The following is a 67,168-nucleotide window of genomic DNA, read 5'->3' as shown; positions in this document are numbered from 1 at the left end:
CGGTTCAGGTGAATCAATACCCCGAAGGGGCAGCCCGTATGCTTGAACTGTAATAGCTCGCAGGCAAAATTGTGAATAAATTAAATGCGTTGAGCTTTCTTTTGTTCACCCTCGTTGTGATTGTTTCTTGTGATTGCAATTCTTCTCCCTCTATTCTCTCTTGCACTCTGATTACAAGCTTTCGCGACTGGCAAGCGAGTTGACAAGTAGGCTTGCGGCGGTAAGGAAGGACCGTCATGCCGCACTGGCCCATTGAAGGAAATAGGCATGTGACAAGTCATACCAGAGCCCGTTCTCGTGTTGGGGAAGAGACTCCAGAGTCGGTATCGACAGACACGCCGACAGACTGCTATTTGTGAGCAAGACATCGTGGCGCCTTATCAATTGTCAAAGCTGAGGAGATGGGTTCACCTCGGGGCCAAGAAGAGATGGCTGCAACTGTCAACAAGCTGGTAGAAGATGTGACTTCACATGAGGAAGCGATTTCACCCGCAGTTGAATCATTCGGTGGACTGAATGATATGGTGGCGAGCCTGCAAGAGCAAGTGAACTTACAAATGAGGCAAATCACTTCATTGACGACAACAGTGGCTGACTTGCAGACTGAAGTAGGGGAGCTTCAATTGAAAAACCGCACATTGCAGCGGTCAGTGACCCTAAATGGGAGAAATGGTGAGAGGCCATTAAGGATTGATGTGCCAAGACCAGCAAAGTTCAATGGTTCTCGAGACAGCAAGGTCATTGAGAACTTTTTGTTCCAAGTAGAAGACTACTTGAATATTTAAAATGTAACACTTGAAGATCATAGGATCAAAGTTGCATCAACGTTAGTGGATGGTGATGCTATTGCTTGGTGGAGGCAGAAGCGCAGTGACATGGAGAGGGGTCAATGCATGATAGACACCTTTGATGACTTCAAAATGGAGCTGTGCAACTACTCCATGCCAAGGAATGCACAGAAGTAGGCGTATCAGATGGTTTGTGAGCTTAAACATACTGGTTCGTTGCAAGACTATGTCAGAACGTTTCAGATGCTCATGATGGAGGTGCTTAACATGCCAAAAGACAACAAGCTCAACTGGTTCATTGTAAAACTTCAGTCATGGGCGCAATCTGAAGTGGAAAGGAGCAACCCCCATATTTTAGAAGATGCATATGTGGCAGTCGAGCGCTTAGTTGACACTCAGTGCAAGCCTTTCACACCATTAACTAAAGTCGAGAAGAAGCCTGACCACATAGGCAAGAAGGATGAGCATTGCGATGATAAATGTGAGGCATCGACACACTATCAATCTGACAAGAAACAAAACTACCCAAAGTATAACAACAACAACAAGGGTGCAGTTGTGACATGTTGGTTCTGTAGTGATAGGTATATTGATAGACAGTGCCCCAAGCACCTCGTGAAGGACGCCGGGCAAGCCAACACAACGTAGGAGGAATGCACTGATACTGAATGCGATGACACTGAGGCTATTCAACCATGGATGGGAGCCATGCGGTCGATCAACACAGCTAGAAGTTACGCAGTTAAGAACAAATAGGTTAACAAAGAACTGATGTATCTCGAAGTCATTACGAATGAGAAGTCTACTTCAACTATGGTAGACTCCGGGGCTACACACAACTTTGTCTTGCGGAAAGAGGCAGAGCGGTTGGGCTTGAAGCCCAGGCCAAAGCAGATGACTATCAGAACAGTAAACTCTGAGGCCAAGCCCATCCTTGGTGAAGCAAGAGATGTGGCTATCCAAGTGGGAAGTTGGGTCGGCAAAGTCAACTTCTCTGTGGTGCCCCTAGACGATTTCAAGATGATTCTAGGTATGGAGTTTCTGTGGAGCTAGAATATTATGATGCTGCCAAAGTTTAACACGTTAACGATTATGGAGACACAGTGTAATGCCTTAAGCAGAAAGGCAAGTCTTTAGTGTTATCGGTGATGCAACTGAAAAAAGGTTTCAAGAATGGAGAGCAGGCATTCTTAGTGGTTGTGTATGCAGAAGAAAAGAAGGTAGAAGCAGCAGTGCCGCCAACCCTAGCCCCACTATTAGAGGAGTTTTGGGGGGGGTGATGCCCCCAAAATTGCCAAGGCGTCTTCCACCAAGACGTGAGGTCGACCACAAGATTGAGTTGACCCTGGGAGCGAAGCCTCCAACAATGGTTTCATACCGCATGGGACCAACTAAGTTGAAGGAGCTGCGCAGGCAGCTAGACGAGATGTTGGACGCAGGCATCGTTCGTCCATCGAAAGCCCCATTTTGTGCCCCGGTCTTTTTTCAGATGAAACACGACAGCTTCAAATGGTTATGTGTGGATTACCGTGCTTTGAACAAAGTCACAGTGAAGAACAAGTACCCATTGCCATTGATAGCAGACTTGTTTGATCAGCTAGGTAGTACCCGTATCTTTTCCAAGTTAGATTTGCGATCAGGTTACTGGCAGATGATGATTGCTAAAGGTGATGAGCTGAAGACAACTTGCGTCACCCACTATGGTGCTTACAAATTCTTAGTAATGCCATTCGGGTTGACGAATACTCCAGCCACGTTCACGACTTTAATGAACTGAATCTTCTACTCTTACTTAGACGTTTACCTGGATGATATCGTGATCTACAATAGCAACATGAAGGAATAGGTCAGGCACTTGCGAATAGTTTTTCAGGTGCTGAAGGAGAATGACCTCTGTGTCAAATGAGAGAAGTGTCGCTTCGAGCAGGAGAAAATCAGCTTCTTTTGTCACATTGTGGGGTGTGGTGTGCTACGTATGGATGGGCAGAATATAAGGGCTATCTAGGAATGGGTTCCGCTAAGAAAAGTGATAGAATTGCGATCATTCTTTGGTTTGGCAAACTACTATTGATGTTTCATCGAAGGTTATTCCTTCATTGTTGCGCCCCTCATAGATTTGTTAAATAAGAATCAGGTATGGCTCTGGATAGGAGCGTGCCAAGATGCCTTCGATGGCTTGAAGAAAGCCTTAGTGAGGGAGTCAATGTTGTGACTGCCTGATCACTCAAAACCCTTTGAGGTCCACACAAACGCCTCAAACTTTGCCATTGACGGAGTTATTATACAGGAGGGTCATCTGATTGCATATAAGAGTCAAAAGCTGAAGGATGCAGAGAGGCGTTACATGGTGCACAGACGTGAGATGACCACCATCGTGTATTGCCTCAGGACCTGGCGACACTACCTTCTGGGTGTCAAGTTCATTGTCAAGATGGACAATGTGACCATGAGCTATTTTCAGACACAGAAGAAGCTGATGCCTAAACAAGCTCAGTGACAGACATTTTTGGCTGAGTTTGGCTTTGCCTTAGAGTACAGGGTTGGAAAGACCAATGTTGTTGTCGATGCCCTGAGCCGCAGGGCTGAACTGGAAGCTGCACGCGTGAAGCCTTCTGAAGTGCATTTGAAGAGCACATTGCTGAGCTGCATATGTGAAGAGATGCAACAGGATCCGACAACACACCACCTTGTTTCTCTAGCGTAGGCAGAGAAGACTCAATGATTTTGGCTACATGATGGCCTCCTTATGACAAAATGGGGACGCATCTTCATGTCATGGTGGAGAAGCCTCCGTCGAGAACTTCTTAAGGAGTGTCATGATACACTATGGGCTGGTCATCCTGGTCAGGAGCGGACCTTAGCACTCATTGAAGGCGGCTACTATTGGTTGCAGATGAGGGACAACGTTGATGGGTATGTGCAGACATGCCTCATCTGTCAACAAGATAAGGGGATAAACAATAAGATTGTTGGTCTCCTTGAGTCTCTATCAATTCCAGAACATCCATGGGATAGCATCTCCATGGACTTCATTGTTAGTTTGCCAAAGGTAGAGGGCCTCAGTTCTATTTGGTTATGGTGGATCGTTTCTCAAAGTATGTCACTTTCATCCCAACTTTTAAGGAGTGCCTTGCAAAGAAGACTGTAGAGTTGTTCGTAAAGCATGTGGTGAAACACTTGAGCATACTAAAGAGCATTGTGAGTGATCGCGATGCTCGCTTCATGAGCAAGTTCTGGCGTGAAGTATTTCTACTACTGGGCTCTAATTTGTTGTTTTCAACAAGCTTCCATCTGCAGACAAAGCACATTAATATGATACTTGAGCAGTACCTTAGACACTTTGTTAGTGCCAATCAGAAAAATTGGGTGAAGCTCCTTGATGTGGTACAATTTTTTTACAATCTGCAGAAGAGCGAGTTTTCAAGCCACAACCCATTTGAGATAGCCACGCGGCAACAACCACTGACCCACACACTCTTGCCACACAAGAAAAAGAAAGGCCATCCTTCGCCTATCAGTTTATTCATGGTTGGCACAAGAAGAATGAGTTGGCAAAGACATTCTTACACAAGGCGGCAAAGAGAATAAAGAAGTTGGCAGACAAGCATCGTCAGCTCGCTGGGTTCCAAGTTGGGGACCAAGTGTTGGTGAAGTTATATCCAGAGCGCACAGGCATCTTCCGCGAGCGGCACCGCGGACTGCTCAGAAAGTATAAAGGACCCTTCACCATCATAAAGAAGGTGGGCAAGTTGGCGTATAAGTTGGAGTTTCCCCCAGACTTTAAGGTATACCCGATGTTCCAAGTGTGCAACCTCAAGCAGTTCCATCCATGCGATGGAGATCCAAAATGTGGCATGCCACAATGCACTCTCATCATGCAAAGGGCCCCGACAACACAACGGGCCGAGAAGTGCCTCAGTAACATCCTTTGTCACAAGGTCAACTACTTGAGCGAAGAGAAGAAATATCTAGTGCAGTGAGAGGAACCAACAGAACCAATGTAGGAGCCTACATTCCGAATAAACAACCGCTACCTGGATGAAGTCAGTGCTTACCATAAAATAGATGGCGCCAAAGATGACACACGATTTGAAGGGGGGAGCATGTTCCCTTGTGACTTACATTATAAAGTTGCGCTTAGAGTCTGTTTTGCTTTTGTTGAGTCTGATGTAAGCTGCTTGGTTCAGGTGAATCAATACCTTGAAGGGGCAGCCCGTATGCTTGAACTCTAATAGCCCTTGGGCAAAATTGTGAATGAATTAAATACGTTGAGCTTTCTTTTGTTCACCCTCATTGTGATTGCAATTCTTCTCCCTCTATTCTCTCTTGCTCTCTTGCACTCTGATTACAAGCTTCCACGACTAGCAAGCGAGCTGACAAGTAGGCTTGTGGCGGTAAGAAAGGGCTGTCACGCCGCGCTGGCCCATTGAAGGAAATAGGCCCGTGACACATAGTCCCCTCTAAAAAAAATAAAAATATTCATGGTCTGATAGTTAATTAATCAAATTGCCATGTTATTTCCATATTTATTGTGTGTATAGAAATTTATGGTAAATGTGCTTAAGTCCATAACCTGCTTGATAACTTATGTATACATTTACCATGTCAGTTTTGAATTTGTTAAGGGCATAAATAAGTCACCAGCCTATAAATCTATAAATTATATATGAAATGCTTTGGCAGTTAACAACTTTTGTTTTGATGGTTGGATCTATCCAAAATTTAAGATAAGAGCATGATAAATTATTAGTAGATTGGTACCACAAATAGGCTTAAACTTCAATTGTTATTGCATATATTATATAAAGGCATATAGAACAATATTTTATGCAGTATTTGTATGTTATAGTTCATTTTTCCCTATCTGTCTGCACTTAAACGTGCGTTAGATACTTATATTATTTGTTGTAGACAAAACATGACACAAATGGTCATTGGAGCAATGGGCATGCAATGAAATGCATGCAGACATAGGCACATTTTCATAAAGCATCAAACTTACACCCTTCATTGTACTCATAGAAAATGCTCACCAGTGAAAGCATGTTGACAAATATCGGCGGTATTTTAAAAATATCATGAAAAAATGCAATATTCTTATTTTTGTATTAAATGATTTTTTGTTTTAATGATAATATCATGCTTTTAACAATCATTTATTAAGAAAAAGGGTTACTATATATTATTTGTTCACCCTTTACTCAAGCGATGCGTGGCGACTCCATGGGCGCATGGGGTAAGCCCATGAAGTTTTACGCTGCCAGAACAATGATCTTAAGTATGACAAGCAGAGCCAACGTGGCTAGGTATCTGTTCTTGAGGGCGGTTTCTCCATGTAAATATAAAAAAATATATTATTTTGTTATTTTTTTTGCTTAGCTAGGCTCACCAACAGGCCTCTTGTCGGGAAAACCCTTGAGCTCCCCCTTGTCCACTAAGAATTGGGTTGCAAAGTAGGTTATATGTTACCCCCTAGAACACACAAGTGCGTGTTCTCAAGTATGAATGATCACCACATATGTAAGCATGTAGGGCGCATTTCTTCGTGTGTGTTGGCATCACTTAGTATCAAAGTCTGGTTTGTTTGCAAAGACTTAATTACCCCTTTCCCGCCATTAGTGCCATGAAATGATGTTTCAAGTAAAGGACAAAAATGTCCTCACACCAGAAGAGAGAAAATGGTTAAAATCATCATCGTTTTTGCCCTAAAAAGTAAACAATTATGCTTTAACAAGATCTCTTCGCAATATGTCACCCTAAACATTCTGGCTCACCCTTTGATGATGCACCATATGCTGTAACAGAAGCTCCTTTTGACAACACAACCTTTGACGTCATCTGTTGCCGCCAGAGCACCCCTTTTCATCGTCTACTATCGTCGGAGTGTAGTTGGAGCACCGTTGCTACCATCGGCTGCATCTACCTTCTAGGTGTTTCTCCTCCACTATCGAATTAGCAAAACTTGTGTCCTTTGGGTGAGTTTTGTGTAAGGTTTCGTTATGTAAACAAATTGATTTTCATTATGTAAATTTGAATGCTAAATCTTACAACTGGTTATACTATTCATTCTAAATAACACCTATTTTCATACTGAAATAAATCGATTTGTACCTATCCACCTTCTGAGCATCAAAAAATAGTTAGCACGATTTGTTCTTATGAAGGCCAAACATTACAACGATATGTACTTATTAGGGCTATATTTCTACAATGATTTGTAAGTTTGAATTTAACAATGATTTATACATTTAATGTAGTAGCGATTTGTTCGATGCAACAATGATTTATATGTTTTAAGCAGTAGCAATTTAGCCAATTTATGATTCATGATTTATATATTTAAAGCAGCCACGATTTATACATTTAATGCAATAGTGATTTATGATTTACAACAATATGTACTTATGAAGGGTTCAATTTCTACAACGATTTGCAGTTAAATTTATGTATTGTGTAGGTTAGCAATGACTATAATTCGTAAGACAAGAAAGCCTTCGCTGTTGAAGGGGATGACTCTTGGAGAAATCATCTGCCAATCTGATATATATGAGGGTTATGTAAAGTACCAAAATATAATGAACATTGAGAATGAAAAAGACAAGAACAAATTGTTGGATATTTATTATGTAGAGCCTGATCTATCAAATATTAAAGATGAAGAAGAAGAAGGATGATGAAGAGAAGGAAAACAAAGGAAGAAGGAAAAGGATAATGAAAACTACGTACACTTATGAGGCAAAAGGATTTCTTCCTGCCGACCATGCAAAATTAAATCTACATGCACATCATTCTTCATGTTATCTGTCATGATCGTCAGTTGCATCACATTATACTATGCATTAAGTTGTTATTTACTTTGCTAATAAAAGAAATGACTTATCGTATATGTGTGTTAACGATAGCGATTCACGTGATAACGATTTGATGACAGCTACAATGTTGTGAAACGATTTCAATTTTAATTGCTAAATGAACAACGATTTGAATACACAAATCGCCACCGCAATCGCGCAACAATATAAATGCCACACACACACATTTTAATATCATAATACAAATATCTTACAAATCGACACCAGCAAACACATAATATGTTACAAATCGATATATATATATACAAATCAATACGAAAATTTAGCATAATAGCTTACAAATCAATATTAACAAACAAAACAATATCTTACAAATCAATAGTATGTTACTACAACCGTGATTTATGTTATACTATTCTAATATTTTTTATACAAAGATAAATTGTTATGGCCGACATATACGTCATTGCGTAAATCGCATAAATCGTCAACCGGAATCCAGGTCTCACAAGGCATATCGATTTTTGACAACGAGCAGGATGTGGAACGACATTTACTATTGAAGCCCAAATGTTACAACGATATGTACTTATGAAGGGTGTGATTTCTACATCGATTTGTATGTTCGAAGCAGCGATTTGTACGTTTAAAGCAGGAACAATTTATACGTTTGATGAAATAGCGATTTATACTTGTTGACGATAGCGATTCATGTAACAACTATTTAATTACAGATATGAATCTTTGAAGCGATTTCTATAGAAATCGCTAAATGAGCAACGATTGTAACACGCAAATGTCCACCTCATGTCGCTACAATGTTAATTCCTCACACATAGTTTTCAATTACATACTACAATATCTAACAAATAGACACTAGAAAACACTTGATATTTTACAAATTGGTACACATATCCCGTAATATATTACTATACCTAACCCTATACCTAAACCCTAAACCTTTAATATCTTACTAAACCCTAATCCTAAACCCATAATATATTACTAAACCCTAAACCCTAAACTCTAATGCCTAAACCCTAAACCCTTAATATATTACTAAACCCTAAACCCTAACCCTAAAACCTAAACCCTAAACCTAAACCCAAACCCTAAACCCTAAACCCTAAACCCTAAACCCTAAACCCTAAACCCTAAACCCTAAACCCTAAACCCTAAACCCTAAACCTAAATCCTAACCCTAAACCCTAAACCCTAAATCCTAAACCCTAAACCCTAACCCTAACCCTAAACCTAAACCTTAAACCTTAAACCTAAACTCTAAACCTTTAATATCTTACTAAATCGTAACGATAAACCTTAAACCCTTAATATATTACTAAACCCTAAACCCTAACCCTAAACCCTAAACCCTAAACCCTAAACCCTAAACCCTAAACCTAAACCCTCAATTTTTATGTTGATTCTGCATATCGACTTATAAGCTGTCAATAGGAATTTCCATATCGATTTGTATGATATTTGATCATCGATTTGTGTGAAACTATGACAATATTTTCGTAATAAAGGCAAATCGACTAAACATTACAATGATTTTTAAGATATTAATAGAAATTGTCATATCGATTTAAGATGTTGTTTTGATTCTTAATATCGATTTAAGATATTGTTTTGATTCTAAATATCGATTTTTAAGATATCAATACGAATTTCTAAATCAATTTAAGATATTGTTTTGGATCTTAATATCGATTTCTATGCTGATTCTTGATATCGATTTAAGATATTGTTTTGATTCTTAATATCGATTTCTATCATGATTCTGTATATCGATTTATAAGCTATCAACAGGAATTTTCATATCGATTTGTGGCCAACAAAGACGTTATTGCGTAAACTGCCTAAAATGTGAACTGCTTAAAGGTATATGTTATTTTATTATAAAATCTTTGGCGGGTCCCATAAACATTAAACTCCTCTGCTATAAAAGGAGATCCTCACAATATTACCCCATAAACATTCCACAAAAAAATCTAACGCTTTGTCTTCTTTCATCGAAGCACCTTTTGCCATCTCGATGAGTTTTTATGTTGTGCAGATTACCAATGAATTACATTTGTAAGAGAAGAAATACTTCATCGTTAGAGGAAAAATATTTTGACGAAATTGTCGAATAATATGCTTTGTATGAGCAATTAGAAGCGTACTACAAAATAATGACGATTGAGAATGATAAAGAAAGGGAGCAATTGCTGGTAAAGTATAGAGCAGAGCCTAATCTGTTAGATATTGAAGATGATAATCTAATGAAGAATGATGAGGAATAAGTACATATGAAAAAGAAGAATGATGATGAAGAGAAGCAAAAGAAAAGGAATGAGGAGGATAATGAAAAAAAACAAAGGAAATCGAGGCAAATAAAGGAGGAGGTGGACGATAGGGAAAAGCAAAGGAAGAATAAAGAGGAGGAAGAAAAACGAAGGCAAAAGGAGGAGGAGGAGGAGAGGGGAAGACAAAGGAAGAATAAAGAGAAGGAGGAAGAAAAGTGAAGGTAGAAGGAGGAGGAGAGGGAAAGCAAAGGAAGAATACGGAGGAGGAAGAAAAACGAAGGCAAAAGAAAGAGCAGAAGGAGAAGGAAAAAGCAAAGGAAGACTAAGGACAAGGAGGAAGAGAAGCGAAAGCAATTGAAGAAGAGGAAGGAGGAGGAAGAGAAACAAAGACAGTTGAAAAAGGAGGAGGAGGAAGAGAAGCAAAGACAATTGAAGAAGAAGGAAGAAGAAAGACAAAGGAAGCATATTCAGGATGAGGAAGAGAAGGAAAGACAAATGAAGGGGAAGGAGGACGAGGAAGAGAAGGAAAGAGAAAGAAAGAAGAAGGGCGACAAGGAAAAGAAGGAAAGACAAATGAAGGAGTAGGACAAGGAAGAGAAGGAAAGAGATAGGAAAAACAAAGGATGGATGCGAAAGAGCGAAGAAAGAAAGAAGTACAAAAGCAGAGGAAGGAAGGGGATGTAGAGGAGAAAGGTGTGACCAAGGTATGTTAATCGCTACTGGATGTTGCGATGTACTATTGTAGGTATTATTATGTATAAGGATTACTATGAATAGTGATTACTATTATAGTGATTACTATGTATAGCGATTACTATGTAGAGCGATTATTGAGATAACGATTATTATGTATAACAATTAATTATGATTTGATATTTTGTATTACAGGCAGGTCGAAAAAGAAGCAGAGCAGCAGGTGAAAAGCTGAAAGGGTGGTGTCAATGACCTGTAATTCTGTCGTGGTACAAAAAGCTGAGTGAATATCAAAAGAACCAATTACGAAAGATGCACTTCGGCAGCCTTCTAGACCAACATTATTTTGAAAATTGCTGGAACACCATGACACACCTGGTTAATAAGTGGAACCATAAGACAAACACATTCCAGTTTGGGTTTTTTGAGATGACCATGACCCTAGAAGATGTGACATGTATTACGGGTCTTAAGTGCCATGGAAGTGTTGTCCTAACACGAGATTCAAACTATAACCCAAGGGACAATTGCACAACCCTTCTAGGAATATCGACGGAGGAATGACATGAGTGTATTTCTAGTGGAAGCAATTCCTCATCGATAAAAATTTATTTTTTTCATAATAAATGGGAAGGCCGGTTCGTTGCATGTGCATCTCAAGCAGCTAATCAAGAGTTTCATGGATTCCTTCTTTATTTTTTTGGACTTACTTTATTTTTTTATTGTTCTGGTTCAAGAATAAGTTACTTGTGGCTGCAGTTCCTGAAAGATTTAGATAAAGTCGACAACTGAGCATGGGGTGCTGCTATGCTCGCACACTTGTATAGTCAACTTTACCGTGCGAGTAAGAGTACAAAACCATCGGGAGGTTTTGGCCATTTGTTCAGGTATTTGTTTATTACATATTTAGTACTTATAAACTAAGCTCATTGAAGGTTGTAGTCTTACTAATATATTGTTTTTGTAGGCCTAAATGTGGGAGCATATTGGTGCCTTGCGTCTTCAGTGTGGCCTTGTGGTTTGTTGTTTTCCCAAGATCTACCAGTGGGCTTCAATAAATGTCAAGGAGGAAAATGCTCAATTCATTTTAGATGGTCTGCAATTAAATGAGGTAAATAGTTTAAAATCGTTGTAATGTTTAGCATTCTTAAGTAATCATCGCTTTAGAATTTTATCTTCCTTAGTACAAATTGTTATCTCCTTAGTATCTAACTTTCATTAGTGTAAATCGTTGTAATGTTTAGCATTCTTAAGTAATCATTGCTTTAGGATTTTGTCTTCCTTAGTACAAATTGTGATCTCCTTAACATCTAACTTTCATTAGCGTAAATCGTTATAATGTTTATCATTCTTAAGTAATCACCGCTTTGGGATGTTATTTTCCTTAGTACAAATCGTTATCTCCTTAGCATCTAACTTTCATTAGCGTAAATCGTTATAATGTTTAGCATTCTTAAGTAATCATCGCTTTAGGATTTTGTCTTCCTTAGTACAAATCGTTATCTACTTAGCATTTAACTTTCATTAGCATGAATCGTTATAATGTTTAGCATTCTTAAGTAATCATCGTTTTAGGATTTTGTCTTCCTTAGTATAAATTGTTATCTCCTTAGCATCTAACTTTCATTAGCGTAAATCATTATAATGTTTAGCATTCTTAAGTAATCATCGCTTTAGGATTTTGTCTTTCTTAGTACAAAACGTTATCTCCTTAGCATCTAACTTTCATTAGCGTAAATTGTTATAATGTTTAGCATTCTTAAGTAATCATCGCTTTAGGATGTTGTCTTCCTTAGTACAAATCGTTATCACATTTAGCATTTTGCATGAATAATTATGTCTATATCTAAACTACAATCTCGATTGTACAGGTTGTCTGGAGATCGTATGGAGATAGGGAGGACGAGGATGAAGAAGTTGTTGTTGTGGCTGCGAGACTGACTGTCTGCGATATTTGACTCTTTAGCAAATGTGAAGCCGAGCTGCAACATGGTAGTCGAGTACTCCTATAAGCTGGCTTGGGACAGTCAGTACTAAAAATGCCTATGCTATTAAGAAGGAAGATAAATAGTGGTGGGTCCAGGAACGTGAATTGACAGGAACGCTTCAGGAAACAATTGGATAGCTGGAACAAAGGAGGTGTTCGTGTCATACCATATGATTATAAAGAACGACAATATGACCTCAACTATTTCAAACAATATTGGCAACCCATGCGTCTAAATCGACAGATTGAGGAGAAGAAACCTGAAAGTAAGGACACTCTTGTCTTCAATCATGTCGTCTTCTAGCATAAACGTAACGTCTATCATGTCTCTTTGGTACTTTCTGTGATTTCCTTTATTGAAGTACACGATAAGGAGCAAACACAACTCGTAAAGGAGAATATATCATCCGACAAAAGGTTAGAGATGCTAGAGAGGGAGAATAAGGAGTTACAAAAAGACGTGCAAAATTTAGAAAGACAAATTGGGTCACTGCTTGAGATGGTTACTAGTGGGTTTAATAAGATCAAGGGAACAAAGAGGCCACCGAATAAAGAGACTCCACCAAGGCAAAGAAAGAGACAATTTGTATGTTCATCTGAGTCATCAAGTGTCAGTGAATAAACATATGTGATTTGTGTATCTCGATAATTCTATGTTGTAATTCTATCATTCTTTGTTGTAATTATATAATTCTTTTCTTAATAAGTGTAACACAGAAGCGCCACTGAAAAATTGACAAGAATACATAAACTTATGTTTGTAATTATATAATTCTTTCATGATTTATACTTATGTTTGCTAAATCGTATAACAATCACTGGCTTAGGATTTATTATATATCACGATTCCTATGATAACGATTACTCTGTATAGTGATTACTATGTATAGCGATTATGAAGTTACCATGATTTATACTTACGTTTGCTAAATCGTATAGCGATTACTAGTTTTGAGTTTATTATTTATAGTGATTTTTGTAATAACGATTACTCAGTATAGCGATTATGAAGTTAGCATGATTTATACTTACGTTTGCTAAATCATATAGCGATTACTGGTTTAGGGTTTATTATTTATAGCATTTCCTATGATAGTGATTACTTAGTATAGCGATTATGAAGTTAGCATGATTTGTACTTACATTTGTTAAATCATATAGTGATTACCGGTTTAGGGTTTATTATTTATAACATTTTTTGTGATAGCGATTACTTAGTATAGTGATTACTCACTATAACGATTATGCAATTACCATGATTTGTACTTACGTTTGCTAAATCGTATAGCAATGACTGGTTTACAGTTTATTATTTATAGCATTTTCTATGATAGCGATTACTTAGTATAGTGATTAATAGGTATAGCGATTATGAAGTTACCACGAATTGTACTTACGTTTGCTAAATCGTATAGCAATTACTAGTTTTGAGTTTATTATGTATAGCGATTCCTGTAATAGCGATTACTAGGTATAACGATTATGAAGTTACCATGATTTATACGTAGATTTGCTCAACCGTTAAGCGATTACTGGTTTAGGGTTTATTATTTATAGAGTTTCCTTTAAGTGCAAGGAACGCCACATAAGATTAGTTTAGGGTTTAGGGTCTAGAGTTTAGGTAAATGTCATCTGATACACTACTGATGTTATGCGACATGTCATTCATTTACATGTACTAACGTTGTTTCGATGATACTAGCAAATGAAACAATGTCTTTTAATTAATAAAAATATAATTTATTTATTTATTATAATCTTTGGGCATGATTTTTGAAAATAGGCAGGACGTGAAATGAAACATCACTTAACTTCGGTAGTGTGTTCTGCAAGGAACACAAGATGTTTCCTTTAAGAGCAAGGAACATGCGACATTTTATTTTCCTGCTTCGTGAGCAACGAACAGAAAAACTGACATTTCAGTTCACCACCGTCATCGCAAAAACTGTATCAATGTCGAAGAAGGATGCTGCAATTCAGTCAACCGTTCACAAAAAAGGGTACCTTCGATTCCTTTAACCTACTTCATCTTCAGTTCACTTACTGAATATAATGCAACGATTCTTTTACTGAATATTCAGCTAATTTCAGTGCAACATCCACAAAACAAGGTGCCAAAAAACTTAGCAAAGTGCTCGAACAGAACATCGACTGAATGAGAGATGAATTTGCAGAAGGATACACTATCAATAATTTTGTACGTATGAAACCACTATCAGTTATACATTTACGTATGTCATGGTCATGTATATTAACAAGTACATATTTGTTGTAAACAAACTATACACGATTTTGTCATGTATATTCAAAGCAAGAAATTATCCATGCCGGTCCACATCGTCACCCCTTATTTTATCATATATCAGTTATCTTATATATATATATTTTATTTACTAATATACCTGCGTATTTTAAACTTACTATTATTATTGTTTTGTTCAATAGAGTATCGCCCGCCGAATGCCATACGCAGTTGGATTTCTAGATGGACTACAATACTGGGGTGACGATGACCAAATGGTAGACTTTTCGTCAAGTGAAAAGGTTTATGACCATATCGATTTGCAAGATATTAAATCTATTTAAGATAATGTTTTGATTCTCAATATTGATTTCTTTGCTGATTCTAAATATCGATTTAAGATATTTTGATTCTTAATATCGATTTAAGATATTGTTTTGATTCTAAATATCAATTTTTAAGATATTAATACGAATTTCCAAATCGATTTGAGATATTGTTCTGAATCTTAATATCAATTTCTATGCTGATTATTGATATCGATTTAAGATATTGTTTTGATTCTTAATATTGATTTTTATGTTGATTCTTAATATTCATTTTAAGCTATCAATAGGAATTTACATATCGATTTAAGATATTATTATAATTCTTAAAATCAATTTATATATTGATTCTTAATATCGATTTAAGATATTGTTTTGATTCTTAATATCGATTTCTATGTTGATTCTTAATATCTATTTTAAGATATCAATAAGAATTTATATATCAATTTAAGATATTATTTTGATTCTTAATATCGATTTATATGTTGATTCCTAATATCGATTTAAGATATTGTTTTGATTCTTAATATCGGTTTATATGCTGATTCTTAACATTGATTTTCAGATATTGATTCTTACATTATGACAATCGAAAAAGCATTGGGTCTTATACGTGTTGGATGTACGAAAACAAAAAATATGGTTATACAACTTCTTGGACTATAATATTGTTGTAGACTGTGACATTGTACATTTGGTAATTTTTTATCTATAAGATTATTGTATCTTCTACCGTGGCCTGAAATTTACATGCTTTTGCATAAACCACAGGTTGGATTTTTCAAAGACATGTTGGGTGTCAACATTGGCTCATGAAGGCTTCACGTTGCAGAGGATGCTCCTTTACAAAATAATGGCGTCGATTATGGTGTCTTTGTAATAAAGTATATTGAAGCAATATACTATGGATGCGTACCAAAATGGACGAGTCTCAAGGATAACGTGAAGAGGGTTACGTCCTACTGCTGAGAGAGAGAGAGATAGCAATTTTTTATTCAACATTCAATTTCCCGAACATGACAAATTTTTTTTGTACAGACATTTGTAACAAATTTTGTAGACTGTGTATACAAATTTTGTAAGACTGTATACAAAATTTACATTGATCCATAAACCAAAATTATGCATCTGGCATACGTGTGTTGAATACGCAAATCGCCACCTCAAGCGCACAAATCACAATAATGTCAATTCTGCATGCACACGTTTCAAAATCATAATACAAATATCTTGCAAATCGATACATCTTACAAATTGATATAATATTGCATAATATATTACAAATCAATTTTTAATATTGATTTATATTTTGATTCTAAATAACGATTTGTAAGCTATTAATTGGAATTTCCCTCTCGATTTTTATGATATTTTATCATTGATTTGTTGATATTGCTTTATAACACGATGTCTACTATAAATTTATAGGATATTATATCAGTTTTTGTGAGATATTGTTTTGTTTGTTAATATCGTTTTTTAATATATTTTGCTGAATTTGTATATCGATTTGTAAGATATTATGTATTTTTTAGTGTCGATTTGTGAGATATTATTCTGTTTGTTAATATTGATTTGTAATATATTATGCTGAATTGCTGTATATCGATTTGCAAGATGTTATGTGTTTTCTAGTGTCGATTTGTGAGATATTATTTTGTTTGTTAATATCGATTTATAATATATTGTGCTGAATTGCCGTATATCGATTTGAAGATATTATGTATTTTCTAGTGTAGATTTGTGAGATATTGTTTTGATTATTAATATTGATTTGTAATATATTATGCTGAATTGTCGTATATCGATTTGAAAAATATTATGCTGAATTGCCGTAAATCGATTTGTAAGTTATCAAGCCAAAGAGAAGTGAAAATTCTTACCAGCTTTCTTAGAAATGGGAACTTCATGGTCATTAATTAATGAAATAGGAAAAGGTTCATCAGCGGGTTCAATCTTTGACTTCTTAATGTCAGTCTAATTATTGTTTTTGTCAGCACACTTTCTCTTTTCTCGAGCAAATGAATGAGGCGAAACCGCCTATGCAACTCACCTTTTTGAGAATGAAGCTTCCGGATATGGCAAGCACAAAAGAGATGCTGATGATGAACGTGGAAGCTCTTGCAATCTCATAGACTGCCTTCTTGGAGACTCCTCAACAAGGGTCTCCTCAACAACGAGGCTTCATGGTACGACAATCTTGGAGAAGACTGAAGTGGGGAAGATGGAGGCTCTTTCAATTTCAATTGCAACCGCCTTCTTGGTGGGATTGGCTCCTCAAGCATCAGTTTCTTCGATGATGTTGGTGTGTCGCGATAAGACAACAACAGAACAAAGGGTGGAGAAGATGAGGGTTCATCGATTCTTACCCGTGACCGCGTCAATGGTACTTCGTATTTAAAATCACTACAAACTATAGAAACCCCACAGAAAAAGTTGACGATACACTACAAACTAAAAACCATGCAGATGAACAAATGCATTAAGCAAACCATGTTCTAATTCACTATACCTCACATGCATTGTCATTGTCGTCCTCCTTTTCACCTCCTTCCTGATCAATGGTTAGACACGATCAAAGCCCAAACAAAATCAAAACAATATCTTACAAACCGACACTAGAAAACACATAATATCTTATGTTGTTTTGTTTGTTAATATCGATTTGTAATATATTATGATGAATTGCTATATATCGATTTATAAGATATTATGCTGAATTGCCGTATATCGTTTTGTAAGATATTATGTGTTTTCTAGTGTCGATTTGTGAAGTATTGTAACTTCATAAATAATAAAAACACATGATTACACGAAACTCATCGAGACGAAAAATCATATATTATTATGTGTTTTCTCAGAATAAACAGGTATGTGAGATATTGTTTTGTTTATTAATATCAATTTGTAATATATTATGTTGAATTGCCGTATATCGATTTGTAACATATTATGTGTTTTCTAGTGATAATTTTTGAGATATTGTTTTGGTTGTTAATATCAATTTGTAATATATTATGTTGAATTGTCGTATATCGATTTATAAGATATTATGTGTTTTCTAGTGTCAATTTTTGAGATATTGTTTTGTTTGTTAATATCGATTTGCAATATATTATGCTGAATTGTTGTATATCGATTTGTAAGATATTATGTGTTTTCTAGTGTCAATTTGTGAGATATTTGTTTGTTTGTTAATATCGATTTGTAATATATTATGCTGAATTGTCGTATATCAATTTGTAAGATATTATGTATTTTCTAGTATCGATTTATGAGATATTGTAACTTCATAAATCATAAAAACACATGGTTACACGAAACTCACCGAGACGGCAAATCATATATTATGTATTTTCTCAGAACAAGCAGGTTTGTGAGATATTATTTTGTTCATTAATATCGATTTGTAATATATTATGTTGAATTGTTGTATATCGATATACAAAAATTCAACATAATATATTACGAATTAAGATTAACAACCAAAACAATATGTCATAAATCGATACTAGAAAACACATAATATCTTACAAATCGATATATGATAATTCAACATAATATATTACAAATCGATATTAACAAACAAAATAATATCTCATAAATCGATGCTAGAAAACACATAATATCTTCAAAATTGATATACAATAACTCAACATAATATATTACAAATCGATATTAACAAACAAAACAATATCACCAAATCGACACTATAAAACACATAATATCTTATAAATCGATATACGACAATTCAACATAATATATTACAAATCGATATTAACAAACAAAACAATATCTCACAAATCAACACTAAAAAATACAATATCTTAAAAATTGATATACAACAATTCAGCATAATATATTACAAATCGATATTAACAAACAAAACAATATCTCATAAATCGACACTAGAAAATACATAATATCTTACAAATCGATATACAACAATTCAACATAATATATTACAAATCGATATTAACAAACAAAACAATATCACAAAATCGACACTATAAAACACATAAGATCTTACAAATCGATATACGACAATTCAGCATAATATATTATAAATCGATATTAACAAACAAAACAATATCTCACAAATCGACACTAAAAAATACAATATCTTACAAATCGATATACAACAATTCAGCATAATATATTATAAATTGATATTAACAAACAAAACAATATCTCACAAATCGACACTAGAAAATACATAATATCTTACAAATCGATATACGATAATTCAACATAATATATTACAAATCGATATTAACAAACAAAATAATATCTCAAAAATTGATATACGTGAAACTACAACCGCGATTTGCGTTACATTGCATATACTGAGTGAATGGACGATACCAGATGGGGTAGAGGCCCTTGCTCGCATCTTTAACCAAGCATTCTTGTCAATAGGTCCCAGCATTTTATAAATATCTTTAAGTTTTCAATAGTCGAAACGATAAAATCTACTTGCAATAACAAAACAACGCCTTAATAACATTCATAACGACATACGTTCTTCAACAATAGCATGATGACATGGAAAGATACTCACCATGCTTTAATGGCACTTGTTGGAATGTTTGTGCATCATTGCTTTTTTCCATACTGCCTAACGAAAACGAAGAAGAGACAAATCCTTCTATGACGCCCACCAATGATCAAACCAGTCATCCGATTTATAGTTATCTCGACGAGGTAGGAATGAACCCGAGAATATTTTCTATCTAACACAAGGCAGTAATGAGAAGGCGGCCATGTATTGTAACACGAGCTAAAAACAAAGGAGGAACATGCAAATCTATTTACAGGAGCGGGAGGACATTTTCGTCTAACACATATCTATCTTGCGGGAGAACATTTTCGTCAAAAACATATCTACCTTTTTTATATGTTATTTTATTATAAAGTCATCATGGGCAACATTGGCATATTAATTATCGTGGGTCCCAAGATATTCTTCTGTACACACCGAAACACGCAAATTTGTGTTTTAGGGAGAACACACAACACCCTCTCGTTGGGCTGACCCATGTATATATAGTAAACTGTAAAAAATCAGCCACAAAGTTGGACAATTTTGTGCAAAAAGTATTTTTAGCACAGTCCAGAACTGCCGGTAAAGATGCGGGCCATGCAGCCGCACGTCCGAGCTCATCCGAGACGCCCAGGGCATCCGATAAGTCATCGGATGTATATATATATAATGAAGTTCTTCACCTAAGTGGCTAATCTGTGGATTGAGTTACCGACGCCCAAGTCACACATGGTGAGAATCGAACCTGGGATGAAAGCCTCGGCACCTTCTCCCGAGGCTCACTACCACTTGGGCAACCTGGGCGGGTGTAAAATATGATCCTTACCTGCATATTGATGTCAAAATTATAGTAAAAAAAATTTTACAATCACATTTCATATACAATTGGGTGCTAATCCGGAGGCTTATCACACCATATCCGGTGAGCAAAAGAATTAGCCGTACGAGCTAATTGACTAACATAATCATCATGAAATTTGTAAGCAAAATAAACTAGTCACCGATTAAAAGCAAAATCAAATAGACTGTTCTTCGTAATTAACAAAATGTGGGGTCGAACAATCTATAGATAAACCATGAGCAGCGACCTACCAGAGACATTCAAGGCCCCAAAAAATGCAAGTGTTCCGTAGGAGTAATTAAACGAGCCTTGCATTTTTCCTACCAATGCGGGCTCTGATTGTCAGCTAGTGCACGCCACCTTGTGTTGGGACGTTACAAGTACAAATGTCAATGGTATCGTTATATAACTGTTTGGGACAAGGTTGTTAAATGCGATGAGGCGAAGCCAGGCGTTGAGCCTGCGCTTCGCCTCTGAGGCGTACCCCTCAGGTACTGAGGCGTACCCCTCAGGTACTGAGGCGTACGCCTCTCACAACTGGACTGGAAGTGAAGCGGTGGGAGGGGAGGCAGTAGGAGAAGGACCACGCGCCCAGCTGGTACGAAAGCGAGGGGCCCCCGCGTCCGGTGGTCGGAGAAGACTGAGCATCCAACGGCGAAGTTCGCCACCGGGGAATTTGTAACCGAGGAACTGTGATGAGGGGCAATTTGCACATCACAACAACGCCTCAGTACCTTGAGCGTGCGCCTCGCCTCTGAGGCGTACGCTTCAGGTACTGAGGCGTAAGCCTCTCACAACACTGGTTTGGGGCTTGCCTAAACCCAGCTTGCCTTAAAAAAAAAAGGTTTTCATTTTCCCACCTGTATATATACACACACCGGTGGGGCCGGGCCATTGCCCACTTGTCATTTTCCTGATTTAAACTTTTATCACAAGTATATGGCGATATTTTTTAGAAATTACCAGTACATGCATGCTTTTCAAAATCTTGTGCTTTTTAATGCGATGTTTATGTTTTTATTAGTAATATCACAGGACAAAAACCAACATTTGTATTTTCACATATTTTTACTTTAAATTCTTTTTGCACATATTTTTTAATCTTTGCACATATATGTATATATCCCGTATTTTTCTGACAGAAATGAGAAAACATGAAAATTTTCATTTTCTCACAAGAATGAGTTTTCTCTCGAGCTGTTCACTGTACCTAAAGCCTACATTTACATGTCTTAGGAAATAGTCACCAGCCTAAACACCAACAAGTGGCCCAAGCATGCCTTATAACATGATGTAAACCACACAAACCCCTTGACTTACCTCGATTATCTGGATATGAAGTTAAAAAAAACAAATGATTTATCCCATTTTTTTCGGGATAAGTGGGTGCATACAAACACCCCTACTTATTTGACGTTCCTTTTGTCTTTTAGATTAGCAAACGGTCTTATCACTTCAAGTAGGGGACGTGCCAATGATTTTTGATCAGCAAAAAAAGGAAAGGTCTTATGAGACTTTCTTTCTGTCTTTTGGATTGGCAAAAGGTCTTATCACTTATAGGACTATCATATCAACAGTGACCTAATAATCACCAAAGAAAGAACTTAATAATGACAAATATGGCAAGATTTATGAAAATCTCGTGATAGTATCGCAAGAAATTAGCTGAAAGCTAAAGCGATAATTTCTCGTGACATTTTCAAAATATCACATTTTTAGTTAAAACATAAAGATCGCGATTTAAACATGATAATTACATTTGTGGTTTTTATTTTTAACTATTTTTATATATAATTTCTTATAATTTTTTTTTTATTACTGAGATTTTGCCGAAAAAATGCGATATTTAAAAAAAACAAATTCTCGCGAGTTTTTGACTGTCGATATTTTTCCGTTTTAAACTTTTGTCACTATTCACCTACCTAATTATAGTGTTCCAAGGGGGAGCAACGAAGCAGGAAGAAAGAAAGAGGGAGAGACGCTGAAAGGGAAGAGAAGGGAGAAAAGGCTCAGATCCTCATCGAACCATCCTCACCATCGTCATGGCTTCTGCCTCTCGTCTCCTCACTCACCGTTCCAGAAAGGTTCTTCTTTATCACCTCTTGCCTTTTTTCTTTTTTTGGCTTCTCTTTCTTTCTTTTGTTTCCTGTTTCTTTGTTGAGTTTCCTTTGTTCAATCTTTTCATATTGCATTTTCGTCATGGAATCGATCGATTGGGGTTGTTGGGTGTTTTCAGTTGTGTTGTTACGCTCAAACCCTTCCGATCCGTTCGTACGCCAAAGACGTTACCTTTAGGGAAGCCGGTGAGTCGATTGCTTCTCGTGTTCCCACTGGAATTTTAGGAAATGCTTTTTTTGAATGGAATTGGTTTCATGGTCAAGCTGATTCATTAGTGGACGAATTGGGTTTGGTTGGTTTTTCGCAGATCCTTTGATAAACCACCAACATGAGATCGCTTGCGAGAAGAGAGCGAACGAGTTCGGATCGATGGATGGTTCCGCTCCAATGCGTCGAAGCTTTAAGGTGATAGAGAAGAAGAAATTTAGTTCCCTCTCTCTCTCTCTCTGTTTATCTTTGTGAATATTCAGTGTCTAATTGAAGAATTTTTACGATCTCACGTGCTGGAACTCAGATTTCACGCATTGGGGATAAAAGAAGCAGTCCCACCTTCGAAAGTATGGGCAGTTTTTTCACACCACCGGTTGACATTCACCACAGCGGGGCCTCTCGAACTAGAAATGGGGTTTCGTGGTTAGTTTCTCTACTATGAAAAAGGTTTCTATGGGTGTTTGAGAGCAACCATTTATCCGGATAAGCGGGATACGTTTGGAAACTCTACTGTGGAGTAAAACTGCGTTTCCCAACTTATCCTGCTTTTCTGGATAAGCGGGGTGCCTCCAAAATATCACCTAAAGTTTTGTTTGGATGCACCGATTTGGGTGTTGGATTTTCTAGTCACTAATTTACGTACTTGAAGTATCCGTCACTGACGGTTTCTTTTCAATGCCTGGGGTTTTGAATTCTGACCTATTTGTATTGGGGTTTAAGATCCTGGAATTTGGGAACTCAGAAAATTTTGGAAATTTCTTGGAATTCTGCATATTGAATTTCGCATGAGATTCCTTTCAAAAACATATTTCCAGGCAATCCAAGCGCAATTCTATCTCTTTCTTCTGATAATTCTAATATTTTAGCAAAGCCATGCTGTTTCTGACACTTGTTCTTATTGTTTTATCAGTTTATCATCACTTGCAACCAGGGGATATTCATCTGCTTCTGGTAGGTTGAGCTTTACTCTGTCTTCTTGCTATATTGCATTTTTTATTCTATTTTATCGTCATAATAGACTGAAATTTCCTGATCTTCTTCATATATTCACTTTATTTGCTTGTTTACGTGGGGTGCCTTCTGCACAACCTGAAACTTTATGGTGAATTATATTTTTCATACTCGATGCAGGAGCATAGTGCTAAACCTGCTAATGGTGCTTATCACTTGGCTTACCCTGTTCGCACATACAAACATTTGCGTACTCAAATGCAAGTATTAAGGGATTGTTGATAATTTCAGACACACCAACTTACCCTCAAGTCTAGGATAACTTAGTTTTTTGTGCTATAGTCCATAGTGATGCAAACTTATCCCAGTTTTCTGAATAAGTTGTGGAGCATGATGCAGTTTCCAACTTATACCAGTTTCCTAGATAAGTGGGTGCGTCCAAACAATGCCTGGATGATTAACCTTTTGTGTCTAATTATCTTCACATTCTTTTTTGTTTCTATCCTCTTGAAAATTCTCTGCTGGCTGCTCCATATATTCTTTTGTCTTTTGTGCATGATATCATGGCTTTTCTCAAGTATCTTTGATTATCCTTGTTTGCAAAATTATTTCACAATCTTGTAACTGCATTTTATTTGAACATCATGTTGAAATATGGTGAATCATGTCTATACCTTGTTTTAGGATTGCCTCCACACCAACAGATTGGAATGCCATCTCTTTCTCCAACAATGACAGAGGTGAACGCTTTTGTTATCAAGGGATCCTCAAGACTCTGCTTTCTTGTTCCTTCAGTCAGCATTCTGATTTCCTGAGTTCAACTCGTTTGTACAGGGAAACATTGGAAAGTGGCTGAAGAAAGAAGGAGATAAGATTTCTCCTGGTGAAGTGCTGTGTGAAGTTGAAACTGTAGGGACTTTTGCTTTCTTTCTTTCCTTTTCCATAATCTGTCTAAGAAAATGTTTACACTTTGCATACTACTCCATGTTTATAGCTTAAAGTTACTGAATGTTAAACATATATTTAGACAGGACAAAGCAACGGTGGAGATGGAGTGCATGGAGGAAGGCTACTTGGCGAAAATAATACATGGAGATGGGGCAAAAGATGTCAAAGTTGGTGAGGTTAGCCTAAAATTTTCTTTACAAATTGTAGCCAAGTCTTTTTTTCCTGTAACAAATTTTAAAGTACCATTTTAGCATTACTAACATATTTATTAAATTGAAATAAAACTATGAATGACCTTTTAACAACATTTCCTAGATTCAACAGGACAAGTACAGATTACTTCGTAATTTTACTGGAATACTCATGGTGGTGCAAAGAAAATTAAAGCACCCATCATCTTATTTCAAGATCCAAACTGGTTCCCACCCACACTCCCTTCTTCCTCCCCACCGCACCCCACCCAAGAAGAAAAGGGGAAAAAGGTCTGCTGTTAATGACCATTGAAAAACCACTGAAAATGATGATTCCTGTATAAAAGAAAGAAGTTTGTGTGGTTTTTATGATGATCACATAGGTTTAACTCTGAGATCAATATATTTTTTTTGCTTATCTAGTTTTGCTAGGGAATTAAAATGAACTAGTCAATTAGAATTTTCAAGTCTTAAGTGTTTGGGCAATGAAGCATTCTTTATTCATCATTTAGATTATAAACATCTTTGTGAGGTTTGAATGAATGAGATGGATATGGTCAAATAAATGGATAGATAACTTAACCCTGGATTCAAGCTGGAAGCTGCCCCTGACTTATCACTAAGGTAACTACATGTTCCCATAAAAGTGGTTCTGCAGTGAAAATTCTAGATTGCTAAAGAAGCAGTTTAAATGCTAAATCATTGAAGTTTGAAACTGAAAGAAATGAAAAAAGTGTGATATGCCACAGCAACATATTCTGCTCTTGTTACACCATTCTATTGTTGACTGTGAAGGTAATAATCGTGATCATAGACCGTTGATGATTGTGTTGGGACATGCTTTCAAACTTTGTTCCAGAATAATTAGTTGGTATTGCCAGATCATTGCTATCACTGTTGAAGAAGAAGATGATGTTGCAAAGTTTAAAGATTATCAAGTTTCTTCATCAGCTGCTAGTTCTGATGCTGGTTCTGTGAGGGAGTCCACTGATTCTTCCCCTCCCAAAAAGGAAGATGTCACCCCTGCAAGTGTCCCGGAGACAAAGTGCGAAACAGAGACTGAGACTAATCGAGCAGATGATCGTATTTTCATCAGCCCACTTGCGAAAAAATTGGCACAGGATCACAATGTAAGCTATCTTTATGTGCTGGTTTAAGATATTCATCAATTCAGTATTCATTACTTATTTAATTTTGTAGTGGTGCAATTTGTCTGGAAGCACTTAATGCCACTTCAGTGTATTCTTGTTCGATTTTTGTGCATAAGGTTTATGTTTGCTGCAAGGTACCGATTATTTTCCCCCTTTGATATAGGTTCCTCTTTCAAAAATTAAAGGCTCAGGTCCTGAAGGTCGTATTGTGAAAGCCGACATAGATGATTACTTGGGTATGTTCTCCAATAATCAAGAATTCAGCATTTGTACTATTTGTCTCATTAGGGTATGTTTGATGGCTTGTCCAGGATTGGACGAAATGAACAAAAAAGACGGCCCAAGTCCAACGTTTGTTTGGACCGTACTCGGATGTGTGTTCCAAATGTCAGTTGTTTGATGATGATGTGCAGACAACTTGGACAGTCATGGATAATGGGTTGGATTACTTCGTTTTGGATCATATGACCCAATCCGTCTACCATTTTACATGTTTTAACAAATTCTAACTTATCATGCATTAATTTTAAGTAACAATCATCAACTAACAAGTCTAGAACTTGAATGCCCTTTGTGTATTTTCCCTTTGCTGCTCATACTTACAAGTCACAACTGACAACAAATTAAAAATTTCACAAGCACACACCACACGATTCACACTTCACAATTGCAAGCTTGCAGTCCCTCCAGTTACAACCAGTCAAGCACTCAGTCACTCACTGAAAAAATAAATAAATTGTAAACAAGGCAATAAAGCAATTAATTTTAAGAAGCAAAGAAAGAATTGAGCAACACAAATTTACAAACACATATTCAAACATTCTTTAGATATTTGTAAAGCCCCATCACACCATCACCATTCACGCAAAATCAGAACCCCAAACAAACCTCCAAAAAAACAACCAAAAATCTATCTAGAATTAGGGTTCTTTTTTTTATTTTTGAAGCATATAAAAAATTCATAACACCCCATTTAGCTTTTGCACTAGATAACCCCAAAAAATATCCATCAAAAGTCAAAACCTATGTGTTCATTTTCATTTTTTAAAGGATCAACCCTCCTGCTCCTCACAGTTGGAGTGACTGAGAAAGAGGTACTGAGGGAGAAAGAGAGACTTTGCTGAGCAACCCTCCTCCTCCACCTTTTTGGTCTTCCGCTAGAGAGAGAGGTACCTGTAGCATGCATCTCCTGGCCACCCACCTCTTCTACTCATTGGAATGTCGTTGCCGGTCGGAGGGGTCGATCTCCATCATTGGTTTGCCATAGGTTGATCTTCGAGTAGAGGAAGGGGAGATCGAGGAAGCTCAAGGGGGACCTTCGCCTTCATGCTTGAAAACAACAACTTGAATTATTTCAATCATATTATCCCATATTTCATAAACTTTGTGAAGCACATGCTTATCCTTGTCAACTTCTCTCAGCATCTTCCAAATAGGTTGCATAAACTTAAGAAAATTCATGACTCTATCCCAAAATTCATCATCATCAATAATGAATTTCTTAATTTATTAGGCCTTTAGAATATCATCCACAAGATAGAATGTCTAATTATCATCAGTTACCATGTTAACCAAAGCAGTCTTGACTTAATTTTTTTCACCATCACAATGATGAACACAAAATGCGTTTTAACAACCTTTAACAATTTTAGATCAAAATGCCTATTAAATATAACATTAACATAATAGTGGTTGACAACAAAATCTCTAATGTTTTTAACATCTTTTTTAATTCCTTAATCTTTGAACATAGAGCATATGCAAACACATTTTTTTTCTCTTTTAGGTTGCAGATGCTTTTGAGGCCCAGCTTCAAGCTATGTGCTACATAAGGAGTTCAAAAAATGTGAGGATACTCACTCTTCAAACTCAATACTGCACTTTTACAAACTGGAACATTGTTTATGATGATTTGCACTACTTTTTGATCACCCACTTCTTTTATTATTTTTATAAACAACCTTTTTAAATACTCAATATTTTTATATTGCCCAGATGCATCAACTGCTTCCAAGAATACTGGGTCATTAAGCAAAGAAGTAATGAAATTAATCATTAGACGCCTTTGAATATTCATCCGCCCATAAAAAATAATGGAAACTCTATTTTGTTCTCATGAAAATGTCTTAATCTATAGCAATTTCTCAACATTTGCCCTCTCTTCTGCTTTCCATTTAATAAGGATTTCCAGCTGTATTAAATGAAAATAAACTAGAATAAATACCTCCCTACTTTTCTATCTATATCCTCCATTCCATATGTATTGAATGATGCTTGTATTGTTCATCTTCCTCTACCTTCTACATTCACCTTTTTTTTTATCTTCTTGATGATTTGAAAATGATACATTGATTGCACAAAAATCACTCATTGTCTTTCTTTTCTCATATTCATCTTGTATTTTTTTGGATTGTTTCCGCATTGTCTCATCAACTCTTTTGTATCCTGAAATGTCATATTTTAATATCTTCAACAAATGAGTCTTAATTCTTGTGTAAGACCCAACATAATCTCTCTCACAAAGCTTGCATCAAAATCTTTTATTTGCACCACCTCCTCCAGCTTTTTCAAGCTGATTCGCATGTGCCCATAGTGTCCCATCATCACATGATGCAACGAGAACTAACACTACCACTACCAGTAACACTGGCACGCATATATATATATATAGATAGATAGATTATTTGCATTTAAAAGTTAACATGACCCCGCCGAGTCACCAAGTCATGAGTCAAGCATCCCCGAGCTGATTCCTAATCACTTGGTTTTAAAACATTGATTGTTGTGGGAAAACTATAAGTGGCTCGAGTAAAGCAAAAGGACTAGAAGGCATTTCAACTGGTGGCTGCTTTTAATATTGTAAAGGCAAATTTTTGCAGGGAAGACAGTCTTCATTTGGAGTGGACACTGTTTTTTTCAAATGCTGAAATTTGTAGATGTTGTGATTAACTTGTGCTTTGGTGTAATCTCAAGGGGTCTGTCTATGCAAATATGCATAGTTAAGCCACATGCATAATATAATGTGGCAGTTGCATAAATACTGTCTAAAGAAAATACTATTTATTGACATTCTTGTACAACTTTTGAAAAAGAGAAAAAGAGTTTTCTTTAATGAACATGTTGCTATGGCTTTTAGGTAAGGTCACATACGTCTGACATTTTTTAATTATCACAATAGCACGAGTCTTTTGAGAACAGTGCTGTTGATGTTATTGGGATATTTAACAATATTAACAAATTCAATATATTGTGCAAGTGATATTGTCATAAAAATTTCCAATTTCAACAAATTATTTTCCATAATTATCATTTTTCTATCTTTAGTTTTTTCCTGCTTTTTTCAATGTTGTTTCTAATACAAACATTAGTCTTGTCTACTTTTTCTTATTTTATTAACTTATTCTACTTTTCAATATTTAAGAGACCTTGAGATTTTTCTTACCATCTTCTGGTAATTCTTAAGATTCCAGCTGATTATTAAGTGTTGAAATTGTTGATTCTTTTCATTTTCAGTACTTTTTTGTGGATTATGCTCTCTTCATTGATGCACTGTTGATGCTATCTTATGGGTGTCTGCATGTGAATTTTCTTGTTTCAGCTCATGGTTCAAAGGGGCTGCCTGTCTCCCCTGCCCCATCCAAGGCCACAACAGCCACACAGATGTTAGAATACTCTGATCTTCCTCATTCACAGATAAGAAAGGTAACCATGTCTTGAAAATTTCTAATGTATTATCTCATGGGTCCCCCACTCGTGTTTATCTCACATTCTTGGATCAATTGATGGTGTGTCAATTTGCAGATTACAGCTTCTCGCTTACTGTTCTCCAAACAAACCATTCCTCATTACTATTTAACAGTTGATGTGTGTGTTGACAAACTCATGGAGTGAGTGCTGACATTTTTGCCTAGTATCTGTTTTGCCTCTTGAATTAAATCATTCTTTTTCCTGTGCTAATTTGTAACTTTCTGGCAGTTTGCGCTCCCAGCTCAATTCATTACAAGAATCTTCTGGTGAAAAAAGAATCTCTGTCAATGACTTTGTGATAAAGGTTTGCGTCATTCCTTCATGTCTTTTGCTTGATGCAACAAGATCACTGTCATATTCAGTTGGAGAAAAATCAGTTGTAGCCTTCCATAATGCTGCTGGTCATCCAGTATAGTTGCACTAAAATATTTTCAAAGGAACAACTTAGAGACTGAATGAAAAATATTCATGTGATTGAGATGTTAATTTTTTATGAACATTTACTGTGAAATGGACCATTTTTGAAGGTGGAGAAAATGAATTATATGCTTAGTAGTCAAAAGCACTAGTTGGCACCTAGGTGTTTGCTTCCCTAGGCTTCTCCTAGAGACAAAAAAATATTACCCATTCTTAATGTAGTTCCTGGAACCCACCCTAAAAGGCCCCATCTAAGTGTCCAATCCATTCTCAGTTGCTGTTTGGCAACATGCTGCTGTTTGATTTACTTTGAACCATTCATTATCACAGGCTTCTGCCCTGGCCAATTGTAAGGTTCCCCAATGCAACAGTTCCTGGACGGATGAATATATCCGACAGTAAGTGTTATTTTCTGTTAAATTTTTTCCCCTCATTCATTTGTAGAGGTATTATAATGTTTTACTGGATTATGTTACAGATATCACAACGTGAATATAAATGTTGCTGTTCAGACGGAAAATGGGCTATTTGTCCCTGTTGTTAGAGTAAGACATTTCACTCAGATCCTTTTCCTACCTTTGCATGATAAATACTGACTTTTCTCCATTCACAGGATGCAGATAAGAAGGGGTTATCTATTATTGCAGCAGATGTAAAACATTTGGCTGATAAAGCAAAAAGCAACAGCCTGAAGCCCGAGGATTATGAGGTGGGTGTGGTCCTACTCCTAGTCTTATGTGAAATTGCATCTGCTGGACCTTTACCCTTGAATTCATTGATGCAGGGAGGCACATTTACAGTGTCAAACTTAGGTGGTCCATTTGGTATAAAACAGTTCTGTGCCATTATTAATCCTCCCCAAGCTGCCATTCTGGCTGTTGGCTCTGGTAAGATTCACAACTAATCAAACATTGAGATATGATGTCCACCTTCTCTTTGTTTTATCTCCAACGCAGCATAAAATGCGACTGCTTCTGACCATGGGTTTTTGAACAGCTGAAAAGAGGGTCGTACCTGGTGCTGTGCCTGATGACTACAAAGTTAGTTCGTTCATGTCGGTCACTTTAAGTTGCGACCACCGTGTCGTCGATGGTAAACACTAGATTGGAGGGCATTTTACTTGAGCTGATTATTTTTTTAACTTGTGCCTGCTGAAAGATCAATCTACATGAGGTGCTTGCTTCAAGATGTCCTGACATTGTTTTTTTATGATGTCAAGGTGCAATTGGTGCTGAATGGCTTAAAGCGTTCAAAGGGTACATTGAGGATCCGATTTCCATGTTGCTTTAAACCGAATGTGACATTTCTTCTTGAGAAATTTTGTGCCAATTGAGTCTGCAAATAAGCAACTGCCGTAACATTTCTTCTGTAAGAAATTTTGTGGGCATTGAGTTTTCAAATAAGCACGTATAGGTACTGTTATTCATGCCCGTTCCTTTTTGAGCTCTGGGATCAAGAGGGCCAGATTTTTCTTGTGCTGTTGTAATGTTGTATTTTTCTTTTTAAGACTAGAATTTCATCATGATGTTGCAGCCAAGGTTGCTGCCCTGCATTGATCAGAAAAGTAGTTACAGAGTGAGGATCATGTCAACAAGATCCTGTATAAATGCTCAGTTGCTATTATCACGACTTTGTTGATGACAGGGCACTTGAAGATTATTCTCTTTTTTTACTGTATTTTTTTTAGACAGAGAAAGCTGGGGTTAGGCAGACCCCTTCCTGATTTATTCAAGGAAAAGGAAACATGACAAAATTACAAATGAGGAGTCCATTGAGGACTCATATGCTGCCAATGCCTTTCCACATTGGAGGTTGCCATAACGGCCAGCTTTCTGGCAATGCAATTGTGATCACGGGCACCATGACTCTCAAACTGAAACAGACAACTACCAGTTATTCCATATAGCCGTGAGCTGCCCATCTGCCCTCCAAAACTTTGTTGATATGTACCACCGTATCTTTTGCGGGAGGCTTCAAGAATAATTCGTGAGGAAGTTGGGCTAAAATGCAAGACCATCCAGCAGCGAAAGTCCCTCTCACTTGACAGATCATCTGCACTGACCCATCCTGCTCGCGACGAAAAATGATGTACAGATTAACCTTAAGCCACTGGTTCGGAGGAGGGCTCAACAAGCCAGCACTACCGTAGGGTGGTCCTCCTCCTTGCTGCAGATATGTAGAACATGCTCCTTAACAGCAGAAAAATACTACAGTTGAATTCGATTTTTAGTGAATACCTTGTAGAAAATAATTTGATTCCGGATCCACCATATCTTTCAAACAGTTACTTGGAAAGTAACCCGCCATGCCTTCATCAATTTCTGGTTCTACTCGAGACATTTGGAGGGCGTCCTGAATGGTCCCCTCACGTTGAATCTCGTTCCAAACATCTGACAAAGAAACAAACTGAACGAATAATAGAGCAGGAAACAAACAGATGCGAAAGGGATTCTTCCTCTCTTTCACATAGGTAGCACTTGTTAGCAAGAGAAAACCCCAAATGCTTCAATCGGTCCTGACTTAGCAGCCTACCCTCAGATGCAATAAATAGGGTTAAAGCACTCCGTGGATAGTGTGCTTTGCACCATATCATGGCTGCAAGCGGATGCTTCGGGTGGAGAACGCGAACTGCCTGCCAGGCCATTTTAGTGGTACATAGGACCCCATAGAAATCACGTCCTGCATCCTTGCTTGAACCTGATAGGCATTAGGACTGAGTCCTGCTGCCACTAAGGTACCATGCACTTGAATTGGAACCTCATCCAAATCAGTTTGGTGTCCGCCCATCACATCAATTTTAATCGGCATGAGGTACCTCAACAACGTGTTCGTGATCGACATGTTGAGATGTTCGATTAAAGGATTCCGACTGGCCCATGGGCCCGGAAGCAGATCAGGTCATGCTGAACATGAGCTTTTTTGCTCATGCCGACATCATGCAACGGAACAGTTATATGCTACGTGGCATTCATCCAAAATGCAAACAGACGGCCACGATGTTGGCATGAGCAAAAAGCTCATGTTCAGCATGACCTGATCTGCTTCCTGATGCAGCCAAAAAGAGAACAGTCGACCGTGGCCTACATTCCATCTGAGAGATCGCCACTAATAGTATGCATGCCCCAAATGAAAATCCTCAACCATGTGACCCGAAAGAAACCATTTTGGGCCACCAAATAGAGGCTTTTTGTAGGTATTTCACATGAAGCAACTGAGTCCATGGGCTATGCTGCCCTTGTAGAACCTCCCATCCTCTCTTTGCTAGGCATGCCATATTATGCTCTTTGAGCGGGTAATTCCGTGACCCTCCTCATCCTTTGGCCGGCATAGCTTCTACCAAGAGAGGAGGTGGAAATAGCGCGATTTGTAGAATTATGTCAAGGAACTTCTTCATGATATTTTCAATCCATCTGCTCAAGCACGGAGCATGACAAGGCAAAACATGCAATCTAATAAATCGAAAAGGAAGCAAGAACTGATTTAATGACAAGCTGACCCTGAATAATCTGAAGGAAGTTTATGATGGAGGATTTCTTGTCACCAAGAAAAAACAATGCATCATCCACAAACAATGAATGGATCTAAGTAAATCCCTTAACCGAGACAGGAGAAATGAAGCCCACTCTTTCAGCTAGTTGCAACCTTCGACTAATTAAGCCTTTCCATAACAATTAGAAATAGGAAGGGGAATAAAGGATCTCCTTGACGGATACCCCTACTACAACCAAACTCAGGACTAGGTTCACCATTTATCACAATAGCAAATTTAATATTTGGTAATACATCGCATAATTACAATGAGTCCAATACTCAGCAAAACCAAATTTGCGCAAGGAACCATTCAGGAAAGTCCAATCAACATGATCATAAAGTCTTGGCCAAATCAGTTTTGAACATCAGATGAAATGATGGACCAAGAGGAGGTAAAAAATTTACCTGAAAACCCATCGGGTCCGGAGCGCTCTCACCATCAAGGCTAAAAACAACAAGAGTCACTTCCGCATCAAAGACAAGGGTCAAGAGGGAGGCATTTTCTTTTGGGAGGGACTGCCAAAATCGTCAGCATCAAGGATACCCTTAGAAAATAATTTAGCTAAAAATTTGAACGCCTCTCTAAATATAGAAGCACGATCAGTAACACTGGAACCATCATCTTTCTGCAACCATAAAATTTGCTTGCGTTGCGTGTTCCGGGAAGCCATCAGATGAAAAAAAATGTATATTACAGTCCCCCTCATTAAGCGATCTACATCTCTAATTTTGTCTCCGGTTGGCTTCCTCTACTCGAAGAATATCATGCAATTCATCTTGTAATAGAGACTCTTTGAAAATAACCTCTAAAACCCTGTTATCCACTTTACTCTGAATACTAGATATCTCCTCGCAAATCTGTTTTTTACGAAGTTGCAAAGTCACCAATTGTTGATTTCTTCTACTCATTTAGAAAACGCTGAGTAGCTGCCAGTTTGGAAACAAGTCTGAACATGGGGCAGCCATACACCCTGGTCAACCATGCATGTTGGACCACCTCTTGTCAACTAGGAAGAGATGCCCTTGAAGAAAAACACTTGAAAAGCTTGAGCACTGATAAGTGACTAGCAAAAGAGCATTATATATGATCAGACAACAATTTGGGGAGAGCAGAAGGAGATGAGGTTGGAAATTTAAATAACCAATGGTTATTTACGAAACATCGATCGATTTTGCTGGCTCGAAAGGAAGAACCCACTTTCTTGTTATGCCAAGTGAATCGACAAGTCGGGTCCTCAATTTCCATAGGCATTGTAGCATCAATGAAGTCATTAAAGTCCGATTCACCAACGTGATAGCAGGACAAGCCCCAACGTTCAGAAGGAGAACGAGTGATGTTCCAATAGCCCATAACTATCCACAGAGACTCAATATGGTGAGCAGAAAGCATTTGCCAGAGCTGAGGCCGCTCTAAATAATTGTTATGCCCGTACACACCTGAAACCAGTAACACATCAAAGGAGTCATCAACCAAGATAGAAATCACCTGGTCCGAGTTCCACATAACCTCCACTTGCACCCTCGAGTGATGCCATAAGCATAAAATACGACCAAGCTGCCCGAATTAACTATGATCTCATACTGAGGGAAGCAAGCTCGGATGGCAGGAAGGGCCTCAACCTAAATCTTGGTTTCCAGCAAAAAAACTACATCCGGAGAAAGGATCTGAATCAGGTTGGCAATCTGCTGTCGCGCCCAAGTCCGACCAAGACCTCGAACATTCCTGCTAAGGATTTTGACCATCTATAACAGGTTTAATTGGAGCCAAAGACTCCGAGGGGACTTCACCAATTGAACTGGGCCCGTTCGTACTAGACAGAGGGGAGTCGGAGCAGTGATCTATGCTGCGAACAGCAGAACCAGCCACAGACTGAATCGTAGATGCTCGTCAGCATTGCAGTCGTTCATTATGGCCAGAAGTAGGATGGCCCATCTCAAGGAAAGGCTTACGAGTTGATTCAAAAGCACCAACCTTATGACATCGTCAAGACTTCGATGGACCATGCACACTGCCAGCATCATGCTGCCCCAAGTCTACTGGCTGAAGATTTCCTGCCGCAAACTGGAAGGAACATGTTTTGATGGGGGGTTGTGCCATGGCTGACGTGGTCACCACATCACTCGTTTGACTGGTCCACGATGTCTAACGTGGAATCAGAAGAGGGTAGCTGGGAAACAAATCGCGTACTTCCCAACGCATGAAACAGAGGTCGTTACGAGGGGGCCATGAATCAGAGCCTCATCTGATGCTTCAAGAGTCACATCCGAAATGGCCGAAGAATCAGCGGGGTTACCCAACTACCGCCTGGAACTGAGGATGCCAGAAGTGGATTTCGGCCTGACAGCTGGTGGCCGCAGAGACAACCCTGTTTCCGTCTCCTCCATCGCTGGGATCTGATGGTCAGTGCCTTGCTCGATGTCCATGGCTACTGACAGAGTAGCCTCTACAGGTGCTGGAGAATCCGAACTCTGACCATAGTCCGTCCCTGTAGGGATCTCGCTCGAAGGAGACTCCTCGGTGAGGGCAGAGAATCGACAAGATTTGGGTTGCTGAAGACCTTGGTGATTCTGACCCCGAACAGGACTAATGCATCGGTGCAGCTGCAGCTTAACCTGCTGCCATTCGTCCTGAGAAGGCGTAGATGGAGGCGTCGTTGACGTTGTCCGCCGGTAATACAAGTGACTGACGAATGGTTGGCATACCCACAGTCTGAACAGAATCGGATTTTGTGTTCAACAATTTCCTATTCGAAGGTGCACCTGTTGAGGATGGCAATTTCAATGTGCGCCTTCCGCACAAAATCTAGGGGTACTGAGATGCAGATACGCGCAAACGTGCGTCTCTCAATGGTTTTGGTATGATGATCCACTGCCAACAGATTACTTTGGAGATAAGAAGCAATCCCTTCAAATACATTCGAGGTCCAGTACTCAGCCGAGTGGCATGGAAGACGAATCCATAAGGGTATGTTTAATTGCTTGTCCAGGGTTGGATAACATTGGTTCTGTAACAACTGTTCTAAGTATGTTTGTTTCGACCGTTCTCCGTTTGTGTTCCAAACACTACAAGAAAATTGTGGATTAGCGATGGCCTCTATCCATCGCTAATCCGTCGCTAAGCCGTCGCTAAGCCGTCGCTAAACTGTTTAGCGATGGATTAGCGATGGATAGAGGCCATCGCGAATTTTTGCTCGCTAATTGACGAAAAACTTATCTGCCGTTAATTCTGTCGCAAATTTGCGATGAACATTATCCATCTCTAATCTGTCGCTAAATTTTTAAAAAAAATAAAAAAATTGATCTTTGTCGGGCGGTATTCCAGCAGCAATAAGCAGGACTTATACCGCACCCGACAGGCATTGCACAGAACGATCGCTCTGCCTCATCGCCGGACTTGTATCGTCCTCCGTGAACCGGTGCTCTCCGGCATCGCCGTCCTCCGTGAACCGGCGTCGCCGTCCTCCAGCAATCGCTCAGCCTCGTCGCCATCCTCCGTGAAACGGCGTCTTCCGAAGTCGTCGTCGTCCTCCGTCGTCGCCGTCCTCTAGCATCGTCGTCGCCGTCCTCCGGCGTCGTCGTCGTCGTCCTCCATCGTCGCTGTCCTTCGTCGTCGTCATCATCCATCGTCATCGTCCTCCGTCGTCGCCGTCCTCCGTCATCGCCGTCCTCCATGAAACTGCGTCCTCCGAAGTCGTCGCCATCCTCAGTCGTCGCCGTCCTCCGGCGTCGTCGTCTGCCGGCGTCGCCGTCCTCCGTGAAACTGCCTCGTCGTCATCATGCTCTCCAGCCCGCTCTTCGACGGGGAGAGAGCGGTTTAAATCGTGCGCGGTCGATTTAAATTTCGAACGGGGAGAGAGAAAATTTTGCGCTCGGTTTAAATCGAAAATTAGCGAGGGAATTTTTCCGTCACTAATTAGCGATGGATTAGCGACAGAAAAATTCTCTCGCTAAAATGGTTTTCTTGTATTGAGAATTAGCGACGAAAAATTGTTGTCGTTAATTTGTCGCTAATTAGCGACGGATTAGCGATGAAACAACTTTCATTGCTAATCCGTCACTAATTAGTGACGAATTCATGAAGAAAGTTTTCTCTAGCTAATCTGTCGCTAATTTACGACGGAAAAAATCCGTCGCAAATTTTCGTTGCTAATTAACAATTTTCTTGTAGTGAAAGTCCAACGTTTGTTACGGACATCATGGACAAGCCATCACACTAAAAAACTGTTTAAAAAAAATCAAAGAAAATTAAAAAAGCACTAGGAGATTACGTGGTGGAGAGATCATTTGCTTTTCCCTTCTTCTTCATCCCGTAAAAAACATTCGACAAAATGAAAAGCACGCAGGCGAGCGCTTTGGCGAAGCTATAGGGAGTGAACCTGAGACACAGGGACTGGATGGGTAAGTGTTGCAGCTTTTTAAAGTTTGTTGGAAGGTGATCCTTTTTCAAAGAAAATTTGTTTGAGCTAACAACCCAAGAAATTCAAATAACCCATCTCCTTTTCAATCAATACCAGTGAAAAAAATGAAAACCCCTAACTAAGCGAGGAAACAATGAAATACTCACAACCAACAAACAAGAACTCATGAAACTCGTCACCCATCAAACAAACTGACGAGTTTCGCCATACCCACAAGCAGAAACAGAAAAGAAGAACAAGAAAACCAAAACACAACACCAAGAAGGCTCTCACCTGCTCTGGCATCCAACAGACAACTCTGTCTGATGGCTGCCATTGTGGGAAGACGGAGTCGGGCGTAGAGAGCCCGTTGATGGCCCTCCGACCGTAGGTAGGATCTGAATTCTTAGCCGAGGGAACTGGGTGTTGAATTCAGCCCTATCCCTCATTAATGGTGTGGGGAAGTGGAATAGTCACACACTACTTCTCATTAATGCAGGAGAAGTTCAAGGGTCATCCTTATCACTTCATTAATGATGTGGGGAAGTAGAATAATCACCCACTTCTCATTAATGAAGAAGAAGTTGAAGGGTCAAAACCCCTTTGGTTTCTGAAGTGAATCTAGAAGACTCTATGTCAGCTATAAATAGGGGTGCAGAGGCTGTGTGCTGGTGGGAGAAGAGCATAGTGTTGTGAGCAGAGTGACTATGTACATGTAGAGAGAGAAAAAGTAAGAGAGAGAGTGGAGAGAAGAAGAAGAAGGAAGAAGGAAGAAGGTTCATCACTATGCATTGAGCCTCAAAGAGAGGTGTTGGTTGTGATGTGGATTTTGACTCGGGTTGTGCACCCGAGAGTTAATTTCGTATCTCTCTCTTCCTGTGATTTTTTTGTTTTTATTCTCTTTAGCTTTGGGCAAGTTATTGGACTTGTACTCTCTACATTATACTCTTTACTCTTATTATAGTGGATTATTCTCTCTATGCCTCGTGGATGTAGGTCGGGTTGACCGAACCACGTAAACCCTTGTGTTGTGATTTGATTGTGTCTTTGTTAAATCTTATATTGCTTTTGCACGAATTTTTGTTACCCTCATTACTCAACAAGTGGTATCAGAGCTAGTTCGTGGAAAGTCATGTCTTCTAAGTCAGTTAGCTCCAAGTTTAAGGTGGAGAGGTTTGATGGTAAAGAAAATTTCTCTTTATGGCAAAGAAGGGTGAAGACGCTACTTGCACAACAAGGGTTGCACAAGGCTCTTGTCGAGAAGACGAATAAGCTAGAGACCATGACCGATGATGAATGAGATGATCTTGACTTGAGGGCCTCTGGTGTAATTGGGTTGTGTCTATAAGATGAAGTCATGTGTAACATGATGGAAGAAAGGACAACGACGAGATTGTGGTTGCGGCTAGAAAGCCTCTATATGACCAAGAACTTGTCCAACAAGTTACACTTCAAGAAACAACTTTATAGTCTTCGTATGAAGAAAGATACTCATATTCTTGACCATCTTAGTGTATTTAATAAGATTATTGCTGGTCTGTTTAGTCTGGATGTTAAACTTGAAGATAGGGATAAAGTTTTGTTGTTACTAATCTCATTGTCATCATCTTATCAGCATCTTGTGACGATCATAATTTATGAAAAAAAAATATTAGATATGAAAGATGTCACAGGTACGTTCATTTCAAATAAAATTAAGAGAAAACCATCACCGAATAAGGATTTTGGTGAAGGATTGATGGTGAGTTCATCCAAAGGCAGTGGTTGGTCAAAGGACAAGAAAAATGACCGTAGATATAGGAGCAAGTCCAGGTCAATGAAGAACATCACTTGCTACAATTGTAGAAAGAAAGGGCACTTCCAGAATCAGTACAAAGAGCCAAAGAAAAAAAAAAAGGAAAGAGACAGAATCATCAGAAACCAAAGAAGATAACACAGCCACAGTTGAAGGTGAGCCTGTGATTTTGTCTACTACTAATGATCCATGTATCTATGTGTGTCAGGATACAGATTGGGTCATAGACACAGGAGCCTTGTACATTGCCACACTACGGAGAGAATATTTCAGTACATACATGACCGATAATTTTGGTGTTGTCTGAATAAGAAACACAAAAACATCAGAAATTGTAGGGATTGGAGATATTCATCTCCAGACCAGTCTTGGGTACATGTTGGTGTTCAAGAATGTCAGACATGTTCCAGACTTAAGGTTGAATTTGCTTTCAGTAGGAAAGCTTGATGAAGAGGGCAGAAACAGTGTTTTTAGTCAAAGACAGTGGAAACTCAGCAACGGGTCATTGGTTCAGAATAGAGGAAAGATGTGTTGTACTCTTTATAAGATGTTAAGGCAAGGTATACAAGGGACAGTTGAATATAGCTGAGGACTCTTCTATTGATTTGTGGTACAGTCAATTAGCTCACATGAGTGAGAAGGGCTTGTAGATTCTTGTTAAAGGGGAACAACTTCTAGAGTTAAAAGGTACACATCTAAACCCGTGTGTTTATTGCTTAACTGGTAAGCAACATAAAGTATCTTTTGTTAGAAATGGCTTTCATAGAAAATCTCACATTCTAGAGCGAGTTTATACTGATGTTTGTGGTCATCTGAGAACAAAAACTGTTAATGGTTTTACTGATGTGAAAACTTTCAGTGGTACACTTTATTTTGTTACTTTTATAGATGACTTCTCCAGAAAAGTTTGGGCATACCCTCTGAAAACCAAGGATCAGGTTCTTGATATATTCAAGCAATTTCATGTGATTTGATTGTGCCTTTGTTAAATCTTATATTGCTTCCACACGAATTTTTGTTACCCTCATTACTCAACACGGGGGACAAGCTGGAGCGTGCTGCAGGGGAAAGAGGTTTGTCACGGTCACCGGAATAGTCAGAAATCCGGCAAGGCCCGGCTTGCACAGTAGAGAGAGATAGAGAGCCGGGGGACCCCTTCCCTCTGATTTTTTTTTTAGTAACACCTCCCCCGCTCTCCAGTTTTTTTTAACAAGAGAGGGGGTGTTATGAAAATTACACGATTTTTTTGGACGTGGCATGCGAAACGCCTCCGCCACATCCAACGTTTGTTGGAAATCTCTGTTCCCTGCAAGATTTTTGTCTGAATCCTGCTGGGAACGAAGAACTGTATTAGAAACCTGCAGTTTAAGTTTCATACCAGGCCACCATTGGTGAGCAATGAGCATCCGTCCAACAACCATCCAAGGACGGCCATGAGACATCTCTTCCAAGCTATAAGCTATTGAGACAGATCATGAACATACCATGATTCAAGGACACCTGACCCAAATTGGTCCAAATCGGTTCGGTTCAGACCAGTTTGGTCTGAACCAACTCTACATGAACTGGTTCAATCGAAACCGGTTTGGTTTCAACCAGTTCAATCAAAACTGATTTGGTCTGAACCGGTTCAATCCGAACCGATTCAACCAAACCCTTTTTTTCTTTGTGTCAGTCTCGATTTGGGTGCAACCCTGACCAACCCCGATCGGTCTGGGTCGCACCCAGACCGACTTGATCTTGACATATTTTGTTTTTAAAAAAAAAAAAACTGGCTTGGTCCCAGACCGACCTGGTCGAAGCCCCCGTAAAAGAAGTCGGCCCCTTCCATTTCTTCTCAGGGAAGAGGGGCCAGCCCTCTCCCTCCTTTCTCTCTGTGACAGGGGGATCGACCCTCGGCTTCGGTCGGCCAGCCGCCCCCCCCCCCCCTCTCTCTCTTTGTTTTTTTTTTCCTGTAAATCGCCGACAGCAACAATTGTCAGCCCTCAACTCACCAGAAAAAGAAAAGAATGAAGAAGAAGATGAAGAAGGAAAAGAGGTGGGTTTTACCTCATCGTCGGTAACCGGATTCCGGTAAGCCCTAATTTTTTTTTCTTTCTTCTCTGTCACTCTCTTTGTCGTTCTCTCTCTTCCTCCACCGCTCGCTTGTTGTGAGATGGAGGGTTGTAGCCCTTACGCAGGGTGAGGATAACCCTCACCCTCCCACGGATTGTGGGGGAGTCGTAAACGCGGTTTCCCCAAAAAGGAAACCATCGTTTTTTTGTTGTTAATGTTTATCTCCTCCGGCAAAATGGCCGGAGGGAGTTACATCCTCTCATTGATTTGTGCTTTTAAATTTTGTTGCGCTAATCTCTTTATTCCACTCGATACACTTGCCACAGAGAGAAGCAAGTTTTGCCATGCCCACCTCCCCGGTGTCGGTGCCATCTCCCACCATTCTCGGATAAGATCTGAAATGCCTGGAACACTAAACCACCAAAGTTTCATTCAAAACCCCTTCCTCATTGAAGCCTCGGGTTTGCCCCAAACTAACCAAATGGGTGCATGATCTTGACACATAAATCAGATAAGCTAAGGCTGTCATATCTTGAAGATGATCCAACATAGGTGATGAGACTAGAAAGCCATCCAATTTACACAAAATTGGAGAAGTGTGTTTGTTGGACCAAGTGAATTTGGATCACTGCATTGACAACTTCCAAAGATTCTCAACATCTAATTAGAAAGAGGTAAATCGATGCATGTTCCTGGTATAGCACTGAAGCTTATTCGTATCTACAATTCTTAAGAAAACAATAAAATCACCCCCTATGCACCAACAATCAGTTGTACTAGGAATCACTTCATCTTCAACATTTCAAAGCTCCTCCCAAAATAACTTTTTACGATCACACGGGTACAAGGGCCATAAACTATTGTGAGGAAAAACGGGATCCTATCAAGATCCAGGAAGTAGACCGAAATCGAAAAATCGTCAATGAATGCTACAAGTCCTCTCTCTACACAACAAGAATACCTCCTGACCGACCAATAGCAGGCCGTTCCAAAAAGTTACGATTTCTCCGAATATTATCCAAAAAAACCTTTGTCAATGGAATTGATTTTTGTTTTCTGGATACAAATAATATCCGGCCTCTTTTGCCTGAATATTTGGTAAAAAAAAATTGTTTGTTACGGCCACACGGGCTGTGTATATTCCACATTTGTAAAGGAGTCATTAAATTGTTTTTCCTCGATAGCCAATTTATAGATATTGGGCCTCCAAAGAGTAAACAATTTTGGGTTATATGATGAAAAAAAGAAACTTGAGTTTAGTGTTATTATTTGGCTCAAAATTATACCTTTTTTGAACTAAGGTCTTTGACAAAATAACCTTTTCTTTGATTAGATTTTTTGAGAATGGATTTTGGATGGAAAAACTTACTTTATGAAAATATTTAGTCCGACCTTAAACATATTTGAAAAACTCTTTTAATTTAAAAGGTAGAGAGTTGGCTTAGAGGGCAAGGCCCTCAAACGGCTTATCAATTAAACTAAACTTTAAACTTAGACCTGTATTTGGATTCATATTCGGCTTTGGCTTTGGCTTTAGATTTGTTCTTTGGATTCAACCCAACTCGGTTTGGTTTGGTCTGGTTTGACTTTGACCAAACTTTTATCACTTATTTTAGATGAATTTGTACCTCATAAAACTACTTAATAAGATTTTATTTTTTCTAAAAGTTTTGATGATCGACCAAGGCGGTCAAAAGCTATTTGTGAGCTTATTGGGGGGCGACACCTAGCCTAAACAAAATGCCAGTGCAGTGAGCATCCATCGCATGAACGTATTTGTTTACTCAACGTGTTTTTCCATTAAAAATGCATGTTTTTGGTTAAAAAGGCCCTTTAGCAGCGCTTCAATGTCCCAGTTCCTCTGGGACCTTTAACAACACTTAAAAATGCAATAAAAGCATACCGGGGGCATGTGTGGTAATTTTTTTTCTTTTAGCAGCATTTGGAAGCACCGTTAAAAGCTTTTTTTTTTTTGCATTTTTTATGTTTTTCCACGTTGAGCATCCATCACGCATGCGATAGACAGCTCAACGTGCATGCAGTTTTGTTAAGTAGCTATGGATTAAGCAACTCTCTCTCTCTCTCTCTCTCTCTCTCTCTATATATATATATATATATATATATAATGCCAAAAAGGGGTTCACAAAGAATAAAAATGTTATAAACAATTCAGGGTATTCCAATTTAAAGTTATGCGACTATAGAATGAGTGATGGGAGGGTTTTCCCTACTTTTGCACGAAACATAAACTTTTAGGACTATTATGGGTCAACACACTACTGCTCCTAAAGATTTGACTATTGTTCAGTATGGATCTGGCTGAGTTTGATCTGCATCTGTCCAAATGGACATAAATATGGGGTACACAACCCACACCCCACTAATCCCATGGTGGGAATTAAGCATGTAAAGAATGTATATTAAAAAGGTCAGGCTACCTAGTGCCTCTATGGCAAATATTTGTGTTTTTGTATTAAAAAAAGAGGGAAAAAAAGAATTATATTTTTTCAGCTGTTTAAAACATGAAATTAATCTCTTGATTTTTAAAATGTTCTTTTTAAATATTTATAAAAAAGAAGTTAAGGCTAGAACCATGGTTTTAAAATTCAGTGACTCGTCACTCAGCAGGGTCAACTTGGTGACTCGGCAGGGTCAGGTTAACTTTTTATTTTATATAAAATATATAAATATATGTATATATTATCTATATTTTATAGTATTTTATCAATATATTATATATAATATGTATTATATGATATTTTTATAATATATTTAATGTATAATTTTATTAATACATGTATAACCATTTTTTATATATAATATATATAATATTTATATTATATTTCATATAATATATATAATTATATATAAAATATATTATATATGTATATATATTCATGACTCATGCATGACTCGCCAATGACTCACCTGAGTTTTGTAGAAAACAAGAACACATTTTTTGACCCAGAGACCGAGTCCAACAAGTTTTTAAACTATAGCTAGAACACCCATTTTTTCTGAAAATTCTCAAGGGTATGAATTATATGACCTTATGAAGAAGGAAGCTTCAGAAAGATCACTCTGAAGGTAAAACATGTCCTTTCCTGGCAAGGAACCAGCACTTATGACACCTAATTGCTTCTTTCTGAGTTTTAGGCTGCCTGAATGACGACCGTCGGTATGACAGGCTGAGCCAGTGCAATCAGATCTTCTTGTCGAGTGCGGTTTTTTTAGTTATAAATCCAAAAAAGGTTCATGGATTCTGCTTGAAAACCGTCCAACTCAGATTTTTTTGTTCAATTAGCAATGAACAGAAAAGCAAACAGTTCAATTTCAACAAGCAACTGACAGCAGGACACGTTTACACAGATGTGTCAAGAGGCCGGCCCCTTGATCACGCGGGAAAAATGCAATTCACGATATATGCACCACCTTGGCATGATAGTGATGTCCCTTTTACAAAAAGCATAGCTCCAAAACTATGGCAGTAGTTGGTTTGAATGGGAACCCTATAAGGGACAAAAAAACATGGACTAATCAATCAATAGTTTCCTGAAGCTTTAAGCAACCTCACCAAATTATTCTTCATTACCAAACCTTTTGGCCTGTGCTTTTGCATATGGACCTATTTTTTAATAACAAACTACCATTTAGCCTCTCTCTCTCTCTCTCTCTCTCTCTCAGAATAAACCATCGTTATGGTGTCACAGAATGTGGCCCTGTTTCAATGTCTGCAATGTAAAACTCCACAACTATTTCTCTCTTACCTGCAAGAAATGGTTTCCCGTCGGCTTCAACTTTTGCAGCAAAGGATGCACACCCCAAATACCATTTCTTTGCTCTTGAATCATTAATAGTACAAGTTCGACTAGACCTTCAAAACCATCTTTCTCGGTTACCAGATCACATAGTTTGCAATTTATTAAGCAAACAAAAAAAAGACGGTTGTACCAAGTAGAGCAATCCACCGGTACTATTTACAACCTATTCATTCTTTCTCGGTTAACATCTTTCACTGAACTTTTTTTGTAGACTTAATATGGAGTTGCTACAATTATTTACGACCTATTCATTCTTTCTACCCTTGCCAATCAAATAAATAATCAACCGACCCTTTTTTTCTCTTGTATCCCGCAAATTCAAATTTTTTACACAAATCAATATATCAACACAAGTTACCATAGTGTTTCCTCTTGCTCTCCTCTTCGGAAAAGAGATCCATGATTCATTGCAAACCCAGCTTTGCTCCATGATTTCAAGATGAGCAAAGGAAACAGGGGAGTCAGCACAATGAGTGAACATCTCATCTCAAGCTTGTTGTTGTTCTTGTATCTTCTCAGTTTCAACAAGGTCTTGAGGCCATGGGATCAAGCATGAGGAAGGGAAGCAGCATTTGCAAGGCTTACTGCATCTTCTTGGTCTCCTTGTCACGTCTAATTTTGGCCAATCTTCAACAACACCCACTTCAACCTTCTGGTAGGCTCTACCCTAAATCACAAACAAAACTATGATTCCTTCTCCCAAGGACTAGCTATTACAAGTAAATACAACAAACCAAGAAAACTGAATACCTCAGTAGCACTCTTCAGTGGACCCCAACACTCAACACGGTTGAACTCTTCTAGATTGGAATGGAAATAGACCCAAACAATAGCATCCTCCAGCTCTAGGTGTTTGTTGAAAAGGTTCCCATCTCCATGGACAACCGCTTTTAAAACCTATTGAAGATATACTGTGGTTATAAAACAAAAACCAAACAATTGGTCTTCGTAGAGAAACCAACAAACAGAAAAGGATCAATTTTTAACTTTACCACAGGGAGCTCCTTGCAAAATATGTAGTATCTGAGGCTGGCTATGAAATCCAACAGAAAGTGGCCTCCACTGATATGGCAGTGCACATGAAGAGACATCTTCCCTTGCATCATTTTCCACTCTGCTACCACCTCATCTCTCTGTAATCTGTTATACCAACCCTGCAACTGAAAACAACACCCCAATTCAATTAAACCAAAACCCTGCATAATAATCATCAAAAGGAAGACACAAAATTCCATATTTTTCGATACCTGGGCTCTGTTAATGGTTTGAGAGACGGCAAGTGTGAGCTTGGCTGTGATATCACTGTGCGTAATTGTGTATGCACGAGGCAGGTTCCCCGGATGCTTCTCTTGGTCCACCCCCAAGAAATGAACCCTCAGCTTTGAGGCTTCAAAGATGGCAGGTCCAAACAATCTTGCAGACTGAAAACCAAGACTACCAACAATCATTTTCCAATAAAAAAACGGTAAGAAAACATATATTTTAACCAAAACAAGCTCTTTACCCACCGCGAAGCTAGCGTTCTTTCCCTTTTTGATAGGTCTAGAGAGGACTAGAAATGGTTTGTGTGAGGTCAATTGTGAGAAGGGGTAAGAAGAGCGAGTGGTGATTGGTGCCACAGCCATGGAAGCCATGGAACTAGTAGCACTGAAACAGAGATGGTTGGTACTCGGTAGGAGAAGAACTACGTGGAGGCTTCCGATCTTACTGGAAGCAAAGAAGTAGATGGGGGTGTTTGTAGGGAGGGTGGTGTATGTTCAAAGAGAGAAACTTTAGTGAGAGGGGAGTCGTTGCCTACCAAGCTAACACCTAGGCGGCACAGTCATGACATAGCGTACAAGTCAGAATTGCTTCTCTCTCTCTCTCTCTCTCTCTCGTATATTTCATGAATTGACATGCGTGTCAGAGACGAAAAGGATCATCAAAGGCTTACTTCATTGAATGCTTGGCCGACTCAATTCCAAGAGAATCTTGTAAGTTTGGTTCAGTTGTGAAGGACAAAAGAAGGAATTTGATTGGGTGAATAAAACTTGAACAGAAGGCTCTCCAATAAGATGAGATCAGGTCATACTGTCTTCTGACGGAATGAACTCTTTGGATGCCGTAGATCTCAAAATGAACGACATCTAGAACATTTAAAATGTAGGAATGATATCCCATTACTCTGATGGGCCCTACTTTTTTATATCGATGCAGTTCGTGAACGGCATCGGAATGGTTTAAAACAAATGACTCACATGAGCTTATTCAGTGAAAAGATCAGGTGCAATAAGATTGCACAAATATTTGTGCATTAAGCACCTGATCACCCTCCATCTTGGGGACAGGGCCTGTCAGTTGTGGGTCCCTAAGGCCTGATGGAGGGCAATCAGGTTGTTAATGCATAAATTTTGTGCCATGTGATTGCACCCGATCCTGACTCAATTATTCACTGTTATGATGGGTATTCACTTTTTAATATGAACGACACTTAAGGCATCTCTGATGGGATGCTCTCCAATAGAGAAATCCAAGTCATGAGGATGACCAACATTTTGATCTGGTGAGAGAATTGACTCCACACCGAAGACTCTTTTAGTTAGGTGGGTGTGTTTGGTGACCAAGGTAAACGGTGATGACCGCTTATTCAGTCTTTTGCAAACCTGCTATGGATGGCCATTTTCACCATACATGACCAATTAAAAGTGGTAGTTTGCAGGTAAAGGTAAACATGTTCTTAAAAGGGTCATGACATGACTAAAAGTTTCACCTTCCAATTATGTTTTGAACCATTTATGTCTCTTTAAGTTTTACTTTTTTATTTATCACAGCCGACATGCAGTGACAAGGCAGACAAAACTGTTTCATTGAAGGACAGCAAATTTACAGTGTTCATATCATCCGACACGATCATCACACTCCTTAGGTTGAGCCGATTATCTGGCCTGAAAGAATTCCCGTGGTACCACCTTATAGGGAGTAGCCTTACTTTTGCTAATATAAAAGGGTGATGCCCGTGAAAATGAAACCTTGACCCCTCCCACTATGTCAAACTTCTTTAGGACAAATTTAGCATACTTTTGCTTCTTTTTTCATGGGAAAGGCATATTGGAAATAGCCCAACTTTTTTAGGAAAAAAATTCTAAATTTGTTCATACTAAATCATTGAAAAGATCAATCATAAACAAATAAAACATAATGCAAAAGCGTACCCGAATTCATTGTTGCATCGATAGATCTTGATGGGTTAGATATTTCAAAACCTCTATAAGTAGCATTTTCTTCTTCTCTAAACCTAATGAAAAAAATAATAGTTTTCTTTCGTGATGGTGAGTCAAAAAAGAACATTCACTATATATGGTTTGTGGATCATAACCTAATTATAATCACCCTATAATCTTCTTTCAAATTTAACCCATCATAAAATAAAAAATTAACATATAAGGGCACATAAGGTATCTACACATTATTATAATCATACTTTATAAGATGTTATATGACCCAACCGTATAAGATCACTTTATATAAGCCTTCATCTTAAACAATTTATAATGTGTGATCAATCACATATGTAAGCTCATATGAAATATCTAACAATCTTTCACTTGGGCCACATATGTTACCATACAATCACGCATTATACAATATTCTTATGAGCTCAAAAATACTGTCTTACCAGATGACATCTCTAACAATGTGGTCTATTGATCATGTCAACATAGAACCAAAGCGATCTTCATTACAATCATTGTAATTAGACTTATCAATGATCATGTATATTGACATAACCAACGACATAGATTAAGTATGGATGTGAAGCATAAAAATTACATGTAATATGATCTGAATATGCCTTATTATTTAGTGAGATCGCAATAAATGAGTGTAGAATGAAACTGAAACCTAAGCCTTATACTAAAGTAATAAAATAAAACTTTATTTTATCTCAGAACATCCGAATACAAACTCTCACTAAACCAACATATCATTAAATGAAGACCTTGGGTGGTAAACCTTTGGTAAGTGGATCCATAATCATGGAGTTTGTGGCAATATGTTTAATAGATATCTGACCATTCCACACTCTTTCTTTAACAACAAAGAAGTTAATACATATATGTTTTAACTTTGATGAGCTTCTGTTGTTAGAATATAGTACTGTCATATTTTTGTCATAAAACAACTTTAATGGTCTTTTAATGTTATAAAAAATCTGCAATACAGTCACAAAATTGTGTAATCATATTCCATTATTGGATGCCACATAACATGCTACAAACTTTGCCGCCATGGTGGAAGATGCAACGAGTATCTGCTTAGCATTCCTTCAAGAGATAGCTCCTTCAGGCAACAAATAAACATAACCTGACGTGGATCTGTGACTGTCTTGGCATCCAGTAAATTCAGAATTAGAATACACAATAATCTCTAACTGATTCAATTTCCTGTATGTGAGCATGTAATCCTTTGTTCTTTGTAAGTACCACATAACATGTTTTGTTGTTTTCTAATGATCCATTCCAAGGTTACTCAGATATCTGCCTAACAATGTATGCTATATCCAGACTTATACACACTTGAGCATATATAAGGCTCCCTATGACAAATGCATAGGGAATCTTTTCCATATCCTTAACTTCAAACTTGTGTTTGGGGCACTAAGCGAGACTAAACTTGTCTCCCTTAGCAATAGGGGTGTCACCCAGTTTACAATCTTTCATGCCAAATCTATCAAAAATTCTTTCGATATAGCTCTTTTGCGATAATCCAAGAATACTTCAAGAATGATCTCGATGTATCTGAATTTTTAATACAAAAGAGGTGTCACCAAGATCTTTTATTTCAAATTTCTTTGTCAAAAGTTTCTTGGTTTTATGCAATAAGCTTATATAATTACTGGCAAGTAGTATGTCATCGACATATAAAACCAAAAAAATAAATTTACCCCCACTGAATTTATGGTATATACATTCATCAACCATATTTATCTCAAAACCAAATGAGATGACAACTTGATGAAATTTATGATATCATTGATGGGAAGCCTGCTTAAGTCCATAGATGGATTTCTTTAATTTGTAAAGAATTTTATTTGCTTTGCCTGAGACAAAATATTTTGGTTGCAACATATATATATTGTCTCATCAATGTTACCATTAAGGAATACAGTCTTTACATCCATTTGATGCAGCTCTAAATCAAAATGAGTCACAAGTGCCATCATTATTCTGAAAGAGTCTTTCGTAGAAACTTGAGAGAGTCTTTGTATAGTCAATGCCTTTTATTTGTGTAAACCCTTTTGCAACAAGACGAGCCTTATATCTTTCCACAGCACCCTTTGAATCCCTATTGATTTTAAATATCCATTTGCAACCAGTAGGTTTCACACCTTTGGTTAATGGGACAAAATCACATATATCATTGTCTTTCATGGATTTAAACTATTCATACATGACATCTATCCACTTTTGAAAGTTAGAACTCTGTATAGCTTGATGGAAGTTGATTGGATCATCTTCCTTTAAGCCAGTATCACTCTCATGTTCTTGGAAAAAAATAATATAATCATCTAGAATTATCCTTCTCCGCTCTCTAGTGGATTTCCTCAATGACACTTGTTCTTAAGTTACTTGAGGTATTTCTTGAGGTTGTTGAGTTTATACTCCATGAGTAAACTCTTGATTTTGGATAGGGAGATCTTGAACATTACCTTGTTTCAAATTTGTTTGAACAATGTCAGAAATTGAAATATGATAATTGTTAACAACAACTGCAAGAAGTGAAATATATTCTTCTTCAAAAGCAATGTCTTTTACCTTATCACCTCCCACAAACCCAATATACTCAAAGAAACAAGCATTTTTCGTCTCAAAAAAGGATTTATTCATATGATCATAAAATTTATAACCCCTAGATCTTTCAGAATATTTAACAAAATAACAACTAACCGTTCTTGAGTCCAGCTTTCTTTTATGTGGTCAATATGTCTTTGTCTCAGTTGGACATCCCCAAATATGAAAATGCTTTGCATTAGGCTTTTTGTCTGTGCACATTTCATATGAGATTTTCATTACTGCTTTAGTCGGTACTCTGTTCAGTACATAAGTTATAGTCTTTAGTGCATCTTTCCAGAGGGATTCTGGTAAAGTAGAATGACAAATCATACTCCTTACCATATCCTTTAATGTATTGTTTCATCTCTTGGCAATATCATTCATGTTGGAAGTACCCAGCATAGTGTACTATAAGACGATACCGCATTTCTTTATGAATTTAGCAAATGACCATGAACGTTGTTCACCTGATCCATCATATCTACCATAGTATCCACCACCACGGTCAGATCTGACGACTTTAATCCTTTTGCCAAGTTGAGTTTCAACTTCAGCCTTAAATGATTTAAACACCTTCAGTGACTAAGACTTTTCATGAATCAAATATAGGTACCTATAACATGAATAGTCATCTATGAATATAATAAAATATTATTGACCATTCTATGAAGCTGTAGAGAATGACCCACAAATATCCGTATGAATAAGTTTTAAAATGTTTATTCTTCTGTCGGCATCTATTTTCCTTATGTTCGTTTGTTTTTTTTTTATGCACTCAACACAAACCTGAAAGTCAGTGAAATTAAAGGAATCAGTAATTTCACTTGTCACAAGTCTTTCTATTCTTTGTTTAGAAATGTGACCTAAGCACTTGTATCATAATATAGTAGAATTCTCATTGGCCAATTTATGTTTTGTACCTCATGAACTTGCATACAAGGTTTCATGAAATGAGGCAACCATATCAAGTAAATATAGGTTATCAATTACCAATAAAAAACCAATTTTAATAAAATTTGTATTACGAAATAACTTAAATTGACTATTTCTAAATAAACAAGAATAACCAAATTTGTCTAATGCGAAAATAGAAACCAAATTTCCTCTAAATGATGATACAATGTATGTTTCTTTTAAATCTAAATAACAACCAACCTTTAATAAAAGTCTCTATTGCCTCAACTTGAACTGATTTGCCACCACCCACATAGATGAAGCTTTCAGCATCAATTGACATTCAGCAACTTAGGCGACCCTGCATAGACACACTTATCTGAATGGTAGCACCAGAATCCATCCACCAAGTGTGCTTGGGTACAGAAGTTAAATTAACCTCAGAACAAAATAGAGTATGGAGGGTACCTTTCTTTTCACGCCAAGCATGATATTTGGTACAATCCTTCTTCATGCAACCCTCGCACAAGCAAAAGAAATAGTTGAACTTTGCATCCTGATGTTTCTTCTGTTTCTTTTACGATGGAGGGTCTACTGCAGCTTCCTTATCCTTTTTCATTTTCTTATATTTGTCTTTAGCAGTAACTGCCAAGTGAGCACTCTCTATTTTTTCTTGTTTCATTCTTTTATTTTCTTGCACACAATGGGAAATGAGCTCATTTAGAGTCCATTTATCATTTTGGCAGTTATAACTGACCGTAAATTGATTGTATTGTGTAGGAAGAGATATATGAACTAATAGCACGAGTAAGTCCTTAGACAACTCTAATGTTAGTGCCTTTAGTTTTAAAGCAAGATACAATATTTCTATAATGTACTCCATTATGTTCCATCTACCTTTATACCTCATTAAAACAAAACTCGAAAGGAGAGTGCTTGTCTCAGTCTTTTCATTTTTAGCAAAACATTTTTTAATTTTCTCAAGGAACTTCTTTGCATTAACCTCTTGAGACATAGCACCTCTGAAGGTTTTCGAAATTTCACGTTTCATGATCATAAGACTCATGCGATTGGATTGATCCCATTTCTCATAGTTCATTTTATCCTTAGTGAAACTTCTATCTGTTAGAGTAGTGGGTTGATCATCTCAAAGTGCAAGATTTAAATCCATACACCCAAGAACAATCATAATGTTCTCTTTTCAGTTTTTGAAGTTTGAGTCATTCAAAACAGGGATTGAATTGATATTTACGGATATTGTAGAAGCAAAAGAATTTACTGAATCAAAAACAAAATAAATCACAATAAGCTCACAATTAATATACATATTCACATGAATTGACATTAATTAACATATTTAAACTATGGCGAACCCCATCACAAGATACCTGACACAACATTGACATTTAGTCTTTGAATAAAAATGTCATCTTGTAAGTAGTACTCTTATTACAGTAATCAAACATAGACAGTTAATCCTATCAAACAACAAGCCTTTCTTTGGACCGACTCATTGTTCACATGAAAAACTTGATAATCATTCCATATTTATTACTAAAAGTATATTTGAGCTCGACCAAATAGTAATCTTTCTTTCGACCGTTCACTATTCGCATGAATCTCAAATATACAAACATCCTAATATTATAAACAAGTCAATCTTCACAAGAGATGTTACTTTGATAACATGTTATTTTAATAAACTCATTTTAGAATATTAGATTCTTATTCTGAAAAAAATACCATAGTTCAAATATAATATGTGGTTATATGCATATGAAAAAAAAATAAAGCCATAATCTAAATAGGGTCGAAAATATATCAAAAAAAAAATAAAGCCTCTAAAGGGACCCAAAATGCATACTTAATGGCCTAGACCCAAAAAAAAATTCTTAAAATTTTTTCTTTCTTTCTTTCTTTTTTCTTTTTAAGAGTCCATAGCACATGCAAAGGGGTTTGGCCCAACGGGTCGGGTCGGACCAGACCTGACATGTGGGTCAGGTCAGACCTAACCCAACGCGGGTCAAAGCACACCCGACCTGGGTCGGTCCCCACAAACCGGATGGGGACCAAACCAGGCCGACCGTCGGACCCCTGGTCACCCGGCGGTAGCTGAGGCAAACCGAATGCCCCAGACCACTGTCGTCGGATGCCGATCGACGTCCAATGAGGGTGACCAGCAGAGGGTCGGCCGACACCTCCCTCGGTCATCTGAATCCAAAGAAGGTCTGATCGACCCCTCCTCCGTCCGGCAACCAACCCCCCCCCCCCCAATCGACCGAAAGCACAGAGGGAGGGTCAAATCGGCCCTACTTCCATTCAGGCACAGCCAAACAACGCAAGGAGGGTCATTCAGTCCTCCTCTGCATGCACTCTGATGCCAAACGGGAAAGGGGAGGATCCGGCCCTCACCGAAGCCGATGAGAGACTGAGGAGGATTGTCTGATCCTCCCCTCCTCCTCATTACCTGTGCAAGCACCCGACAGTGCCTGCACTAAAGATTAGATGATGTTTGGCAAGCCGCTCAATGTCGTCCAGTGGCTTGCAGCCACTGAAGGGGCGTGCCACCCCTGCGATTGGTCGTCTGTCCCAGCAAACCCCAAATTACACCATCGGCTATGGCAGAAAATAAATTTTATTATTATTATTAATGGCTCCTAATGCTGGCGTTCAAGGGGAAAAACTGAATCTGATGGGATTCTGATGACCCAACAAAAAAATACAATGGAAAACTCAAATATTTCAACGATTTAACAAGAACAAGAGGCTCTGATACCAATTGTTGGATTCCTGATTTAGAACAAACATCTTTTTTATCGTTATATTTGTTCATGCTAAATCATTGAAAATATTAAAAATAAACAAATAAAACATAATGCGAAAGTATACCCGAATTCATTGTTGCACCGGTAGATCTTGATGAGTTAGATCTTCTAAAACCTCTATAGGTGGCCTTTCCTTCTTCTTTAAACCTAATGAGAATGACAGTTTTCTTTCTCAATGGAGAGTCAAAAGAGAACAACTGATATATATGGTTTTGGGGACCATAACCTAATTGTAACCTCCCTATAGTCTTCTTTCTAATTCAGCCCATCATAAAATCAAAAATTGACATATAAGAGAATGTAAAGTATCTACACATTATTATAACCATACTTTATAAGATGTTATATGACCCATCTATATAAAATCAATTTATGTGGGACTTCACCTCAGACAATTTATAATGTGTGATCAATTACATATGTAGGCCTACATGAAATATCTATCTCACAACTGAAGTAATGGTGCGGCAAAATTCCATTTGGAGGACAAACTTTTGCACATGATTTCAAAAACGGGTTTCATGTTTGTGAATTTCTTGAATGGGCCTTAGGGTTTCTAGAAACTGCCAAACAAAAGCTTACCTTAACCATTATCCAATAACTCAAGGGCATCTTTTGAAGGCAAGTTGGTACATTGATGATGCGTTCATTACAGATAATGAAATCAAATGTTTGATATTCAGCAAATATCATACTGAAATCATCTAGAAGGGATTTGGTGACTCATATTAATCCAAGTTTGGAAGGAAGACAAATAGTGAATGGTTTCATCGAGAAGCTCATTCAATGTTTATATCATTTTCACCGGGTTGCAGTTTAGTTTTGTTCTCAAAGAACGTAATAGAGAAGCAAAATTCTTTGCTCTCATGGCTACTACTAACTATGACAGTCACTGATCTCATTTGAATCTGGCATGGATTCCTCCATTGTAAATATGTAATTACTGTTATCATTTCAATAAACAGATGGGGTCCGCCTAACTCTAGCTTTCTATGTCAAAAAAAAAAGAAAAACTCAAGGTTAAGTATGAGTTAAATGGAATCCAATGATGGCATGGTGCTAGAATCTTGTTCAGAAATGTTTTTGCTGGTATTAACCCAAATTTAGATGCTCAAGTGGAATTTGGAGCCTTCCAAAAGTTAGGAGATTCCACTACAAAGAGACAAGTAGTCTGATACAACATTTGTCGTATGTCTAGCTTATGTTTCATTTTATATAGGGTACCAGATAAATATTGATTCAAATAATCACCTTTTACTCTTGACCTTCACTTGTCTAGAAAATGATACTAAATGAATAGGTATGAAAGCTATAATTGTAAAACATGATCGAATTTATGGAAGCATTGGTTTATACATTCTTGTATTCTTCGTGTCTGTTCATATCACAAAGTTGGTCGACGCCTGCTGCTTTCATAGTGGTGAAAAATAGTGGGCCAACCAAAACCCCTTAAAAAAGAAATAATTAATGCAACAGTTTTTTTGTTCGATAAAGCAACATTCTGACAGCTTCGAACCAGATTCACCCCGATGAATTCACCAATCTTACAAGATCGGGCAGGCAGGTTGGGATGGGGTGATTGGCGAAGAAAGGAATAGATTCTACTGTTTGATTAGGGCAAATGAGTGGCTGTAAAGCATGCTCAGAAGGAGGTCAAATCTTTTCCTGAGTCCTGTGTTGGATCTGGACTTTGTTGAAGATTCGATTTTACCATTGTGCATCTTAGCACTCTTTATAAAACTAAGGTACAATTTGTTGGGCCCCAAATGTCTGTTTTGGATCCAATTTGTTGAAGCTTGACCGCACCTAATTGATCTAAGACACACATATTGTATCTCACACTAAGTGGATTAGATGGACACGATTCTTGTAATCAACTAAATTAGTAGCCGGAATTAAGAGTACTTGAATCCAGGGAACGCACAAACGAAAGAGAGACAAGCCTAATTTGGATCTGTCCTTAGGGGAAGGGGGCCATTGACTGAATTCAACCAGGCGTGAACCTGATTGGTCAGATCCCTCTTATTCTTTCTTATTTTTTCCAATTTTGGATGTGATAGGTAGGGATGCAAACAGATGGAATCCAGATCAGCTAAATACATAGAAAAGTCACATTTGGATTAGGCCAAAAATCGTAAAAGTGGCATAGCGGATCTGATGTGATTGCATTCCAAGTGATAGGCCACTAATATTAGGATCCAAGTCAAGGATACACTTTAAATCTATTTTTTTATGTAGTTTATTGTCATACTCATAAATAGGAGTGCAAATGGGTTGAACAGAGGACTGAGGTTTTTCAATTTTTGGTTGTTGCTGATATGATTCTGATCCAAATCTCCATGTATTTAGTTGTTATGGGTCTGAGACGTTTGCATCCCTTCTTGTTAACACCAAACACACCTTGGTCCGTAGGTATTCTAACTTTTTTTAAGATAGTCACCTTGCGCAAACCGAAGCGTGGTGACTCCCTAGGGGCAAGGAGTAAGACCACAGAGTTTTATGTTGTTAGAACAGCGATCGTAAGTATTGCAGATAGAGCCAGTGTGGCTAAGTCTATGATTCTAAGGTGGTTTCTCCATGCAAGCATAATATATATATATATATATATATATATATATATATATATATAGAGAGAGAGAGAGAGAGAGAGAGAGAGAGAGAGAGATGAAAAGCGATCACCATTACTTAAAAGTGAAACTCAATAAAGCATTGAGTCCCACAAGCACAAGCACAACAGCAACATGAAAACACCATTAACACAAAAACAGAAAAAACCAAACACAAAACAGAAAACTCATCAAGGACCACAAACATCTAGATGGGGATCGGTTGGTGGCAGAGGTAGGTCTTTGAGGTATATGCAGAGGATAAGATACACATCAGCCAAGACCCTATGAGTCAGACAATAAAGGTTGAACGAGACATCCAAAAAAGTAGCATCATTTCTGGCCATCCTTATGATCCTCACTCTTGAGCGTGGGCCCTACCCGCTTTTCTCGTGACTGGTATAAAGTATCGACTGGTCAATAAATATGGTAGTGGGCTCACAAGTCGACTCCTATATAGGGTGGCATGCCTGCTCACTCTGAAGGGTCATAACAGAGTTGGCCTGCTCTTTGTGGGACTCTATGAGGTGCAGGTCGTAAGACATGGGTTTCTTACCCTTCGGGTTGACGATAGACTGACTCAGGAGGCTTTCTTTGCTACGCCTGCTCAAGGCCTCAGCCAATTGTCCCATCTGAGTCTCTAGCTTCTCTATTGACTGCGTGTGGGAACTGATGTTGGCCTTGATATTAGAAAAGACTTTGTAACAACTTCTCTTGAAAAGATGAGCTCGATGTGGGCTTCTGAGGAGAAGGCAACCTAAGCGCAGGGTGGGTCGGAGGCAATATGGGGTGTGAGTAACTTTGTGGAAGCTTACTTTGTCTGTACTGTATTGGGGGAGGCATATGGGGTGGATCTTATGTATTTCTCCATGCAAAGTTGGGATGATTTCGCCATCCCGGGTTATAGGTGGGTGCATAAGTATCGTGTATCGGTCAGACAAAACCTTGGACAACATTCACTTGCTCCTGAACGAATTCAGGATATAGTGGTGCTGCCGGACACTCAGAAACAAAGTGTGTAGGATTCGCGCATAACTCACACACTTTCCCTACTGGATTTATCGAAGTTGGTTTGGCCAGTAATTGATCTAATTTCTTGGTCAATTTGTCCACTTTGATTTGCAAATTACGCTCGGACCCAACTTCATAAATCTCTCCCTTCTTAGGACCACTAGGAACATGTATGGTCCTATCAAGTTGCGAGGACAGAGTATGGTGCATGACATTTTCGCTTAGTGTGTCAAATAGGGTCCATGCCTCTGGTTTTCTGTAGTTTTCTTGTGTTTCTTTTCTCTCATGAGTTTAATGTCAGGTCATGTACGCATTGCATTTTGTGTAGTCGTAGGACTTGCATTCATATGTCATATCAGGTAGTTGCTACGCTTTTCTCTCATTTATTGTGTTTTCATGTGCATTCACTTAGTTTCATGCAAGCATGGGGGAGTGCCACTAGGACAGTGTCATTCAAGCATGGGGGAGAGTGTAGTTGCACACCCTGATGTTTCTATCTACGTACTTGCATTTTTTATAGGTCAACTCACAAAAATTAGGCTTTTAAGGAATAAGTTTGATCTTATATGAATGCTTTACAAATCTAATGTTTTCAGAGAATTTTTAAGCCCCAAAAAAATTTATTCTGACACGGATCTAGAAAAACATGGTTGTTTATGTGAATTTTAAAGAAATAGTGATAGATGTATGTTAGAGTTTATTTTAAATCATAAATATGAATATGCATAGTTTTATTTTTGAAAAACTAAGCAAATGAATATAATTGAAATATGAGCTAAAAAAATGAAAAGTGCATACATTTAGTTGTTTGATATCTTTGTATTCCCGGTAGCTAGGCTCAGACACAAGTTGAAGTGTTTGATTCCCATGTCAAAAAGGATAACGAAGGAAGTCACTTTTATGTCTAGTTGATATATGTGGCCTATTTTGTTCGAGCAATTAGAGTCAGAGGGGTGTTTACACCTGCTGCCCTAAAGTCATCTGGCTTGGGAGCCACCGGCTTGAAAGCCTGTTACATGGACTTTATAGAGAGCTTAATAGATGTTAGCATTGCACATGACAGAGAGGCAGACTATACATAAACTATAAAAATGGAAGGTCTAATGACTTGAGCGATTAAGTCTAAGGGGTACTTTGTATATGGTACCCTAAGGTCGTCTGACCTGGGAGTCACTGACCCAAAGCTCGTTACACGGGTTATGAAAACTAGAAATTTGATATAGTGCTCAACAAAAGAAAGAAAAGAAAAAGTGTGTGAAAAAATAAAAATCAAGAAAAAGAAAAGAGTAAAAGAAAAAGTTCACTGCTTAGAAGAAAATATTGAGAAAACATGTGCAGAAAATATATGAGTGAGGATTAGTAAATAATAAAATGTATATATTTGATTTTCTAAGAATAAAGCATAAATGATCATGCTATTTAGAAAAGTGAAAGAAAATATTTTATTTTGTGGTGGCATGTAAAAGACTCTAATCATGTTTTGATAATGTAATGACACAAAATATTTGTGAAAACAAACTCCTTAACTGCTTAATGCTTTGTATTTTGAAATTTTTATGCATACATTACAGAGATGTTTGTGGGTAGCATCACTGCAAACCCTCATGAGACATTACTCATCCACTAGGGTAACCCAGGGGTTGAAAGGGCTTGTTGCATATGCTAAATGCAACCATGATTCCTACGAAAGTGAGTTAGGTTTTTGTTTTGATTAGTTTAGTATTTTTATTTTTTGCTTTAGTTTGCTCGAGGACTAGCAAACGATAAGCATTGGGGTATTTGATCATGCATATATTTCGCATCTTATTTGTATTAATTTATGTATGATCCAGTGGAAAATTGCATTAAATTATCAATTTATCGTTAGTTTTGAGAAACCACGCGAAAAAGAGAAATAGCGAAAAAATCATGAATTTCAAGTCATGTCTTGCATTTTTAGTGTTTTATTAGTTTAGAAATTTTCTTTTGGTTATATTTTGATTAAGTTCTAATTAGTTTAGCTTAATCAATGTAGGAATGATCATTTTAGAAAATCGTTTTCAAGCAAAGACTTCTGGAGAAATTATCGAAAATATTTTAGACTAGTTTTGAAAAATTAGTTTAACCTAAATATTATATTATAAATAGTAGTTAGCAATTAGGAGAACCAATTTTCTCTGGTTGGAGCTCACGCCCCCCTTAGCTCTCTCTCTTCCCTCTCTCTTGTTTTCTATCTCTCTAAAGGTTGGTTCCCCCTTCTCCTCTCCTTCTTCCTTCTTCCTCTTCTTCTCCCTTTTTCTTGTCTTCTTGTTGTAACCTCTCCATCGCCGGCTATCTCATCCTATTTATTGGAGAAGTGCAACAGCAACTCGGGATCAACCGTTCTTCTCTCAACCAGTCTGGCGGAAGCACACAGTGAGTGACCTTCTTCTTCTTCCCATTCTTTTGTTATGTGTTTCAACGTATTGCTTTTAGTTCTTGGTTGCTTAAAAAAACAAAAAAACAAAAAATGTAATAGATAACGTTTAATTCCAGCACGTTGAATCTGTGCAATAGCATTAGTTTTATTCCTAAAAGTTAACTCGTTTCTTTTTGGTCTTAGTTTGTTTTAGTTTTTTTTTTGTTACAACGTTTATTAATGTTCAGTCATCTTTTATTTTTCTCTTGTGTTTGATCCTGCATCTAGCGTCATCTGTGTTTAGTTTTTGTTTTTTTAGTTTAGTTTAGTCTATTCAGTCTAACATCATTAGTTTGTGTGTTTTATTGATCAGCATGTGTTAGTATCTTACCTTGTTATCTTTTGTTCTGTTAGATACAAATTGAATGATAGTTTTGGCTAATCAACTTTATTCTCAGCATTAGATTTAGTTGTCAGTCATTAGCATATTAGTATTATGCATATGTTTAATTGTTTATTCGGTATGCATATAATATTTTAGTTTGTTATCAATTGAAATAATTTCTTATGTTTATCAGTGTCTCATTTTATTATGCAATTGACATTTTTTTTGTAGTAAGTCAATCATCGTCAGTAGGATAGAGTTTTGCATCAGCGTGAGAGTAGGTCTGGCATCACTGTTTTGTGGGTGTTAGGTAGTTCTAGTCCGGTCTGATCTAATAGCATTCAGATTCTACACAACAGCCAACGTGATTGACGTCGATTGTTTATGGTTTTAAATCGCATAGTTGTCGAGTTAGAGTCTTGTGGCTGTCTATTGCATAATGTTTTGTTTACTGAGTTAGCTTGCTTAACATTTTCATGAGTTAGTGTTTGATTTCATATTATATTATGTGATAGTTAGATTAAGTTAATATACGATTTAGTCTTGTCATTGTGTTTAACAGTCACGCATCTTACCTTGTCTCAGCATTAGATTAAATCCCATTTTATATTTAGTTCATAGTTTTAATTAATAGTTTTTTGCTAGAATAGTCATTGTTTATAACAATCAGATTTTTCTTTAGTATTACAATTAGTTCTACTATATTGTCAATTCGCATAGGGTATTCCATATTAGTTCATAGTGTAGCACATAGTTTTCATGGTTTTCTGTTATATTGCCTTGTGATTTCCTCGTAGACTTCTTGTTGATGTTGTTGCTTCGTGTCTTTATGTTGCAGGGAAATATTTAATGTGCAAGGAGACCCTTTCTTGATCCTCTGAAGAGCCCTCTAAGGTCCCGAAAAGGAACCGCTCAAGGGACTCTCAAACCCTCAAAAGTACCCTCAGAGGGCCCTTAATCAAACCATACAAAAGTGTTCAACCTACAAGGGGATCACATAAAGGGATACAAGGACTCAAACACTCAAGACACTTTTACTTTTCTTTTTAACTTAGGATTTTATTTTATTCATTTATTTAATTCATTTGGGTTGTAATAAGGCTTGTCTATTCTTTTATTTGTTTAAGCCCTTGCGTAGGGCAGTACTCTCGTAGTTCTTTAGTTTAACTAATTTTTTATTTTTCGTTTGGCAATAAAGCATAGTTAGATTGAGTGTTTGAATACAAGTATCTCTCATTCTCTAAGATCGACCCAGACTCCACCACTCGTGCGAGCCAGTTTTTATATTTTTGGTGTCTGGCTTTCATATTGTTTTTACATAAAATATTATTTTAAAAATTATTTTCCAAAACTCACACCACACTGCACACAACCAAAAAATAAGTTGTGCAGTTTCTTCAGCCCGTCGACAAGGTACACACCAACTGGAAAACTGAAAACCCATCCTCTTGATGTTGTTATAGGTATGTATTCAGTCATGATGAATCAACCAAGTCAATACATTGGTCCTCAGAGATGTTCCCTTCGCCCATAAAGCATTGTTGGGGAGCAAGTCTGACCCTGGAGGTAAAAGAGAACGGTAGACCCTATGGACTTGGAAAACTCCTACATTAGAGACTGCTTATTGATGCCAAGATCCGTCTACTCCCACATCCAAAACCCTATCAAGAAACAAACACAATGCCTTAAACCACATTTTCCTCAAATGCAATATGTATGGTCCACGAGCCCCCCGATGAACTACAAGCAAATCAATTTGACCATATTTCTACCAGAGGAAGTTTGTGCATGCATCTTGTGAAGTATGAGCTAACCAACACTGCTTCACAACCAATGCCACACTCCTTTTATGCAAAGCAAAGATTCCTAAGCCAGCCATAGTCCTTGGCATAATGATGGAGTCTCATCCCACCAAGTGCCTTTTATAAGGTCTATTTACACCACGCCACAAAAACCTAGACAGGACACCCTTAAGTTGGTGCTCAATGTTGATAAGCATGACACAAACCGACATGAAAAAAATTGGAATCACAGACAAAACATGTCTGATCAAAGTAATTGTTCCTGTAAGAGACAAATATCTGGCACGCCAAGACTAGAGCTTAAGAAACACTTTATCAACAACCGGGGCCCATGATGTTGTAGAGGTTGGCTTGACTTGTAGGGGGAGCCTCAAGTACTTGATCAGCAACGACCCTAAAGTGCAGTTAAAATTTTTTCTCGCCGCGCTTTGACTGGTCAGATCACCATTCAGTAGCGTGACCGAACACTTATTTTCATTAAGCTTGGACATAGCTGCAAAAAACATGAGAAGAAGCCTAACACGAAGCATCTGTTGTAGTGAAGCCCTTCCAAAGACTATCATATTGTCTGCATATTGTATAATATGTCCAAAAAACCTTTGGATATCCAACAATTGTAGGAAGCCCATTGTCTGCGTGTGTCTAAGAATCATCGCAAGTCCTTCTACCACTGTATTAAACAAAAGCGAAGATAACAGACATCCCTGTCGTTGGCCGCACCGCAATAAAAATTGCTCACCATTTACCCCACTAATAGACACCATGGCTTGTGCATTGGTATGGAGCTCTGACACCCATCTGAAAAAATGGCTACCGAATTCCATGTAATTCACTAGTTGCAAAAGAAAAGGCCAGTACATAGAATCATATGCTTTATTAAAATCAAGCTTTAACACAAAGTAAGGACTACTGCTCGCGTGCATAGAATGAATGACCTCTGAAGTCGAAATATATGCTTGTTGAACTCTCCTATTAGGAATAAAAGCAAACTAAAAACCAGAAAATAGATTAGACGCCACCAATTTGAGTCTTGATGCTAAGACCTTTGCAACTATATGATACAAGGCTCCCATTATGGAAATGGGACAGAAGCACATAATATCTGTGTCGGTGCTTTCTTTTAGAATAAGGGAGATTAGTCCAACATGACACTGCCTGGGCAATCTTGAGTTACGATGAAACTCATCAAACACTGTACAAAAATCACTCTTTACTACTCTTCAAAAAACTTTGAAAAAAATCTACAGGAAAACCATCTACTCCTGGTGCCTTCCAACCCGATAAATCCTTAATTGTGTTTATGATTTCCGCTTCCAAAAACCTATGTTGCAAGGTTAAGATCTGATCCAGTTGAAGAGAAGGAAATAACTCATGCCCAATAGTACCCCTCGTATTTGGCAGAATAGAATAAAACTTCTCAAAATAGTCAGAGATCGTTGGCACAAGATTTTGCCCTCCCCACAACACCCCATCAATTGTGATTGAGTGAAGAATACTTCATCTAAACCGATCAAAAGCAAAGGAGTGGAAAAATTGAGTATTTTCATCCCCTGTTGCCAACAATTTCACCTGAGCACGCTGCTTCCACTTCAACTCCTCTTTTAGCCTCCAACATTTCAATAACGTCGTCTGATCAGCAAGTCCGCTTTGTAACTCTTGCAACTGCACGTCTGACAACCCTTTAGTGGAAGATAATGGGGTGATCAGTAATAAGATCTCTTACTCCCATTCAACCATCTCATGAAACTTACTCACAGACTGCCTCTGCAACCAAAGTTTAATATCCTTAGTTAGGCGTGAAAGCTTCTTTTGGCATTAGATAGCAGCCCTGTCTTCATGAACCCTCAAACTCCATGAGCCCTCAAGCACTAAATGAAACTCTGGTTTAGTCAACCACCACTGCTCGAAAGAAAATTGATGAACTGATCTAAAGCCTCCTCCCCATTGCACAATCACTTGACCATGGTCGGACACAGTTGGGAGAAGAATTCACCCCTTATATCTGGGATAATTTTGAGGAATTCAGTTGAAATTAAGACTCTATCTAGCACCCTACAGCATAGTCATACCCGTCGATTAGACCAAGTAAACCTTTCTCCAGATAATGGCATGGGGTATAATTGATTAGCGGCAACAAAATCTGGGAATCCTCTGATCAACAGATTGGGCATCACTAAATTATTTGAATCTTGAATAGACAATAAACAGTTAAAATCTCCCAATAGAATATGGCAATCACCATCCAGAGTGAGCACTTGATTTAGATCCTCACATAACAATAATCTCTGAGAAGCGCAATTTGGGCCATACATCGCAGTAAGCATGACCACTCAGTTCAGAAATTATACAAGGAAAGCGATGAAAATCGAAAACTGACCCAGGTCTATCTAAGCTGCCCCTAATGAAGAATTCCACAAAATTAAAATACCCCTAGCATGATTAATAGCTGCTTTAAAACAGAAACTCGCACCCCTTCACAACTTTGATACTATAGCAATAGAAACCTCTTCCATCTTTGTTTCACAAATAGCAATTATATCCAAATTTTCTTGTCTAATCCAACTGGACAAGAATAAGTGTTTTGTCAGGCGGTTTAGGCCCCGAATATTCCAGCAAGCCATCTTCATTCAACACAATTTGGAATAATTTGTGGCTTGCGTGTCCAGGGTGAACGACACAGCGAAACAACATCACTCCTTTGCACGCGAGATGTAGTGGTGCTAGCAGCCCTTCCATTTTGCATAGACTCCAAATGAGATGACGTTGAAGGCACATCATACCGAGAAGGCTGACTAACTGATGAAACCACAGTTGTAGCAATGACCGTAAGATCCTTTGAGATTTCGTGGAGTTGCGATTCAGATAAATCGATACCAAGTAGTTGTGTTGCTTCTATGACATCAAAGCCCATCACTTGAGAAAGCAATCGGTCATTTTCCCCCTTTCCCCCTAAGGATTCCCTTTCATTGACTTTGTGCACAATTTCTATTTGCACCACTTGGGGAGCCTCGAAAAAGTCATGGTCCTGACCCACCCTCCTGTCACAAACTAAGGCGGGAGCCATATCCACCCGATGATGAAAAACTTTTGTTCCAAAACAAGAAGTGCGAGAGGAGATGTAGGTCATAGGAGTTTCTAACATGATCTAAAATGGTCCCAGGATGATATTTTTTATGTTGTCAACCATCGGGGAAACCACAGTAGAAAAGAGCAATATTTGTGTGTTGGCCCAGAACGATACACACTTCAGGGGCTGCTTCCTGCAAGTTTTCAAAAAAGGGTGGACCGAGTACGAAGCGTCAGGGATCACAACATCTAAGTAGTCGTAAACCTGATTCTCGAGCGCCAAACGTGTAATGATGGTAGGTGCTTGACATTTTTTGTGCCTACCTTATGCCTACCGAGCTTTGAAAAGATTATTTTTATTTTTTTCTAAAATCTGACCATACAGATATGATCTACATGCTTGATTTTGTGGGAATCAACTTTTGGATCGTTCGATTTCAACACCAAGTTAGCTTTTTATAAAATTCAAAAATCAACGATCAAACATTTTAAAAAATATTCAATACATAAAACTTTATTTATTTAAAAAAA

The 67,168-nt window shown here is 37.9% G+C and overlaps 2 protein-coding genes across 2 annotated transcripts; one reads left to right on the top strand and one right to left on the bottom strand.

Moving 5' to 3' along the window:
• Positions 1-22,450: 22,450 nt before the first annotated feature.
• LOC149817703 (dihydrolipoyllysine-residue acetyltransferase component 2 of pyruvate dehydrogenase complex, mitochondrial-like) lies at positions 22,451-31,866 on the top strand. Its single transcript, XM_089985657.1, has 19 exons — positions 22,451-22,610; positions 22,763-22,829; positions 22,952-23,049; positions 23,159-23,277; positions 23,765-23,805; positions 24,490-24,545; positions 24,640-24,714; positions 24,837-24,929; positions 25,826-26,074; positions 26,259-26,331; positions 29,694-29,797; positions 29,897-29,982; positions 30,071-30,146; positions 30,590-30,657; positions 30,738-30,804; positions 30,873-30,968; positions 31,044-31,146; positions 31,256-31,351; positions 31,479-31,866. Exons 1-19 carry the CDS (start codon positions 22,569-22,571, stop codon positions 31,547-31,549), a joined length of 1,680 nt encoding a protein of 559 aa, XP_089841783.1. The 5' UTR covers positions 22,451-22,568; the 3' UTR covers positions 31,550-31,866.
• Positions 31,867-46,202: 14,336 nt separating this feature from the next.
• LOC149817702 (protein STAY-GREEN, chloroplastic-like) lies at positions 46,203-47,597 on the bottom strand. The gene is made up of 5 exons (XM_089985388.1): positions 47,367-47,597; positions 47,106-47,279; positions 46,851-47,018; positions 46,609-46,755; positions 46,203-46,525 (listed from the first exon to the last, which is right to left on the bottom strand). Exons 1-5 carry the CDS (start codon positions 47,490-47,492, stop codon positions 46,346-46,348), a joined length of 795 nt encoding a protein of 264 aa, XP_089841514.1. The 5' UTR covers positions 47,493-47,597; the 3' UTR covers positions 46,203-46,345.
• Between the last annotated feature and the right edge of the window lie 19,571 nt (positions 47,598-67,168).

Source organism: Nuphar pumila, chromosome 13, assembly GCF_984573655.1.
Source record: "Nuphar pumila chromosome 13, dmNupPumi1.hap1.1, whole genome shotgun sequence".
Lineage (NCBI taxonomy): Eukaryota > Viridiplantae > Streptophyta > Magnoliopsida > Nymphaeales > Nymphaeaceae > Nuphar > Nuphar pumila.
The sequence above is the reverse complement of the archived record's forward strand: the minus strand, read 5'-3'. Positions and strand labels throughout refer to the sequence as shown.

Bases quoted from the DNA above. Each gene is read 5' to 3' on its own strand.
- LOC149817703 (XM_089985657.1), top strand. From the start codon at position 22,569: ATGGCTTCTGCCTCTCGTCTCCTCACTCACCGTTCCAGAAAG. The intron at 22,611-22,762 runs GTTCTTCTTTAT...GGGTGTTTTCAG, and splicing joins TCACTCACCGTTCCAGAAAG to TTGTGTTGTTACGCTCAAAC. The intron at 31,147-31,255 runs GTAAGATTCACA...GTTTTTGAACAG, and splicing joins CATTCTGGCTGTTGGCTCTG to CTGAAAAGAGGGTCGTACCT.
- LOC149817702 (XM_089985388.1), bottom strand. From the start codon at position 47,492: ATGGCTTCCATGGCTGTGGCACCAATCACCACTCGCTCTTCTTACCCC. The intron at 47,280-47,366 runs GTGGGTAAAGAG...CTTGGTTTTCAG, and splicing joins GAAAGAACGCTAGCTTCGCG to TCTGCAAGATTGTTTGGACC. The intron at 46,526-46,608 runs GTATTCAGTTTT...TTTGTGATTTAG, and splicing joins CACTGAAGAGTGCTACTGAG to GGTAGAGCCTACCAGAAGGT.